Below are 72,089 nucleotides of genomic sequence, written 5' to 3'. Positions count from 1 at the left end.
GTGTCGCTGCCAGCTGCCCTACTTGGCGACCAGCTGGCTGGTGGGTACCATCTACTTGCAAGTGCCTCCGCACGATGGCGCAAATACCGCTGTGCAGTCTTACCTTGTCCGCAAGCGTATTGTTTTCGTAATACCGCATCCACCGACAGGTGTACAGCAGCAACAACGTTGGTAGCGACACTGTTTGTGGCGCGTCGTGTAAAGACGATGAACTACATAGTCCGCGCTCACAATTATTTGAGGACATAAAACTGCAGTGATTTTTCATATTTTACTTACCTGCTGGCGTAAAGCGTTCGTTGGCAACATATTCACTAACGTGCAATCTTTTACCATTTGTTCTCTGCGAGAACCTGAGCCGCCAGGAAACGTCTCAGACGTGTTCTAGCGGCACAAAACGCCGCAGGTTATCACTGCTATTCACACTATTGCCACTTCTAGCTCTGCTTACCTGCGGATTTGTAGCAATAAGAATACTTTAAGGTGACCTAAAAAAAGGGAAAACGAATATATTTAAGTCAAATAGCAAGGTCGTTTCGTATTAAACAATCAAAGTGAATAAGTATACAGAGTGTTTCACGTAAGTAGAACCCACTATTCAAAAAACAAGTGGTTAACCACCGCTGAATGAAACCAAAGGTATTTGGTTTGCCGTCATATGGCACTCGTTATGGTATGTTTTGTACTAAGCTTAACTGGTTAATTAAATAAGATCAATTATGCGGCATTGCGACATTTTTAACATTCACTTTAGGGCCAACTGCGCTTCGACACATCGTAGAGCGAATTTAAAAACGACCGACCCAATTTTCTTGGCAGCGTACATGCTGCATGGTGAATATTTTCGGGCTTTTAGAGAAAGCCCGCGAAATATGAAATAAAACACGTTCGCAGACAGTTAAAAAATAAGAATAAAGCAGAGAACGTATTTTAGTAGCAGGTTACAAAAGACATATTACAATAAACAGACGGGCGAAAAACTATGCAGAGGACTAGGTAATGTATGGGATGCAAACGGAAGACAGCAAAGAAAGCACTTGTGATAACAATAAAATTATCATTAAAAGAAATTCTCGAATAATTTAGCAGGAAGAACAAAGATACAGTACGTCAAAATGTTTCCTGTTACGTAAATGCTTGTTCTATTGCATCTAACGTCAGCACTAATAATGGGACGGTTGTTAGAATCTCTTTTGCATGTAAGTTTATCTGATCGTACTATGTAAGTCAAGCTTGCATCCACAAGATCTTTCAAATCGCTGATGTGTGAAAGTCGCGACACGCAAAGCAGCCCCATTCTTGCATTCTTGAGACATTGCAACGAAGCATCACGCAAGACAAACTTCGATAGTGACAGTATTCGCCACGAGATCGGGCTATAAGTGGCAGCGCCGTCGCCGTGTTAGTGTGGATAGGCGATCGGCGGCGCGTATACGAATGTACGCAGCGGCGCTTCGCCGTAGGCGGTTTGAGTCGATTGTCGGCGAATAAAGTGCGTTGACTACAGCCTAATGGTGCTATATACGCCCTCCATTGCCGCATTAATGCACGAAGCCAGCCTAACGTCCCTATCACGTGTCAGAGAGGCGCAATCTGCCAATAAATGGGGTACTAGCCTTTGGTCACAGTAATGTTTTGCACTGTGGTCGATGTTTTTTCTTGCTCTATTTGGACGTGTTTAACTTGTGCTCAGCCAATACTACAATATAAAGATCGTTGCGCGACTGAGCCCATTAGGTATTTACTTCTTGCTTTGGCGGCTACAAAACAGAGAGCCCGTATTTCTGCGTAATTAGATAAAGTAGAACTTTGCGCACTCTGCTTTTCTGTTTGCATGAATACGCGTGTACCACTATAGAAATGCCTGGTTTTAGGTCTCTTTTACCGGTAACCGGCCTTTGCAGATGCTAGTTCATGCTTTGCGGTATCATAATGATTTCAAAATCGCCAACACTTTAAGAGGCGGTGTCGCTAAAACTCTACATTCACACCTCGACATTTTGTACTTCTTTCGTTTAGGACGACGGCAAATGCACTATGTGATGTGCTTGAACGACAATGTGGCAACCTCATCGAAATTATTTTGTCGAAAGGACAGTACGATGGTTCGACCTAGCGTCATACCGACACGTGTATGCACTCACATACAAGTCTCGGAAGGGGAAATGCTTGTGTATATCGTGTAGGCGTAAGTATAAACATTTGTTGCTGTGCTAGCACAACAGAATAAGCTGTCACCTGAGGACGAGCATGACGTACGCACACATGAGAACACGGTGTGGTGAGCAGACGACGCAAGGAGCCGTCCACACCGTGGGGTTTCGTCCGCTCGCCGCTACGTCACGCGGCCAATAGAGGCATCAGAATTTGTGCAAAAGACGCTGCACGCATTGGAGTACGCAGCAGAGTGCAAACAAGTGTCATGACATCAACACAACTAAAAAGGAAGAAAACATCTAGGAAAAAAAGGTAGGCTGTGCGGAGACGTTCGCACGCTTGTTTTTGTCGCGATGGCTCGAGCGCCATCACATGACTCTGCTCCACCAATAGGGACGCTTAAACATCATCGGCTGTGCTCGCTGGAGTGCTCTGGCGGAAATATACAAGGATGTTACTGTCGACAGTTTTATTCAGGTGGCTTAGTGGCAGCAATATCAGCTTGAGAACCGGAATTCCGGCCGACGTTTATTCTTTCGCACGGTGGTGTTTCTATAGCAGTATCTTGTATCTTAAGATACACGATACATTATTGAATGTATCGGAAATACAGATACAGATACTCGTTTTGCAAGACGTATCGCGATACAGATACAAGATACCCAAAGAGTATCTAAGATAGTATCGAAGATACATGTATCTTCGATACTGCCCAGCACTGATATATATATATATATATATATATATATATATATATATATATATATATATAATGTGTGTGTGTGTCTGTCTGGACTGGATGGGTGGGTGTGTGTGTGTACTGCAAACTCCCACCTTTTTGTGTCTGCAATGGAACCGTATATACACCTCTACAGAATGCATAGAAGAGCATAGTTCACGCACGTGTGGTCTGAATGCTAAGCTCTTGAAACGCATCACGTGTATGAAATATAGCGCGGCTAGAGACCTTATGCAAAATCTACTGCCACCTAGCGGCCGCCGTCCGCATTGCCGCCATCTTGAAGGCTAAGCGCAATCCGCATGTGCACACACGGAGCGTACGTATCGGTGCGTGGCGGCTGACAGGAACGGCAATGCCGACACATTTTCGTGCGTCGTGTTGCCCATATTGAGGAAACTGGGGTGCTGAAAAAAGTTTTACAGCAAACTAACTTCCATGTTATTAGATTTCCTCGCGGCCGACGAGAAGCGGCAGATCGTTGCGCTGCCCCGGCTACTGCTTACGACTAACGCCGTGTTTACGTTCGTCGTCCCAGATGCGGTACGTGACAGCATGTGCACTCATCAGCGAACACTCTTTCGGGTCATGCCGGAACCACACAATTTTCACACTGTCTGTGCTTGCAGGCACAGACAAACCGGCTTCGTACACGAGCTTCAAATTTGCATCGCGGCTACTCGCGCATGCCTGAGCTCCTGTTGACCTCATGGCTGTGTGTATCATATTGTGATAACAGTTATATGTTAGGTAGCTCGTGCGCGTCATCGATTCTCAGTGAACGGGCTGACTGTGGTGTAGTGTGTTGTTCGTAGTTTGTTTTCGATTGTGAAGTTTAACAAGGTAGCATTTCGCGGGATGCTTTTCGCACGTATTGCTGCACTATGCGTATTTCTCAAGCATTTCATGTGCTATCACTGCTAAATTTAGAGGGGATTCCCGGATGGCCTGACCCCCCCTCCTACTTTTATTTCAAATTTATACCCCAATATGAGTACATATCAGGTTCTCCCAGCTGACGCTGATCCCCCTTCGAAACAATCCTGTGTCCACCCCTGTGTGCTATGGTAGGATAACAGATGCTTGTGTGTAGCACTTGTCGTATGAAACAAAAAAACGTGCTGTTTCGGCAAATGTGTTACACTCAACCGTGGTTGCGCTACCGTCGGCTACGCGCTGAGGTGGTTTCGAAAGCGTTCAGTCGGCGACGCAAAACTGCCTTGAGGAAATGGGTTGAAATTGTAAGGCGCCAATAGACCCCGAAAGCGACGATGTGAACGCAAATATTCTTGGTGTATCGTGTTATTTACGAGCACATGTTGGAAGGACATTTAATAAAATAGCAGCTAACTGGCACCTCCTTTGAGCAACTAACACGTTTGCTTTTCATGCTCATTTTTCATGTGCATGAGAAGTGGAGCTCTCTTACATTTTAATTTTGCATACGTCAGTGACCACAGCAGGGACATATTTGTTGCTTCAAAAAAAAAAAAAACCCGACGACGTTTTATTTAAAATTTAATGCACAATATATCTGGCCGACGAAGGCTGTCCCTTACGAAATACGCTTTGAAATGTGTCAACAGCACTTTCTTACTGTCATCGCTGTACCAAGCCGTGTAACACGCTAAAGCGTCCTGCCAACCATCCTAGACTACACGCATCGTATTCAGATAGCTAACAATGATTTATTAGCTACAATGAAAATAGACAAAGTTTGAACCATAGCGCTAAGCTTCATTTTCAACGACGATAGGCTTACATGCGACTCGGTGACAAACTTGTACCTTCTTGTCGTTGCGAGGCCGTTCTTTACACGTAATAATTGCCAACGTAATAGCTAGTAAATCCCGGTAACGTGTATAGGTTCCTGTACACTCGTCTGACGTTTTTATGCCCCGACTGGCCACTCTCAAAGCAGATACAAGCGAGAAGTTATAGCAGCGACAGCAATACGATTCGGACACAAGCCTGCAACATGGCGCCGAATCGGTAGCCTCTTCAAACCTCCGACAGACGGCAGCAATTTTGCATCAGGTCTATTATGCATCTTCTTCGCCTGTTTGACAGACATGTCTATGTCTGTTAACATAGCGAGTCATCTTGTGGTAAAGAAAACAAGACTACCCAGTGTACAACAGGAATACTCTGCGCCCAAACATCGCGAGCGGAAGCGGCCCCGGCACCTCAGTCTCGCGTTTACCTGGAATCGGTTATCCTGTTCTGCCGCTCATGTACTCTCTTGCGTATAGGTAAACAATCCATGCCGTTTCGAAGTGACCAATATGTAACAATGCTGGGATTTTTTTTCGTCGAAAGCGACAACAATTCTGGTTTTGTTATCTCAAGCACTTCCTTTGAGGCCTAGACATAACGAGAAAAAAAAGAAAAAAAAAGCACGTGCACGATACTGAAGGCAGTCTTTTGTTAGCACTCTTCCTTTCATGTTCTGTAAATGGTACGACGAAAAACAATTTAGGATCTTAAACTCAAATGAATGCAAACGAAGTAAAAAAAGAACAGATTATCACCAAAAATATAAATGAATAGGAAATAGAAACAATCAGAAATTACAGAAAAGAACGATGAAGAAGAAGTGACGCGCCGCACGAAGACTCCATCGGCTACATCTTCTTCGTGACCGATCCCCCGTAGTGGGTTGAGCTATTCCCCTAAGGAACCAACCAACCAACCAATCCATCTTCTTCGAATGATTGCTACCAGAACATTTGCTTCAATCCTCAAGAATTTTGCACCATTCGACAGATCTCGTCGAGGGGATTCTACCGAGCTCATTTTGGACCCGGTATATCCAATTTTCGCCATTTCTTGAGATATCATTGGGCCGGGCGCCCGCCCGCGCCTACGGATGGCATCATGCCGGAAGTGGAGATGGTTGAAGGGGAAGCTGTTTCCCAGGAAGAAGCTAACGCGCCTGGGTGGCAGACCGCTTTAAGCAAGAATAAGCGTTCTCTCCGGCAGCAAGAGGGTGCTTGTACTCAAAGTGTGCACGGCCAGCGCGCAAGGCGTCGTACGGCGTCTTGCAGCCGCATCGAGGCTTCCCCGCTTGCCGCGGAGCCATATTCGAGTCATTGTCCGACCGAAGGGAGGCCTGGATCTCAAGAAGGTTTAGCCTGATTCGTCTGGCCCAAGCTCCGGCGACGGCGGCAAACCTATCCCCGGAGGACACAAAGGAGGATATCGTATGCCCAAATTTGATTCAGAATATTAACGCGATAGCGTTAAAGTGCTCGTATCGCAGAAATTCCGCCGTCGGCGTCGGCGCCGTTGGTTGTGAGCGAAAAATCATCATCTTGTCCGTGACCGAAAAATCGAAAAAGCTGGAAATAAAATAAATAATAAAAATGTTGGGTCCGAGTGAGAATCGAACCCAGGCCGTCTGCGTGGCAAGGAGATGTTCTACCACACAGCCACGCCTCTGCTTAGAGCTGCACTAAATGTAACTTTCATGCTTCCCAAAAATACGCGTCCTGTATACAGGTGTCATAGTACGAGATGTAATATCGCAGTAATATCGCGTGGTACAGGCGTACATTGCCATCAGGCGTCACACCACGTCAATATCATAACGACTTGGTGGTTTAAAGACAGCCACCCATTACAAAAGGCGCACACATTACTGTGCGTATTCCCTTAAGACCACGTAGTGGGTGCATCGCAACTTCGAAAAAGTTTCTCGCGCATAATTGCTCCTGGTTTAAAGCATGCTACCCATTACATAAGGCACACACCTTAGTGCGCGCATTCGGTTAAACACTCGTAGTGTTCGAAGTGCGCACTAGGGGCAAGATATCGCTATCACGTTCAAATCTTAAAGGCGAAGCTTAAGCGTCCCCCAATTTTTCTTGTGGTCTCTACTCCAGAGTCAAAGAATGCGGGCGCCTATGCGGCGCTCTGTCTCATCAGGCTTGGCTCGACTATCAAGTTTCTGCCTACACGGCAGCCTCCGACGATACCTGCAAAGGTACCATCCGCGGCGTCGACGTGGACATCGATGCGCAGCAGTTGGCGCCCATGATTGTCAACCAGCGTAACGCTAAAGCCATGGAGGTACATCGCATCAAGGATACGACTACAGTCGTCATCCTCTTCAGTGGCCTAAAGGTACCTAACTATGTTATGTGCGGCACGAGCATGCTAAGTTGTACTTTGTACAAGAGACAGACTGACGTTTGTTATGGGTGTGGAGCTCTCGGCCATCGTGCTGTTGTTTGCCCCACTCCGACGAAGAAAGTGTGCCGTGAGTGTGCTGTCAACGACCCTGCGGAAGATCACCAATGCCAGCCGAAATGTGCCTTGTGCGGAGTGGCACATCTAACGGCCGACAAGTCCTGCAGGCATCGTTTCTAAGTCCCCTTCGTGGTGAGGCAAAGAAGACGGCGTAGAAAGCGCGCCAAGAAACACCTTCTGGCCCAGGAGGGCCTGACGCCACGGGATTCTAGCGTGGCACCACCTTCAAGGATGCGCTCTCCCTCGCCAGCTTTTGCGAAGCGCCGCAGCCACTCCAGGGGGCGCTCTCGCTCCCGCGGGCGCCCTTGCTCCAAGGGGCGCTCCCTCTCCAGGCTGCGCTTCAAAGAGGCTCCAACCACCTGGGCGGAACGAGCCAAGCCAAGCCCGGCACAGCAGCCAGCACAGGTAACGCACGCGGCACTGCCAGAGCAAAAGGAAGATCCTAAGATCGCATTTTTACTTCAGGAGAACGCCAGCTTAAAAGCTCAGCTTCAACAGATGAGGGTTGAGTTCGAAGCTCTCAAAAATTCAACACAGGCCCCGGTGCGGCCTTCGTCAGCAGAGCCGCGGCCGGCTAAGCGAAGGATAGGTACGGAAGGAGAGGTTGCGGCGGCGTCCGACTCGGCCGCCCTTGGAGCAATCAGGGATTTGCAAAAGTCGCTAGCGCGGCAAGCGGAATGCTTTGACCTATTTGCATGTAAAGTCGCAATGATCGAAAGCAGGCCTGGTCTAGGTGAGAACACTTTTGTCCCGGTGACGCCCGTCTCGCTGGTTTCCCCGGCGTGCCCCGGTTGCCAATGGCTCAGGCCCCCGTAACTAAGGATGTGCCGGGAAGTCGGCAAACCAGTGGTAGTAGTCATGGCTCCCAACGCAAATGAGTTTGTCATTTGGCAGTGGAACTGCGCGGGGTTTAGGAAGCGTAAGGCCTCCCTCCAGCAGTACATTGCCCCATTGGCGGTTAAGCCGCATGTAATCGATTTACAGGAAACCATTGACGCGGCGGCTGCCTTGCCCGGCTATCGATCGCTATCGGTTAGAGAAGACGGGCAACGTGGTCTGGCTGTCTTGGTTTCGATGAAATTGCGTTTTTAGAACACATGCTTGCGCTAGGCAACTCTATTCTGGAGGCCCAGCTCGTCGAAATCATCCCGAATAATTGGCTTAGGTGCACCATATTCGTACTGAATGTTCACTGCACCCCTCGGAATCACAAGCAGGTGTTTTCATCGGTGGTCGCAAAGGCGGATACCCTAGCGGGCAAGTCGCCGCTTGTCGCTGTCGGGGACTTTAACGCCCACCACCAGGCCTTGGGATATCCAAAAACCACTGTTAAGGGAGAAACCTTGTTCAAGCAATGACGGACTGTTCCTTGGAGCTGGTCACGGATCCTCAGTTCCCCACTAGAGTGGGTAATTGCGTTACGAGAGACACCACTCCGGATCTGGCATTCACCAAACACGCCATGGGAGTACAGTGGGCTAACTTGCAGGAAAGCCTGGGAAGCGATCACTTTATCCTCTCGGTCACGCAGGAAACCCGGGTGGCTCCACATAAGGAGTACAAGGTGATGGACTGGGACGAGTTTCGAAAGAGCCGCAAGGCTGCTCAGGCCCAATATGACACGTTGGAGGAACTCTTCTCGCGATTAGCGGAGGACGCGCTCCTCGCAACCAAGACGGTCCAGACTGACCTACAGGTGAATGCAATGGACTCGCGTCTTGCGCATTTGTTGGAGGCTAAAAAATCGCTGGTTGAGAGATGGCGCACACAGAAGCTCAATAGGAGGCTGCGTAAGCGCATAGCGCCCCTCAATAAAGATATCGAGGCCTAGTCAGCAGTTATCTAGGCAGCAGTGGAATGAAATTTGCTCAAAAGTAGACGGGCAGATGCGCACAGGAGGCAAATGGAACCTCTTGAAGGTACTCCTCAATGAAACTAACTCGAAAAGTAATCAGAGGGTGGCAATTGACCGATTAGTCCAAGCACAGAGGAACAGTGGAGTCGATGACACGACCGTACTTAAGAAATTGGCAGAACGATACCTTCCGATTGGCCCCTCCGGGGACTGGGATTACCCGGACTACCGGGGAGGGCCGCTGGAAGAAATCGACTCGCCCTTTACGAAACTTGAGATTGAAGAGGTGCTTCGTGCGCTTAATAGTCGCTCAGCCCCGGGTCCTGACGGAATCACGAACAGGCTGCTGCGTAATCTCGATGATAAGTCCATCGATAAGTTAACCGAGGAGGTCAATCTCCTCTGGGCAGAAGGCCGAGTGCCGGAGGCCTGGAAGGCCGCCTCGGTGGTACTCATTCCCAAGCCGGGCAAGGCACTCGCCAAGGAGAACCTACGTCCCATTTCCCTTACATCATGCGTAGGGAAAGTGATGGAGCATGCGGTACACAACAGGGTCCCTCGGTATGTTGCGGATAAAGAGCTCTTTCCACACAACATGGTAGGCTTCCGTCTGGGTCTGTCCACCCAGGATGGGACGCTCCTGATTAAGAGGCAAATTATCGACCGACAAACCCTAGATGTTCGGGGAATGTTGGCCCTAGATCTCGCCAAGGCGTTTGATACTATTTCACATACGTTCATCCTGGGGGCGGTCGAGAGCATGGGATTGGGACCAAGGTTCCACGCCTATGTTCGCGCCTTCCTCAGGGACCGCAAAGCAACCATAAATATTGGGCAGTCAAAATCGGGAACCTTCACCCTGGGTGCGAGGGGCACGCCGCAGGGAGCGGTGATTTCGCCTTTGTTGTTCAACATAGCCATGAAAGGCCTCTCGGAGCGTCTTCCTACTGTAGCCAATACAAACCACGCCCTATATGCCGACGACATTACTGTCTGGTGTATGGGAGGCTCGGATGCTGAGGAGGAGGAAGCGCTCGAGTCGGCACTGTCTATCACAGAGTTTTCTGGAGGGTACGGGGCTTCGGCTTTCACCCTCCAAATCGGAGTTGCTTCTCTACAGACCTGTTCGGCTTGGGAGGAGGCCCCACTCACCTCTTGTTCAGGCGCAGATTACGCGAACCACAAGGGACGGGCTAGCGATTCCCAGAGTGAACTGCATTCTGGTATTAGGCTTCCTTGTTGAATGCAACGGCAGAAACACGCAGGTTTTGGCCCGCATCACCTGCAAGACGGAGAACATGATTCGGCTTATTTTACGGGTTTCAAACCGCAGGGGAGGGCTGAGGGAAAGTAATCTCCTTCGGCTCTACCACGCGTTCCTCATGAGCCATATTAATTACGTCGCATGATCTCTAAATTGGTCTAAACGCGAGGAGGATAAACTCGACACTTTAATGCGGAAAAGTATTAAAAGGGTGCTAGGACTCCCCATGAGTACCGGCACGGACAGGCTCATGAACCTGGGCATGCACAACACCCTCTCGGAGGTGATTGAGGCACAGCAACTAGCTCAGGTCGCGCGGCTCTCCTCCACCAAGGCAGGGCTGCGTCTCCTACAGTCGCTTGGATGTCATCATACGGGCAGTGCGGAACGGAATATATTTTTATCACAAACAATGAAGGGTATATACGAGGTAGAACCCTTCCCGCGTAATGTCCATCAGCAGTACAATGTAGGCCGGCGAAGGGCACGGGCCAAGTCTCTGCTTGACTTCGTGGCTAAATCCCCGGGAAATGTGGCTTTCGTCGATGCGGCGCAGTATGGCCGCTCGGACAGCTTTGCGGCCGTGGTTGTTGATCATCGCGGTGGCGTACTCAACTCAGCTTCCTTTAGGAAGGTGTCTGCCTCCGTAGCAGAGCACGTAGCGATAGCTCTAGCTATGAAGGACTCTTCGCGTCCTGAGATATTCACCGACTCTAGGGCTGCTCTCCGGGCCTTCGCTTCGGGTGTGGTCTCAAGAGAGGCTGCCGCTATTCTCAGTTCGAGGGGTGTAAGAGGCTTTCACACAACTACCTGGTTCCCGGCCCACATGGACTCAGGGGTTCATCCAATAGGCGCTCTGTGGTGTGTAGTCTTTCCTTTGTTCCTTGTTTTTGCGCCGCCCGTTTCGAACATGCATAACCAATTCCAACTTTCCCAGGCATCAATTTTTCTTCATCCAATAGTTCCCAACGTCAACGAACTTGCCCATAACTGTGGGCGAGAAATCACGTGCCGCGGCGGTCCGGGCGGGTCCGGAGGCGGCTTCACGGAGAGATTCAGGGATCCACTTGGCACCTTCAACGAAGTTACTTCGCACTATCAACTCTCAAGGCGGCGATACCCCCTCCCGCATACCAAGCTTACTAGGCCGCAGTCGTCGGTTCTCCGGATGCTACAGGCAGGTTCCTTCCCGTGTCGCAGCACGTTTAGCCACTTTGCTGAAGGCATAAATCCAGGATGCCCTAGCTGTGGGGCGGATAATTGCACACTCGCGCATATGCTCTGGCAGTGCCCAGCGTTACTTAGCGCAAAGTTCAGCACAGAAGAGAACTGGGAGAGGGCTCTTAAAAGCCGCGAGCTCTCAGTTCAGCTGTCGGCAGTCCAGGAGGCCTGCGAACGGGCGGAGGGCCACGGTCTTCCAGTACCGGCGTGGGCGCGGTCAGCAACTGCGGCGGAACCCCCTTCGGGGGTTGTCTGATCGGGGTTCTCCAGGACCAAATAAAGTTCATTTCATCATCATCATCATCATCATCATCATCAGAAATTACAAGTCCATGTAATAAAAACCTCAAAAAATAAGCAAAACGAAAAGTTAGGCACGGCAACGAAAGCTTTAAAAAGACTTGATCTGAAAAAGAGTAGAAAGAAATAGTCCGTAAATAGGCTTGTCTACACATCCTAGCTGCATCGCGGCTAACAGCGCGAAAAACACAGACGAAGACGAGAAGTGGACGCGGCATAGTGCTGTGCCTTGTCCACTTCTCGTCTTCGTCTGTGTTTTTCGCGCTGTTAGCCACGATGAATATGCCCCAACTTGCCTACTATTCCATCCTTATTGTCCACACACAGAGCGCGCTGTTTTTGATGCCAGTATTTTTGAGTCGCCTATTCTATGTTCTTTTATATGCCAGTACGTTATATGCCGTCTAGTTTCTTTGTCTGCAAATGTTATTTCTCGCTTTGAGTTAGAGCACCGGTGGCAATTGTGGTTGAGCTGGGCATCGCTCAAATCTCTCCCTTGCTTACACCGTCGTAGCGTGTGAAAAATGAAGTAACTCGGCTGTTCTTCCGCGGGGTCACACACAGTTAGCTTGGTGCACCAAGGCTTTATCAACGATACCTCCTTGCTGGTGAAGACTCCCAATAGGAAACTTTAGTCTAAAAAAACGCACTAGTTTACAGTTTTACATGTCTCACTAAGGAAAGCATATTAAATAGAATATAGCGGGATCAGCACAGCTGCCTGTTTGGTTGGAACAACTTATACACCATTGAATAAGTCGAATCACACAGTCCTATTGTTTTCGCACTTTACGTTGCAGGCATAACTCCTTTAATTTATAGTGTTCTTCCCTAGATTCCTGAGCCCGCAAAAACTAGTGTTGTCATGTCTGTCTGGGCAGTTGGCGAAACGACACCGTTAACTGCGCCGTCATGGCGAAAGAGCACAATAAAGTATGCGCACTTGGTCACTGGGCAACGAATGGGAATGGACGATGAGAATGCGCCTACAATATTGCGTCTTCTAGTGATGTGTGAAAGGAGGCCAAGCACGCAGGTATTAGAAAGACGAGCAGATCCGTCAGTATGCGATGTCCCCTAGGGCTTGTTTTATCCGTGGATATTTAGATGACATTACCTGAACACCACATCGGGCTGCTTTTAGCGGTTGTACGCACCATTCATAACTCTTGCTTCTGTAAAAATTCCCTTGGGAATCCTGGGAACAGTATTTATGTCGCGTTGCGACCTCGGTAAACGCACGCTCGGAAAACCACGCGCGCATAGGCACATGAATTTCATCACGACGGCGCGGCCTATCCGTTTAAGTGAAATTGACCTATAGCGCGCATCGCGGTCATTGAGCGCGCTATTGCTGCAACGCGGCACACGCTATCATTGGAGCAGCACCCGCAGCCGCTTTGGGGAGGATTGGCGTAATTCAGAGTGCTTTTCTTTCTAAAGTGCTATTTCGAATTGGCGGGCCCCTTTCACTAACACATATGCCCAGCAAATAATTGGCTGAGTTTTCCTCTTACTAAAATTTGTAGCGTAAACATTCCTTTTTAATGTGGGTATTGTTTCATTAGGTTGGCTTCCTTACCAACGCTTATTAAGCATTGTTAGTGAGCATTTCAATTACTCTTCCACGCTTCTGTTCTTTTTTATAGCGAAAGCTGTTACGAGATCACAAGGGCCGTTTTTGGCGCCGTAGTTGTCCGCCGCCGCCGCCGCCGCTGCCGGTGTCCGTAACCATTATCGCTCGAAATAAGAAAAAAAAAAACGAAATAAGAAAAAATTTCCAGGATAGAACGAGCTTCGAACCTGGGCCCTCAGCGTGTGAGCCCAGTATTCAACTTCAGAGACATGCCGGTGCTTGAAACTGCCTTGAAAAATGTCCCTATACAGGCTTCATGTCGCGAAGGAACCACATTAACATATGCAATATAGCGTGGTAGAGGAGTAAAATAAGCACCAAGCGTCGCACAGCGCGAGTTCTGTAAGCAGGCGTCACACAATGCCAATTGCGCAACGAGTTGTTTGTTGAATGCTTCCAACCCATTACAAAGGGCTCTGGCATAATTCTTCATCGTCATCAACCACAGCATCAACAAAGGGGCACATAATGGCTTCCAGGTGTTTAGCAGTTACTACGATTTCCGCGCAGAATGAAGAAAAATTGCATAGTGGCTGCTTCCCGACTTCACAAAAATTATGATGATTTATAACGTAGTGGGTTCCTCGCAAGTGCACTTCTATTGGTTGCCAAGGAAGCCCATAAGGCTTTCATGGTAAATTTGCTCAGGGTCTCAACAAGGTTAATTTCCTCTCTCTATCTCTTTTTCACGTTAGCGTGTTATAAAGCGTGGCGGGAGAATGAAATAACGACCGGGCCTCACATATTGCGAATTACGTAACTAGTGGGCCTTTTAAAGCTTCCAACCCATTACAATGGGATCAGCCGTAATTCTTCATCGTCATCAACTTTACTTACGCATCTTAAGTACCTTCTACAGAAAACGGGCTACTCGTAAGTGAACGTGGAGGAGTCCTAATGGCGAAACTAAAAATGAAATAGACTTCATAATGTGCGGCCACCCGGGCATTGTACAGAATGTGGAAGTGGTTAACAAGATCCGATGCACTGACCATAGAATGGTCAGATCTAGAATTCAACTAGACGTGAGGAAGGAACGGCAGAAACTGATACGCAAGAAGCCGATTAATGAACTAGCTCTGAGAGGGAAAGTACAGGAATTTAGAGTTTCACTTCAGAATAGGTACGCGGCTTTAACCGAAAAAACCGACCTTAGCGTTGACGCAATAAATGATAATCTGACTAGTATCATTAAGGAGTGTGCAGTGGAAGTCGGGGGTACAGTCGGTACACAGGACACTGGTAAGCTATCCCAAGAAATGAAAATCCTCATTAAGAAACGTCAAGCTATGAAAGCCTCAAGTGCAACAGACAAAATAGAGCTGGCGGAGTTTCGAGGTTAATCAATAGGTGTAAAGTAGCCGACATAAAAAAGTATCATATGGAGAGAATTGAGCATGCTCTAAAGAACGGAAGAAGCCTCAAAGCTATGAAGACAAAACTGTGCGTAGGCAAAAATCAGATGTATGCATTAAGGGACAAGGAAGGCAAGGTCACAAACAGTATGGATAGAATAGTTGAGGTAGCGGAAGAGTTCTAGAGAGATCTGTGCAGCAACCGAGACAGTCAGGATGATAACGTAAGAAGCAGTAATAGCGCAGAGGAATCTGACATCCTACCAGGAGAAGCTGTATTATAGCTTTCCTCAATTACGCGAGAGCCTAAGCCTACCGCCGATGAAATCATCACGACGTCTGTTTAATTGTCCCAGTGTTCATCGAATTCGTGGTTCAACCAACGCCTTCGACAAATAATTTCTACCGACTGCCATATCATGTTGAAATGCAATTTCTGATGGTATTGTTAATGAAAGAAATTGTTTGAAATTTAAAGATTTATTGTAGCAGCACCACTGTCAGCAGGCCGACTAGTAGCCCTGTTCTTTGCGCGTTTACCTGTCTTCTCATTTTCATGTTTTCTTTTCTTGCTTTTGTTCTCTCCTCATTTTCTAACTGTTTTTTCCTGTTTTTCAACAATATTTATGTGAGGTAGCCTTGTGACCTGTGGTTACCTATTGTTAGCCCCCCCTCCCCCGGCCCCCGCTTATGTAATGCCCCATGAGGGGCCTTAGGGTAAATGTTATGATGATGATAACGATGATGATGAGAGCTAACTTTAGTACTGTTCTTTCCAGTAAGACGATGAAAAAACAGCACAAGGAATCGCCAACAATGCTGAAAAGTGCCCGACTACGATTACAATTGTATTAACCCTGTAATGCCCAAGAGGCGTTCTGCCTTCAGAAAAATTCTGAAAAAACACTCAGCATAATTACTCTTCTTGTAGAGTTCATTTTAAGAAAAAAAGGGTGAAATTTTATTTCGATCATAACTTAATTACTGTTAATTTAAATTAATTAATTAATTTCATTAAATGAATAACTCAGTGTAACTTCGTTATAACATGTTAAATATGCAATAATGGCTTTTCCATGATGCTTTGGCGGGCTTATTACCTCTTTTGAGGCAATATTTTTAATGTATCATATATAGCGGAAACAGCATAAACTGGATTTGGGCCCTTGTTCGCGAAAACGTCTTACGCTAACAATCACGATGCGTGACATATCATTAGCCTAGCCGACTGGCCAATAGGAAGACGCACTTGGAGACGCAATAGGAGACGTTTTGTGGATTCAGCCTCAGAACATGTAGTACGAATTGTTTAGGATGTACTTTAATTTATTCGCATGCGTTTAAATGATAAACACGGTCAACCACGCGTCAACTGTCATTAAACATGCATTGGCACTAGCACACTCCTTAAAGTACAATGCTCTTATTCACATACGAAACAAACCACGTTTTCTCTTTTATACAAATTAATGCCGTGAAGGTCGGTTGAGCTTAACCGCGCCAAATATGGACGCTGGCCGCACGCTCCGACTGTTTCGGGCTTGCGCAGAATAAAAAAAGACGGAAAAGAGAGTGAATATTCTTTGAAATGCAAAGAAGGGTGTCTGCATACGAATAAATGTGTTACGAAGTCGTTTATGCATAAATATATACCTGGATTTAGAGCACAGCGACGTATCTACATTGTGCCGAAATAGAGTGGCCAGCGACGTGGGAAAACTGCAGGACACTTTAATGCCAAAGAATAACAACATTAAGCCACCATGTAATAAGGAACGAAAAATAAATTCAATGACTCTCGTTTGGAATTTCAATGCACACTCCGATGTAAGGCATTCTGTGTGTGCAAAAAAGGAGCACTTTGACATAAAAAAAAAGTGACCGCCTTTTTTTCCTTTGGTTGAGGTGTTCTAGCCTTTAATTAAAAACAGGATTCACACGTATTTCCACGTTCGTTAAACGTCTAAAAACGTGAACACTTGTGAAAGGAAGGAATGAAGGACGGAATGAAGGAGGGAAAAAATGGGCGGAAAGAAGGGGAAGTTGGCCAGTTCTTAGACCAGCTGGCTACCCTATGCTGGGGGAAGGGGTAAGGGGAATGAAGGAGAATAAAAAAAGAGAATGCAGAAAAAAATACAAGGATCAAAAGGGAGTAGATTCTGACACTGCTTGTAGTCTCTTCTCAGCCGGATTGTCTTAAACGCAACAACGCTTCCAACGCCTTCGGTGCTGAAGATGGACTCGGCCAGTGTCTCAGGGCCCATTCTTCCGACAAAAAGCGATTATCAAATCTGTCTAACTAATTCTAGTTATTTTCTTGGCACACTGAAAGAGGGGCACTCGCAGAGATGGGCAATCGCTTCTTCGCAGCTGCAGTTGTAATCTGCGGGGCTGTTGGTCCTGCCAGTCCGAAAGGAATAAGAATTCTTGAAGGCCACGCTAAGCCACAAGCGGCACGGAAGCGTTTCCTCAGCTCAAGATATTCCTGACGGAAGACAGAGCTGGAGAGTGTCATCCAATCTGTGTAGACGAGCGTTGGTGAATTCCGCCGAGTTCCACTGCAGGGTTGCTGTTGGGCCGAGCTGAGAAGCCAGAACGCAAGCTAAAAAAAGTACGCAAAGTAGCCATTCCAAATAATTTTGTCCCCAAATTTGTAGCCAAATGCAACAGAAGTGGCGGGGGCGTAGTCAGAATTTTTTTTTTTGGGGGGGGGGGGGTGTGAGGGAAGAAGTTCAACCATACTTCATGTATGTTCGTGCGTGCGTTTGTATGTATGCGTCTAGATATACGCAAGCAAAACTGAAAATTTTCAGGGAAGGGGGCGGAGGTATTTGAAATTTGAACCCCTCAAACACCTCCCCCCCTTGTCTACGCCCATGAGAAGCTGTATTATGAGGAGTGTTTTTTTTATTGAACAATAAATGATACATTCTGGATGCAAGCAAGACCGTAGAATAACGTGCACAATTTTTTTCCCTCTTGCTTTGTCTTCATGTCGCAGATAAGTTGCAAATAAATAAGGAAATGACTACATAAGTAAATAAATAAATAAATATATTCCACATGCATTTATATTATAATATAATAGATAGTGTTTTTGCCAGATGCAGAGTTATTTTGGAACATTCCAGCTTAAACGCTGAAGCACTTTTTCCTTGACGCTGCATGCACAATTAGATTAGAAGATTTTAGATAACACCAGTCCAGCTTCAGACAGTGAGATCTCGTTGATGATGAACTGCCCACTCATTTTGTTGCAGATGTTTCTGTCAAGTTCACACGTGAACACGCGCTGCGCATTAGAATTAGAAACTCGCCAGCGTAGATGGCGGGCAGCGTGAGCAGCGTGCTAGCTACAGCTTTGCCAACGTGCACAACTACGCCACTCCACATTGGGAGGCGTGCCGTGCGTTGAGATGGGATGCCTCGATGTGCACCGATCTGCTGGTGGGGGGAGGACGCCCATCCGTCATCTGACACGACAGAAAAGCTTCGAAACATTGTATTTTATCTGCAAATATTAAGAAAAAGGGCTGCCAAATGCGCCAGAACAGAAGTTCAAAAGTAGTGAGAGAGTAGCCACGAAGCCAACCTGAAATTTTCGTCACTTGACGGGGTCGTAAATATCCATTTTGGCGCACTGTAGCCACCAATGGCAACCCTGTTACAATGTGCAAATATCCGTTGACGGGCCAGCGAACGAAGCTTTGTAGCTGCGTCGGTTCTAGAGAACGGTATAGGTGCAAAGTTGGCATCATGTGCAGATCGGGCGGCCTCATATGCACGGTCGTTACCTTATATACCGCAATGGCCCGGCTGTGTTATTTCTCGATTGCATAATGGTGAGGAAGCCTTATATCAGCAACTAATTGCTCGTTAGATGTCCACAATATATGTATACATTTATCCACTTCAGCGGAGGAGTGTGCAAGCGTAGTTATCAACTGTGGAGGGCATTCATGCACCGCGTGTTATTTAAGCGCCTTGAAACGCGATGTACAGGCGCGCTCAGTATGACTTGCGGCAGGGGCCTGCGTGGCCGTAGGAGCTCCGAGATTTTGAACAGCCTCCACTAGCCCTTATTTCCACAACCAAACGTCGTTTCCACACCTGGAGATGATCCCGAATGAGAGAACATGATTTAGTTCTGGAAATAAGTTCTAGTAGAAATCACGCCTAACCGTGGAGTTCGTGCAGGCACCGGCCCCTATGTTTCAAGTGATATTTAGCGCAACTGTACATGTTTGCGAACGCTTCTTGACGGAACAGCAGACGCTCATTGAACTGTACTATGCTGCGTATTGCAGCAGAGGATAACTTTGCTGAAGAAACTACCACTTTCGATGAGCTGTTCGACGGGCCCCGTTTCGAGAGCCATGTCAAAATTGCAATGCTTGTGTTCCCGGAACGAACGTAACGGAAACCGATTGGCCATCTGTTTCGAGCCTGAGAGACTATTCTCTTTATACGAATATAGAGCATGAGAGGCTTATGAACAAACAGCTATTTTATTCCACACCAATTGAGATTGATTACGGAAGAAGGCCCAAATCAACATGACGACCTTCTGTTTCTTGCAATCAAATACCAAGCATCCTGCATTAAAGTTGTGTATATCGAACACACTCTAATAGACCATTAATCCTAACTGGCACTTGAAGTTGTATACGACTATAGATGTCATGAAGTCTAAAAGCTTTACCGTGAAGTAGCACTGAAAAGTTCAGACATTTTTGTTTGCTACTGAATGGACAAGAAAGCGCGCAGGCTTGAAACTTATTTGCTGCAACACAGCGTTGTATGCTAGCTTTCCTTGCAGACTGATAGAAGCTTGTTGCTTTTTCACACCCAGCCGGCTACACATTTAACCCTTCGGTGCTTCACCGTAATCAGCCCTCGTACAGAGCTCCTCTGATATGGGTATACGAACTGCGCATGTGCATCACAGGCCACCTTGACAAGTTGATGACGCGGAACACCGTGGCAAATTGGTTGACAAAATGCTAATTACCCCTGGCATAGCTAATAAAAAAGTTACATACATATATATATATATATATATATATATATATATATATATATATATATATATATATTGTAGGCATTAATTGGACTTCATCTGCCTCATCTGCAAATATTCATCATCAGTCATTGGCTCGGGCGTCTTATTCGTCGGCGCCAACTTGCTTTTGGGTGTAATAAAACGTCGGCGGCTGAATCGCTTTATTTCAAGTGGTGGAGGTGCTGGGTATTATATATATATATATATATATATATATATATATATATATATATATATATATATATTGAAGAGGCTTGTCAGCGACCGCATGGAAATGCATTTCAGATCAGTGTAGCGGCAATAGTTGCTTTAGTTTCTCGTAGTTTATATCGGTGGACGATCCCTCATGAGGGGTCACGATAAATTGAACGCGTCTGACAGATGTCAGAGTGTACATGGATGTGTCGGCTCTCCTTCGCATACTCTTAACAATCAGGTTAAAAAAGTTGTTCTGTAAAAAGAAAGAAACGTACGGAAAGAACAGAATACAAACGAACATGGAAAGAAGACATGTATCGTTAGCTTCAATCGTTCAAGTGAGTAATAGCAGCAAAAAAGTCACAGGTTCCCTTATGCACTCACGCAAGACGACTAGAAGGCGCAAGCCATCCTCCTTTTCTTCTCAGTCAATTGCACTGATGCTGCCCCGCCACTCTCCGATAGCTTTCTGCACCTAACGTGGTTTTGCACTGCCTCCGGGATGGGAGGCACCTCACCTGGTTTTGCACTGCCTCCGTGATCGGCCCACCTCTGACTAGGCTGCGATGTCATGCGGTGACGTCATCGTGTGAAGTAACGCCACGTGACGTCGCAATGACGCATAGATTTCGGTGATATCTGACGCCCTGATGGCATCATACGGTGACGTCATCACGTGACGATGATTTTTTGCAGCTCTCGTGTTGACACCGCCGATGCGGAACGCCGGTCAATTTTCGCGTTTGATGAGGCATCTAACGCTTGCGCCTTCATATTAGCAGTAATAGTGATGAGGATCGTAGACGCTGCTCTTTTGAAGTACCCTCACGTTTCTCGCACTGCTTTCGATAAAAAAAAATCTTCCTCCAAACCGCGTGTGCTTTCACGTAACTTGAATTCCGTCGCCCGGGAGACCACTCTTCCTAAAATCTGCTCACTGGCGTTCATCAGCAAGTGCTCTTGGCTTGTCCGAAGCTGACGAAATACGTTGAGCGTCGAGGAGATGCTTCAGGTTTGTGCATTTGGCGCCCTTTTCCGGTGTCCGTAGGCACTTCATGTCGACATTCGAGATCTGATCAGGGGAAGTGCACGGAATGAAAGGTCTTTGAAGTTGGGCAAAGTATATAAGAAGCCAGAACAAACGATATGGAAAAAAAAGGAATATATAGGAACCGACGGTTTCGCGAGTATCTCAACCTTGCCACCGCCGAGGTAAATACCAGCCCGGGAAACGACGTGACCGCAGTACAAAACTCTCTTGCTGACTAACGAGCACCCGATGTTGTGCAGCTGCGGAACATACTAGGCATGAACGATAACATCCCGCACGACTTCCGCTTGCCGAGTGCGCAGTGAACTTGACGCTGCAAAACATTTGTTGGCGGACTGCATACGCAGGCGTTAGACCGCCGAAGTGATCATACACACTGCGGAGATCAAATGAGCTCTGTTGAACTATCTCCGTGTCGAGATGCGCCTACTTATCAACAATTCTTCAATTGCGATCTATTGTTCATTTTGAAGACACCGAACGAGCGGGCCAAACGTATCCAACACTAGACGGGATGTTTTGTCGCAGTGCTGAGGCACCAACAGCAAGAAGCCGAAAATTCTGAAGGTGACTACAAAAAATGAAAAAAAAAGCATACGCGAAACATACTTGATGCAGTTGGCAGACGTCATTCGTGTTTTCACTACAATATCGGTCAGGTTGGCGACTTGACATTACCGAGCCCACGACTTAAGGTTGCCCTGTAGCATGCGTAGTAGACACTGCAAAAACGTTGGCGCATTCGATATATGACTGTTAGTACATATGCCCCAACGCTAAAATGAAAATTTGTGCGACTGGTGCGTTGAAATTCCGTGGCGGTTGACTGAAAAAAAAAGCTATCATTTGGTTTGTATTATTTTTAAACTTCAAATGAATACGCAAATTGAAATTCTCATCGATACAGCTAAGCTCTTTGGTCGTTCTGGACAGACAGAGAGAATAAACGTTTATTTTGAGCAAGCGCACTCTGCGCCCAAGGTGGTCGGCCGCCTTATTCCTGTTAGCCGCGGGCCTTCGCCTTCTCTCGTGCCCGTTGCACCAGGCTTCGCTGATTCTTCAGGTCTCGGTCCGATAGCTTGGTCTCCCACTGCTCTTCGGTTACCATTAAAAATTAAATGATACGGACAACTAGGGAGAAAGGATGCGATTCTTTATTATTCAGAAGCCAAATTTTGTTATAGACGTTGACTGCGCAACGCTTTTGAAGCAACAAGGTTTCTGCAGTTTCCTCACGTCGCTGGGCAAAACATGAAGACTTGCAGTGAGTGTCGCGAGTGAATTTACCTTGTTTGTCTGAGCTGAAGCGTCCATCATAGCATTCGTTTGCATGAATTGTGAAGACGCAGGTTCATCTCAAATGCCATCGCTGACTCATTGAGTGCTTTACTATTTATCATGGTTGTATTTCTATTGCAAAAGCTGAGCCGCTGTTTCCAGCGCCAACAGTGTTGAAAACAATCTAACTTCTTATCACCTCCTCGTTGGACCGAGACTCCTTTTGTTAGCGTGACTGCTAGTCTCTGACATAGAAACCATCGTAAGTAGCGCAACAAGACAGGGCACACAGCAAGGAACAGACGGGCACAAGCGCACTAGTCTTTGGATTGAGTCTTTGATAGTCTTTGGATTGAGTAACTTATGCTGGAATGTTGGGAAAACGAAAACAAACAAGTTTACTGGCGCGTTTTACAATCTTATTTACATAGTTAAAAGGCAAAGTGCTCAGCGACGAGCGACTAGATGAGCCATTAATCCAGCGCCCAGAGCATCTGTCTCACTCAGCACCGTCGTTATAACACATAAGGCTGGCTCCTCCTTCTTGGTTGTAGCCAATCACACACAAGGCACCACATACAAAGACGCCAGCCAATAACACGACACTGTGGAAGATGGGTCACTGCACTCGTTGATATAGCCAAGTTCCAACCATCAATAGCAGGTCAGGCAGGCAGAACGGGAAATCGGGTGAGTTCCTCCGCCTCCTCCCCAGAAGTGAAGGAAAGAGTTTACGGCGACCTATAATTGATCTGATCAAAACACATGAGCCCGGTCGGCGCCGTAGCATCCCAAACAAGCCACAGCGGCCCATTGTGACGGCGACGCCAGCTTTGACGCCGCCCCGCTGTTCATCGGATCTCGCACCATTCTCTTCCCTATCCGAAATGGAGAGCCCGTTTGTGGGAAGGATCAAGGGATCTGCAGTGGTGTGGGAATGCACCATCAGCTTACTTTCGGAGACTACGTGTCGCCATTGACAGTCATAACAAAATATTGCTGCCGTAACACACATTTTCAACCGCGTTGGTCATAGGTGTATCTGCTGGGGGGGGGGGGGGGGGGCAAGGGGGGCGCTAGCCGCCCCACTGAGAAATGTTAGGAGGGGGCGGAGCCCCCCCCCCCCCTTTCGACAGTGGTTATTGTCGGCCGCAGACTGGGAAACTAACAAGTGAGGCAAAGATTTACTTGAACTCAGCAATAACATAGTTATGTAATAAAATTTGTCCTGCGATTCTGCTTTGACGACTGTGCTCCGTGTGTCATGACCACGCATTGTAGGCTCTCTGCGGTGCGGGCTGCCTATTCCACGCTTGCGCGCCTTGCGCTCGAGCACTGTAGAGGAGGCTATCGCTCAGCAGGGGCTCTAAACATTACAGCAATCTGTCATGATTTTATTTTGTTCTGCCTGGCCTGAAATTTAGGTAATCGGCGACGAAAATATGGGCGGAAACCAGTAAACGTTTTAAAGCGCGATCACACGCTCTCCCTTTTCAGGAAATTCAGTTTCTTTCTTTGAAAACGAATAGCATCGCCACTGCTCTATATTTAGGCTGCTGTGAGTTGATTAGTGTGCAGAAGTGTCCAGTATCTTAGTTGTGCCTTGCCAGGACAGCTAAAATAGCTTCCCCATTTCGTCTCCGATTAACCTGCTTCCCTTGGCTTATCATATGGTAGCCTGCAGCGATCGTGGCGGCTTGTAACAAGGCAGCGGACTCGAGCACATTGAGAAGCCCAGCTTTCAAGTTTGCCCCGTAACTTGATCTACCTCACCAGGGAGATGATCAGCGTTCATCGTTTTCTGGACTAAGAAGGCTGCCCACTTGCAAATGATTGTGTCTGTTCCTGATAATGTTTATTTCTCTCTCTACCTCTTTGTCAACAACGATGAGTTCACAGAGAGGTAGAGAGAGTAACAGCTCAACATCGTTATACTACAACTTAAAGTATCTATTATACACAATTACACATATGAATCCATCTCGCCCGCAACTATAAGCAGCCGCTGCCAATGTGATTGGCGGGCAGCCTTCTTAAATTACGTTCAGAAAGAGACACTGCCTGGCTATTCCGAAAAAAAATTAGTTGTTGTTCAGCACAGTAATATGTTGCGTATTGTGCACACTTCATTTTAACGCCGCGAGTTTTCGCAGACTTGTGTCGTCGCGTAACCAGGAGGCAATTTTATGGCACATTGAAAAATTTGGACGAATAGCGAAGAACCCATGATAAACAATACGCCTTGTTGAAAATAGTTCATTATTATTATTTCTTTACGCAGTCATGTGTAAGTGGTAATTATGCGGTGGATCACTTACGCGTCATTTGTTACGTCGTTTTACTAGCAGTTGCTGTGACCATGACCCAGTAAATTTCGACCAGTCATTAACAGCTAACGACCTATACCGAAGGAAACAATTTTTAATGCTGGGTAGTTTAACGTTATAATTTTTTTTCAAGGAAAACTTGAGCTTACGCACTTTACGTGGCTCATTTACTTGGAAGTACCGGGGGGGCAGGTTCTTCATATTCATAGTAAAGGGCCACTTCACCGCTTTCCCGTACACACCCCCCCCCCCCTCCCAACCCGAGCTGAGAAAAGTAGGAGGGCAAGGAACGACACCTAGCACATAAATTCGTAGTCATTTATAGTCTTATAACTACACACAACCAGCTCGATGTGGTTTCCTTAATTATTAATCGACTGAACTTGGTCTTTTTCTTGAGAAAGACTTTCTATTAGAGGGCTCCAACAGTAAAGAAATTGGCACTCGGCTTATCCTGCACACTTCTACCAAGTACCTTGCGTTGTCAGCCGCATGTTTTGTTTATTAACTGAGAATTTAAGGTACTAGAATCATAGCAGGTTCTTCATATTGATCGTATCTACATCGCCAAACTAAGACTGGGAAGTTTGCTGATGTAATGCTCAGATGATCGGGTTAAATAAGTTTAACAATGATTGTTCGCGGGCCAGTTGGTACATCTTGAACATGAAACAGCGCGCTTAGACAGGTGTCTGTGTGCTTCTTGTAACTTTCTGTCCTGTCTAAGCGCGCTGTTTCATGTTTTAAATAACTTCACGGTAATATTTCCAAAACGTGATTAAACACTGCTGTGTTGTCGCGGTACGGGGCGGCCCAGCCTGCACAATCTGTTTGTGCAGATTCTTCCCTGATTTAAAAGTCTTGAAAAGCAAGTCATCTGATCAGTTGTACGAATATAAAAAATCACCTCAAGTCAAATATATATATATCAGGCACGTACGCATGGCCGGGGGGGGGGTGGGGTCAGGGAGCCCCCCCCTCCAAAAAAAAAAATCGCCCAGCCTTCTATATTCGCGTTCAACATTTTTCTTTTTGCCATGGCAAGAATTTCTTTCGAACAATTCGGCCTTGCCCCCCCCCCCCCCCCCAAAAAAAATCCTGGCTACATGCCTGATATATATACATACGGCGGACAGAGTGAGCGACGCCAGCCCCCCACTCTTCGCAACGTGAAGAAGCCACTCGTGCAGTGCAATTAATCATTCTTGAAAGAGCATTAGCTCGTGGGAGAGCACTTTAAGCTGCTTCGAAGAGACGTTACACTTGGTTTATCCTGCTCGATAGAACGACGTGGGCGGCTCTTAAATATTCACGGATCTGGAGGCTGGCTACGAAAGTTGAGAGCTTTGCAAGAGGGACAGAAACATTAATTTGCAAGCTTCAAATCGAACGACGGGGAGCAATTTCGTATCCAGGTAAAGAGCGGCTGTTTCAAATTAAGGGGAATCTCTTAAATGCACGTGCTAGAGTACGCTATAAGCGTAGGCGCCAGAACGTCTGTCCTTCAAAGTCTTTTACTAGCGCGGTCCGCTTTTCGAGGTGCCCTTTCGGTTTTCCTGTGAATTCCCGTGGGCCTTGTTTGATATATTTAGTAGTAAACAACCCGTCGAACGAGTTTTTAGGCATAGAACGAGGCTGTAAAACTGAGTGGGTAGACATAGAGTTTGCGTTACCCGCTTTATGTGAAAAGGCGCGTACAGAAAGGAGGCTCCCTTTGATGCATTCGGCTGTGAATCCCACCGCCGCTTACTGAAGCCATGACTTTGAATCTCATGTAATGGAGGTATTCTATGACGACATGCAAAGTTCGTGTACGGGATGTCCATTGAGAAAGCAAATTACACCAGTCCTGTGCGATGCACCCACTGGCATTTAGAACCATAGCTACTGGAGATACATATTGACCGTGCAAGTACATGACGGTCTGCCAACAGTCAGAGTTTATTTCTGGCTGTTACAAAGGGTGCCTGAATTGTCGCGTGTGTGCAAGGGCAAGGCGACAGAAGTGCTGGCCGGGGACAGCTTTGATAGAATACAAGGATATAGGCCTTTATTATGGTGAAGCCTGAGATGTTTCATCAAACACGAAAACATACCGCCGGCGTCCACACGAGTGATTTTTAAAAAATCATCACGCCATCGTGACATCATGGCGTGACAAGCGCCAAAATTTGTGACGCCAGTATACCGTCACTGTGGCGTCCCAACGTATACCGTCATATAATTACTTCATCACACGACATCGTTGCTTGGTCAAAGGTGGACCGATGACGGCAGCAGTGCAAAACCAGGGGACAAGCAGAAAGCTTGCAATGCTTTCGATCCTGGGGGCAGTGCAAAGTCACGTTACGTGCACAGAGTTTTTGTAGGGGTGCGGGGGTGAATTAATACATTGACTGAGAAGAGAAGATGGCTTTTGACTCCGAGTCGTCTTATGGGCATACTTAAGGGACCCTGTAAGTTTCTTTTTAACGTTATCAGCGGTTCGTCATCACGATTTTCGTTCAGTCGTTCCTTTACACGCCCTCGTATAATTGTTGCTTGTTCAGTAACTATTATGAAGGTATGAATGGGAGCAGAAACAGCTCCAAGAAGGTAACCCTCACCTCGGCTGGCAGTTTTTCTAGTTTAAGTGCCGCGCCAGAATGTAATGTGCCGTGTTTATTATTTATAAAACAAACAAACGGATACCAACAGCAATGCTAGCGACCTTGAACATGCGTGCATTTCTCGGGCGGCGAAACATCTCCTTCGGTCACAGAAGTGGCACCAAGGACGCCAGTGTCTCACTGATCAAGGTCGACCGCTGTCGCCTTATATGCGTGGCCGCTTTCATACGGAAATGTCCACGGACGGACGCAGCGAGCAGCGCATTGCCATTAGAGTCCCAGCGATGTTTTCGGAAGTCGCTCCCTTGCGAGAGTGCTTGGATGGAAACGAATAAATACGCGCAGAAATAAGCGCGATGACTGCACGTAAGACCACGCCGGCTTAGGAGGCTAAGTGAGCAGCACCAGCTCCGTATAAGATGACATGGATCGAGCGTATTGGTTGCGCTCGGAATATGGCACGTGACAGCAGCTTTCGTGCAACTGCAACCGGGCCTCCTTTTGTCCGTGCGCCCTTCCTGTTTACCGCTACTGGGGTAGCTTTAGATACGCTTTCTACGCGTACGACTGACTTATATGTCATGTCGTCGGAAGATGAAGAAGGCTGTAATACTAAGCACCGGGACGTATATGAATACGGTAGACATCGTATACAGTCTCGTTTTTCTTTTATTATATTTTTGTATGGCGTAGCGAAGGATTCAGTCGGTCACTAATGCGACTAAAAATAGAAGCAAAGGACTGCACCATCTCTACACTTATCGGATAAATAACTATAACATTCGTAGTGACCAATTGCTTCCACTCACAAGAAAAGCGCTCCTAAAAAGGACTGCCTTTTGAGAGATGTAACAAGAAATTTATAAATCGTATCGTAAAAGGGCGAGAATTGATGCACTGCTTTTGTTAAATGCTAATAGTATGGTTCGATTGCACTTCTGGTGTATGGCGAGAGAGTGAGAGGGCGATTGCAGGAACGTTGAGTGAGCTGTTATTTAGGAATACTTGAATGAGCTGAATCATGATCGCCATTTCATCCCTTGATTTTGTTCTTTTAACGAATGCTTACGACAACGGCAAACAATATATTTTGATCAGTTGGGCGCAGTATGCCACTAAATTCGATGTAAATCGGAGATATCAGTGTCATCTGCAAACATACATTATTACGTGACAGTTGTTGCCTCTGTAAACAATATTATTCAGACGACTAAAGAGTGGCATGGAATGGTAGAAGAAAAAAATTCCCACACATTTCAACATAATTATTACAACAAACAATTCAACCACCGTCAAACTAAAAATAAACACACCAAAGGTAACACAAAATTTTCAGTCATGAACCAATTGTCTGTGTAGGGACAGTGAAATAAACGGACACTTTAGATGTCACACGTAAGGCTTATGTGGTTAATCAATCGATTAATCAAGAAATAATTTATATGTTCTCTTACACCACGCAGAGCGAGAAGCTGCATAGAGGCCGACATCTAATTTACCAGCTGTATTACGCCTCAGTACCACATTAGCACAGACGTAAATTTCAATATTACATAATCCATATAAACACGCAATAAAAGTTAACACCCGTAAAGTGACAGATGACAGGAATAGTGACGCAATGCTAATATTTCCGTGGTATAAAATTAGACGCACGTGGTTGCATATTTCAAGCAAAACCTGCTTGGATGAGAATAAAACAAATCAAAACGAATAAATTCACAATGAATATCCTAAACGTGGCAGACATTTACAGCGGCTTGCATTCTCCAGCTCGACCTCGTGTTCCCTGCCTTACGAGCGTAGCCTGCTCTTTTTTCTCTCACAAGCCATTTCCCGCATTATCTTGGGGACTCGTTGTGAATGAAGCACTTTCCATTCTTAAACCGGGAGGATTTTTCGACGACGCAAGCAAATGGGCTTTTCTCGGCAGCTCGGCGTCGCGGACGAAAAAAACACACTTACTGACTGCTCGAATCACAGAGAATAGTTTTGTTCACAAGCAAGAAAAGGTTAGCCGCGCGGCGACGGGGGCGTTTCGTCTTGGTATCGTTGTGTCGTTACCAAGAAAGGACAAGACCTAAAAAGCCCAAGGCGAGGCGAACCGACTTTCCGAGATGCGGGAAAAACTTCCCCGTAAATCACTCCAAGAGCGCCTACATTGGTCGATGACTGCATGACCCTTCGGGGAACCAATGTGCGAAGTAATGGCTATGAGTACAAAACTGCTGCTCGGACGAATGACGATGTCGTGCAGTCACTGGAAGAGCCTAACGGTAAGGGGCGCTTAATATTCGCACTCAATACAACGGCAAGGGCGAGTCTCTCGACAGAAAAATGGAGTCGACGAGGCTCTATTTAGTCGACTTGTTCGTGGTGCCGAGTTGTTAATTCAATATTGCATTTTCGTATCACTCCACACCTTTCGCATCATCATTGTGTCTGGAGGTTTAGATTGCATCATTTGCAGCCAGCACACAAGATTTGACGAGGGCTGAAAGTTTCATTCTTTGGTGACTTTGCGCCGATCATCTTTCTCAACTTTCCTTCACCACCACCCCAAGAGCCAAGGTCATGTTAGCAACGCCGTAAGCATGCGGCCGCTAGCAACATGACGCACAACCACCGGCATCATCACCACCCTTTCGCCTATGGAGCGGCAGCACAGCCGGCCAAAGGACATGTGGTCGTTTGCACCTGGATGGTTAAGGAGCACCGCAATCATGGCCCACGAGCGGTTATGTCGCGTGGAATTTTTCGTGTTTTGCGGGCATCTCAAGTAAGCAGATAAAGACTAATACTTCGCAGATAGATAGTTACAAGCTGTCTAATCGGATGTTTTGCACACCAAAAAGAGTGCTTTGGGATCGGAGGATTTTGCCCAGCTTAGTCGGCCTAGAGGTTGGTTAATTGAACTTTTCTAATTAAGTAATTAGGCAGAACACCAAAAATAGTGTGCCTTACTCCATGCAGTAGACAGAAACATGCATGTGGTCACACACACACACACACACACACACACACGCACACACACACACACACACACACACACGCACACACGCACGCACGCACGCACGCACGCACGCGCACACACACACACACACACACACACACACACACACACACACACACACACACACACACACACACACACACACACACACACACACACACACACACACACACACACACACACACGTCCAACGCTTTTGTCGTAAAAGCGTTGAACTGATTCTTTGGTTATCTGTCTCACTTGTTACTGTGCAAATAAATCTACGTCCCTACTTTTATAGGAACGCGTCCTCCTCTATGGAAAGCGTCGGCTATGGGCCCGGACGTCGGGAGCCAGATACCTTACGAGACGCGTCGAACCCCTTTCCTTAAACAACCCTTACGGCATACGAGTGGCGCTCGTGTTCGCACAAGCTGAAACTAGTAAGAAAAGTAATACACAAATAGAAAATAACGGATGCGAAGCTTTACCCACGCTGGTATGATTACAAAAGAGGCTCACGGAGAATAGCGCAACGTCCTGCGTAACTCCTGGAAATAACCGAGCGTTGTGCTGGCATATGGAGGGAGTATAGGCGAGGTCCTTGAGTTATTATGGTCTGGACAACGTGTGTTTCACGGCCTTCATGGAAACGGAAAGAACGCAGTCTCGCCAGTCAGCCGTAACGTCACGCTGATTATTGGCTGGCGTGACTTGTACGCGCGCACATAAAGACAGAAAGATACTGCGAACAGATAATGAGCATGTTGCGAGTCGTGTAGCCGGGGCCCGTCTGCCGTACGCCTGGGATTCGGTTTCGTCAGCACGCCAGTATAGAGACCCGACAACGTCGAAATTTGTAGCCGGCGCAAAATGACGCCCGTTTCGGCCATGTCAGTTTAGCGCGTAAATTGCGTCACGTGACGGCGTTCCGTCTGATACCACAGTATACAAGCTTAAGAAAGGTCCACATATTGCACGTTACTGACTCACAGGGTGGACAGTGAACCAAACTTGACTGAACGTGCTGGTGGGTGACGTGCACTCGCAATATACCCACCAGATGTGACCTGAACGACACCCTGACTGCCGTGTCTGGCAACGTTATTAGAACAAGCTCAGTTTCAAAGCTCCGTATCTCCGCCAGCGGAGGAGGGTGGTCCGAACGGCGGCCGCGAGAACTAGCGGCGCTGCAGTTCCGTCTTGCGCCACTATCGGCGCGTCGTCTGCTGCCACGGCATAACGCTGCGGTCCGCCGCGCAGTTGCTCGCGGCAACTGCGGCAACTTTCTTATTGTACTAGTTAGGTGGATACTTAGGTGGATATGCATAAGGTCGTCTGTATACATTGGCCCGCGTGCGTTGTTCATTGATTGGCTAAGAATCGATGTTCGGTCTATGTTGCCACGCCCACTTCTTGTTTTATTTTGATGTATTCGGGTTTGACCAGCAAGGACGGTTATAAACGCTCGACGCTGTCCACGAAGCAGTGTTCGAGAAGTTTCGCGATTGTAATAGATTGTTTTGGTAAGATTGCGCGCTGCACGCGAATGTTCCAGCTTTGTCGAGAGATAACGCCGCCACCAGCGATATCGCTGGAAAGTTCGATAGCGTCTGTATAAAAGCCGACGCGCTTGACCGCTTGTCAGTTGATCGACGGTCGACGCTCTGTTCGCCGCTATCAGTGTATTGCTGTAGTTTGACTTTCAGTTCCCCGCCACAAGTTCGGCCAAATAAAGAGTTTCATCTCGGACCTGCTGACTGCTGCCTCCGTCGACGTCACGACCCTGTGACAATATTTGAGCTGCCTACATTGCGCTTAACTTCCAGGCATAGGAGTTTCAAAGCGAATGAGGTTTTTCAGAGTAATTTTTATAACTGCCACCACAATTTTAGCCGCTGCCGTCTTATCTAGACCAAGAACAGCCCAACACGTTTGTAAAAGCCTTTATAGTGCACAAAGAAGCGTACTTACTCGAGATACAAAAAAGTTTTAGAAAAACAGTACTCATGTTTCTACAATTTATTGAAAAAAAACTTTCTCGAAAAATATCACCAATGCTTTGCAATGTTTACAAGACACGTTTTCGCGACGGTTAAAGGGATACTGTCCCAAAATCGGAAAATTTTACGATAACTCGGTAAATGAAATCTCAGTGTGCAATTACATCGAATAGATGTCGTCTATGAGCATTTTTTTCAGCGGATAGTTGTATTTTCGGTGTCTCATCTTTCTACGCCGCATCCTTTTACGGTGCCTTAAACAATTCAAACAGATCGGCCGTGATGTTAGCACCGATCAGTTATTCGCGCATACTCTGTCGCTAGAAGATTCGTCAGTATTCAACTTCAGGGGCCGAATTCACAAAACTCACTTACGAGCAAATTGTCGCGTAAGAGAAATTTTGTCGCGTAAGTCGATTCACGAAGCGAAAAAAACGTCGTAAGAGGCCATCGTTATCACATCGGCCGCTGCGGTAAAGCGCGCTGTGACTGTCCAGGAACATGTCAGCGATGGTGATGCAGTTGCTATATTTGGTGACGTCACTGAAAAAGGCTCGTAAGTGGATTCACGAAGCAAAAAAATTGCGCGGAAACAGCGTGGCTACGAGAAAATTCCAAGAGTGGTCCGGACCACTCTTACGAACAATATGGCTGTTTAGAACATGCAACTGCGGCGGGTATCTGGGTGCCGTGGCTGATTTTGACCTAATTCACGGCCATTTAAGGCTTCTTGATGATTGCTGGTACGTTTTATTTATTTCGGCGCTTTGAGTTTCGTGTGTTGTTTCGCTTGTACGCTATGGACTGTATTGGCACTCGTAGTCGTCCAATAAACTGGGAGTCGTAGTAATTAAAGAAGCCTATTGGGTGTCAATGGCGAAACATTATGCATGCAAAGACTTGTGGTTGGATTAAAACCAAAGGTCTACATGAATGGTCGATGAAGTCCAAAGCGGCGCGGTATTTGGTCAACATTTTTTTGTTATGTTGTTGTGTTGCGTCCGACTTCCTCCAATGAGACGTCCAACTTATCATGATGTACGCAGCATTGGTCTAAACCACCACCAAAGAGGTTCAGAGGAGCACATCAGCTGCACGCTATTGGAAATAAAATTGAGCGGAGCATTTAAATTAGCCGTTATTAAAGCCTATTATGTGATTCCACAACTTGTCTAGTTGGATAGGCTTTAACTGCCCAATAGGCACGATCGCTGAAACGCAGCTGTCACTAAGCGCTTTGGGTCAATCCAGAGCGAGCTCGTACATTGCAAATCACAGCATATTATAGATGTGCGTGATTATGCATGAAATCTCAAACAAATCAAGCTTTTCAATCTTCACTGTTCGGAAACCGAAACGGAACGCGTTTATACGGCGAGCAGTCAGAAGTAAATGGATCCAGTAATTTGAAACGACATCAAAAATATGTGCGAATGCTCACGATTCTCGAGTATAAACAAGCCTTTGCCGGATTCACGACCCTTTGATTACTAACTGCCATTTAACATGGCGTGAGAATATCAATTCAAGGTGGCTTCACCCACTCATAAATGTATTTTGTGCTCATAAGCGTCAGCTTGACCGCGTAGATAAGGCGAAACCCCCGCAGGAGGCTACTATCGTAGCAGACGACAAACGATAGCAGACGACGGCTTGGGCGAGAGGTGCAACTCGTGATTGGTTGGGAAGCAGTACTCTCTACAACAGCCCATCTTATGACGTTGACAAAACACTTCTTTCATCGCGCGCTCCTGTCGTGTTCGTCATATCTTCCCCCTCGCACATAAGAGAACTTTTCATCTTCTCGCGATCAACGCGAAAGAGCTTTTTCTAAGTTGTCTTAGCGCCTACCCCCTGCTGCGCAGTTTGTAAGAACAACATGGCGCCGTAAACTGTAGGTGTCGGCGCCGATTTTCGCAAACGCATGAGTTCCTTCAGCGTTCGACTGGATGTGCTGTGAATACCGCTGCTTTTCCGGTGCGCGCAAGCAGTGTGAAGACCGACGGCAGTGTCTCTTGGTGTGCCGTGAAGCGTAGCGAAGCCTGTGCCACGGAGTGTTTATGAAGCGGGGATCGGCGCCTGTGTACCGATGGTAACTGGCACTGGAGGAGCCTGCAATGTGTGTTTGAGTGTCGGTAACAGTTCGTTTGCTTCGCGTTCCTGTGTCTCATTAAGGTGCAGTGCGGCATTTCGAATTGACAGCATTTTGGCACGTTAGTTGAGTGATTCCGTGCTTCCGTGATTCCGTACGGTAACGCATGAACTACGCTCTGTATTTGGTTCTTGCTTCGCCAGTGGTTAGCCCGTGCGCTTCTATTTTCTTGTGAGCAGTCCAGGCAAATGCAGTGTTCGGGAGTTAAACGATGTGCGTTGTGAACAGTGGTGCTGTGTTGACATTTCCAAGACTTGTGAAGAGGCTGTGCCCGTGTGACAGAAGATTAAAGCGTTGATAACCGTGTTTCGTCCTACGAAGTTGCGATGGTGCTTTTTGAGGGCTTTAAGGATTTGGCGCTGGGCTTGGCGCTTTCTTTTTTGACTCGTTGCTTCTCCTTTCTGTGATAACCGTAATTCGAACGTCATAACGTGTCGAACCGAAGTCGCTCGCCGAGACATTGTGCTGTAAATGTGGCTGCTTTGGCAGTATGCCTTGACTGTTCTCCGGTGAAAACTTGGACTTGTACCTGGCAGCGAAAGCACGTGGACGTCACGCTTCGCTCCGGACAGAACACAATTCTCACTGGTGCTTTGCCTTGGATGAAGTCGTAGACCAGCACCTGCTAACTACAGGTTTTCGAGCCCATCTGTCGTGTCGTTTTGCACGACACTGGAGCCTTGACTACAGCGGCCCACGGCGATTTCTCACGCTTCACCAGTGGACGTACACGTCTTGCTAGCGTTGCATTTCTACGTCAACGGCAGCTTCCAGTCCACGGACGTCTTTTGCCTGTGGCTGCAGAGCACATTCCATTCCCGATGACGCTGACGGCTGCTAATATCGTTGTGCCAACGGTGAGTTGAACTTGCGCAACTAATTTCGTTGCTATTCGTGTAGTGCTATAACGTACGTTTGTAAGTTTTTCATCCCAGCAGATGTACTGTCACCCCATGTTAAGTTCCAGTACGAAAAGTACTACTACCGCTTTGTGTATACGTATATATGGCCAATATACATATATTGCAATATGAGCAAGTACACCAGCAGTTTTTATGATTTTGCTTAAGCAGGCTTTTATCTGATTATTAAGAGGAGCCTGTCTGTTTACCACGCTTGACAGTTGAGAGAAAAATATTTGATGCGAATTTATCTTCCAGGAGCCATTTAGCACTTTTTCAGGAATTCCCTTTATATTGCAAAATTACTTGTATAGAAGATTACCGCTGTGGCGGCACTATACTTTACCAGGACATATACATTACAGTATGTAAAGCTTACATGGGGCTTCAGTTTGTTTCAAATTGAATAAAGCATATTTGATAGCTATGACTACGCGATAATTTTTGTGTTTCTGCCAAATATGTATTAAGAGCGCTTTCAATGATGTTTTTTAATATATCCTTTTTGGCCTCTTCACAGATTGCAGATTTTCGTAAGGTCGTGGGTTACATCGATTGCAAGCACTGGCAAATCAAGCCACCTTATGACTTGGAGCACCTGTACAGAAATAGGAAGGACTTGTGCTCCCTAAATCTACAAGTCTTTTGCAACGGTGGGGGTGTCATCATCCAGCCGACCTCAAAGGGGCCTGGAAGCACGCATGACAGCCTCATCTGGGTGGACTGTGCTCTGCCTGGGAGCTTCAAGGGTAGAAAACTGCATAATGGCTGGTTGCTAGGTTAGTTTTTTTTAGGTGTTTTAGGTGTTTAACCACAGCAAACACCGGTTAATGTACACACCTTCATAACCAAAACATTGTTACTAACAGTGGATGCTTGTATTATTTTCACACAGCGATGCTAATTGGACGCGTAAAGAGAAGCAAATTATAATAGAATTGACAATGTCGAAAGTGTAAAGTCTACAGCTTATGAATTTTACTCCATAGATGTGAGACTGGAAAGTTGTGCTTTTGAAATAGCACAAGTACTTTTATTGCTTATTGAGCTCTTGTGCCTGTCACTCACACAGTGTATCAAGTGCTCTGCATGGAAATAGCAAGCGGGAGAAAATCGCCTGGCTGTTCGCAACATGCAGGGAGAAAGAACTCTAGTTCAAGCCTCAGGCCACACAGGAGCAGTAAATGCGCATTTTACCTGCCGTAGCTTATCTTTTTTCAATGTTGTGGCACGTTGTATTTCCGCCGTACATGTTCTCAGCACAATTGCATAGTGGCACGGTTATTTCTACAAATCGTATGTGTCCTGAGTACACGCTTGTTGATCTCTGAAGGTGACTCTCGCTATGCCTGAGAGCCATGGGTGCTCACCCTCCTGTCCGTGGCTGGCCCAGCTGAGCAGCAGTGCAGTGCAGCCCCCACCCATGCAAGAGAGGTCATACAGTGCACCTTTGGTGTTCTGAGCAGGACACAGCGTATCCGTCCGGCATGGCAGTGACATCAATAATAATGATGGTGATTGTTTGTGGAAGCCATAAGAGCCAATTAACATGCATTTATGGATTATGAGTGTGTTTGTTGCTCGGAATCATTTCTCCTAATCAAGTGCATTTTTTGCAAAGTGTAATTTTGTTAGGAAAAACCGTTTCGAGCAACAAAAACACACATAATCCAATAATGCTTTGTGTTTTCAAGTCTTCTAAATTGCTCCTTCACACTGTATGATGAGGTGGCTATGTTAGATAACTTTAAAGTGATGAACAATAACTGTTGTCTTGTAACATAGAAATACATGAGTACACTCTAGGAACAAATCGTCTATTTGGGAGTATTTCTGCTACACAGCAATAATCAAAATTTTGCTTGCTCGCATTTCCTTTTATCAAAACTTCGCTCTTGGCACTTCTCTGTCAAGAATGCTATGTCACTTTGATAACACACGCGTCATTCGTGACCCGGAAGTCCCGGGACCGTGGTGATAACGCGTGGAAAGTACGTGAGGTGGATGACGTTATAGTTGTGGGGTAGCAATACTCCACAAATACTTGATTTTTTCTTAGAGTGTAGCATAGTAAACTCATTTTGGTCGGCTTCTTGCACCTAGTGTAAAGTCGAAATAGAAGATACTTTATTGGCTGATGTCTCACTATTAGGCAGAAGTTTGTTGGCTTCAAAATGAACATCGTAGGTATACATTTATATCATAAAATAATTTTTCAAGGTCTTCATTGTTGGTGGCTCTATGTTCAGATCTTTTTTCCTTGTTTTTTATTATATTTCATACTTCTCATTGGATTCTGAAAATACGACAGCTAGACTTTTTCGCACATATCAGCTGTCGATTTTTACACATAGCATGGTTGTAACAATCATCTGTATTTTTCTATGTTCCAGCAGTGCCATGGGATCAGGTGCCCCACTGTCATGTAATTGTACAGTGCATCTCGGACAAAACACACAAGGCCAACAAGTAGAGAGCGACTACCAGTGACTGTGTCCTTCTGTTCAAAGTGCACGTCAACAGAAAGAATGCATTGTGATAGTTGGAACAGCTTGAATTGTATGGTGAGAATCTGCACAGCTGCAGTTTAATCGTTGAGCAGTGCATCATTCAGCAATTCATTGCACCTGAGGATTCAAAATTAATTAAATTCTGCATTTAATATACCAAACATTGACGTTGATGTAAATCACACTGTAGTGGTAATGTGCAAATTAATTTCGGCTACCTTGAATTTTTAACATGCACGTAACTCAAAGTGCATGTGTGTCTCTGCATTTCACTGCCATTAGAAACAGCAGCCATGGTCGGCAACCAAAACCGTGCTTTCATGTTTGGTAGTGCACGAATGAAACCATTGAAGCGCGTAGTTCTGCTTTTGGTCTATATAGGCGTTCAGGATACATGCATTATTATAGCACAAATGATTTTATGTATATATAAGCTCTGGAAGGTCATTTTCTGCGGAATATTTAGATGCAAAAGGAGCGTCACTATTCCTAGTATGTCCAACAGGCTTTAGCACCTGTGTAATGTTATCATATCGCATGCTTGTCCTCTTCAACGGTCAACCTTTCTGCATGTACTGTGTAAGTTTTAATTTTTTTTCATATAGTGTTTGCTGCCATATGTTTCTCTATAATGTACTTGTATACTCTGCAAATAGTTTCTCCATCTATGCAGCTTTGCTCATATTACTGCCGAAAGTATTTATTGCTTTTTGTATGGTGACTATGCATGCATTTACTTATGCCTTTTGATGCGCCTGTGCAATGGTTTAGCCTGAAGAGGGCTGCTGGTGTGCTCTAAACTTGAAAGTGGCGACTTCGAACAAATTTGAAGGCTGATAACCATTACTACTATATTCAGACAAGCTGTGATAGCTCCATGAAAATATATTTAAGATTCTGTAAACTGTGCCAGGTAAATGTTCTTAAATTCCTTTATTGTTGTCCATGTTTCATGCACCTGAAACATAATTACTTTGTCGTGGCACATTATAAAATGTTATTCTGCCCATTTGTGCTGATCAACATTGCAGCTGAGGCCAGCAGCAAGATATACATGCAAGGTACTGAATCTTTGCATCACATTCCTTGCCCAGCAGTGCACTGAAATTTTTTTCAAGCGAAATGAGAGACTGATATACAGCAGTCTCTCATTTGAAGGAAGTCGGCACATGTGCACACTTTGAAAACATTTTGAGGAGTGTTTTCACAAAAAGCAATAGGGTATTTACATGTTAACAACAGCATTATTTGTACCGAGGAGCTTAGTAACAGTGAATTGTTTTATTTATGTATTGTCCATAATTTGTCCGAGCTGTGCCAATCTTCCAGCCCACGTCACCTGACATGGCTTGGTATAGTGTTGTCAATATGCCGGACTATGTAAATAAACTATGTGTCATCTTGCAGACCTGTACCAGAATGTGATGCATTGCGTTTTTCCTTGACATCACATTGTCGGGGGCTCTTTCTTATATATCGTCGTAGGCTGCCGCCCACGAAATGTATAAAAACTGCTTGTGAGTGGGCAGAAGCAGAAACTATACATGAAATTGTTCCAAGAGGGTTCGAGAAATGCCGAATTGGCACATAAGAGTGGTGAGAGATTTCTCTCGTAAGTTACTGCCTTGAAACCTCATGTGCTCAAGACTGCGTGTATCAGCATTGTTGTTTTATAGCAGTTCATCCTATTAACTACTACTCAATGTATGTATGTATGTATGTATGTATGTATGTATGTATGTATGTATGTATGTATGTATGTATGCATGTATCTTTTAAACAAAAACTTACGTTTTTTTTGTTTAGTGTAACTTTCATAAAAATTTTGCTATTTGATTTCTAGTTCTTTTTCTATCTCATTTTCATTTCTCAAATATGTTTTCTACTGCGCAAAAATTAATGTAACCTTACAAAAATATGTGCATTCAAACAAGATGTTTCACTTAACAACGTACAGTTTTCAGCAAGAAGTTGGGAACTATGCAACCAACCAGCAAAAATAAGTTTATAGGACAGCTCCTCTGTGTAACATTGCTTCTACACATTGCGTTTGTCTAATATGTACAACAGACTAGGCGACTTCAACCAGGAGAACCAAGCTTTCGCCCGTGGCTGTACATACTTTTACATATGTGCGTGGTATTTCTACGTATTGTCATACGTGTTGCCAATTACTATTAAGGGCACAAAACTAGTCAAGCTGAATATGCGGATTTTTGTCTGTTAACATGCCATCTATACTGTAACTGCTGTTGATAAAGAATAAACTCGCGTTTAAAGTTTTCATGTTCTTGCCAAGGGAAGAGTAGCCCTTTATGAGGCAAATGAATTTGCCGTAATGTTTTCCCAGGCGTACTGTTTTGCCCTCTCCTCAGAACTCGATAGCCTGCTGGAGTCCTTTATAGCCATTGACAGAGGCATTACACGGAGCTGCGCAACACGACAGAGACCGAGAGAGAAGACACAAACACATCACTGTGTTTGTGTGTTTTCTCTCTGTCCCTGTCGTTTTGCGCAGCTGCTTGTAATAAATCCCACCCAACTAGCACGGAAACGTGTCCCGACAATGGTAGTCATCTTGGCCGCAAGCATTTTGACCGCCGCGTGTCTCCTGATGTTATTGAAAACACCGCGATGTCTGACCGGCAGTCGAATAGCCAGAGTCGTGAAAAGTAATGCCCAGGTATGATAATTGGGTTTCGGGACTGGGCACCCTTGCGATAGTAGTGGTTAGAGCAAAAAAAAGATACTCTTATTTCTATGATCCGTGAGGGAGCATGGCGAAGCGCATTTGGGTATAAAGGGGCGTGAAAGAAGAGAGCGGAAAGGCCACCTTCTCAAGAAAAGAGTGCTCGCAACACATAACCTCAGGCCGTGCTATCCATTTTTCCATTTAAAAAAAAAACGTGGGTGCTTGGCGACACTGCGAATCGAACCCAGTACCTCCCGCATTGTAGTCTGACGCTGTAACGACTCGACCACCGCTGCAGTGTTTCAGAAGAGAGCTGGCCGCTGTAACACTTACTTCATTGTATATATATTACCTTTCCCTCGAAAGACACGTAATTCAAGACGTCCGGTGAAAGTCGATCAAAAAAAGAAGAAAAAACTCGGGATCCTAATGCATTCGCCTAAGGTGACTCGAAGGTTAAAGCCATCAAATGGGGCTATATTACCGTGCACTTTGTATCGAGTGCGACATCACTGATCAACTATCGCTAATTGACTGTCACTAATGTCACTTTCACTAATTGAATATTCAATGTGTTTCGATTATTGTCGTTTAAATAAACTTTCACTAAACAAATCGCTACTCACTTAATTTGCTTCGATTCTCATATATAAGCACAATCACACGTTCCCTCGCTTTTGTATGGCTTTCGCTCCCATAGACGTTAGTAAGTAACGCGAACGCCGTCTTTTTTTTTCTTATTATTAATCGTGCGAACGCGCAGCACGCGCGCCCTGTGAATCCAGGCGCATATGTAGTCATGTCACTTCAGGCCGAGACCGCTTCTTTTATGTTTGCTCACACAAACTCCGCAAGGACGAAGGGACTGCGCCGTGTTTTCTGAAAAGCATTAGCACGTAGAAACCTCCCGACGAATCTTCCTTGTTTTACGCGTGCACATATCTAAGTGTATACGACTGCTCTCTCATTCCAGCCCTGTCAAAATGCTGCGGTGAATCGGACCTGCGGCATTACGCTATGATACCTTTCTTACTGCTGCTTTGTATTTCTGCACAGTTCTCCGTAGGCTCAAAAGCCGCTCCTATGTCTTGTACTGAGATCTTCGTAAGAAATGCAGCATTTTACGTCTAGCTACAAAACGCCCTAATGGCAACCACCATACCGTGCTCGAACATGCCTAGTTAGTTTAGTGGCAGCGCAGCTTCATGAAAATGTAACTAAACTGGTTGTGGTAAACAGGGGGAGACGTTTCGGTCACATCTTCAAACCTTCAATGTTTCAATTTACTCGCGGTTTAAAGATGCAGTGCGTCTGGAGCGTTGTTCGCCTGCACTTGACGAGATAGCACACGGATTATTAACGCAATCGAGCAACTAGATTTTGTTAGCTATGGTCATCGATGAAACACGAGCACTGGGCTTCGCGCAAGACCCCAGGACGTCTGCGGCAACGCGTAAGAGCTGTAGCAGACGCCCGGAACTGGAAGCTGAGATGCAGCGAAAATACATTGGGTATCATCGTATACCCTCGATGCTAGACGCTTCGCGTGCAGCCTTGCTATCACCTGCGCGCACTTCTTTCTTTCCTTGTCGTTTGATCGGCTTTCGCGTTGCCTCCTTGCCCTCAAAAGTGGCTGGTAAGTTAAATTCGTGCCATTGCTATCGTAATCCCTCGAGATACGAGAATTCTTGGCTAAGAAATTGCGTAGGCAAGAGAAAGCTTTGTGAATTCGGGCCCAGTTTTTCGACTTCGCCCTCAAGAGCTCGGAATATCAGCATCAACTTTGGGCTGTCCAGAGAGCCTGCGATGCGGCGGTTAAGCTAGGTCTAACTGTCCCCACGTGGGAGAGGCCCGCGGTGTCACCCTAAGTTCTCCGTACCGTACCTTACCGAGAAGATGCTTCGTGCCCGCAGCACTTTACACTGTACGACAGCCGTTTGCGTTTCGTGCTGTAGCCGATCACTACGCAGTTAAACTGCTCGTCAACTACAATTATCTTTTGCACAATAAGTCTCCGTTCCCGAAGCAAAGTGTGGAATTGGGCTAGTTGGTATTCCATTATTAAACTGCTCAGCGCAAAAAATTTGACACGGTACACATAGAAAAGACGAAGACCACCGCTGGTCCTCGTCTTTTCTATGTGTACAGTGTCAAATTTTTGCGCTGAGCAGCCCGTTCCCGAGCCGGCGAGTGTAAAATATTCCGCACATCTTGTTCGATACCTCGTCCTAAAATCTCTCGAAAATCCACTGGTTTGAAGGCATAGCGACAGCTGACAACTGATCGAATGTTAGTGTAATGCAACTCTCAGTCTCGGTAGCGTATAGGTAATCGCCTGCCTTTCGTTTTGCTGTTCTATTTCTGGAGGCTACTCCAAATTGGGCACTGGGCTTTCGCGGGACGCCGTGCGTTTTTTTTTTTTTTTTTGAGGGGGGGGGGGATTTGCGCCTAAATCCCGAACATTTTGGCTTTGAAATGTATGGTAGAAGTGCCGGGAACAAGCGCGGCACGGCACCTGGCGCGAGTTCCCACTTTCCACGTGGGATCAAAACTTCTTGTCCCGCAACGACACGACGATAGTGCTTTACAATGTCGTCACTCTCACAATGAACGTCACAGACCTTGCATTTCGCAGTAAGCTTTCTATCTTTGCTATGCAAAGCTTGAATGGCGTAGGGTCTTTTGCAGGTCCGAAGAAGTGTCGTGAAGCGGAGTCGTCGTTGCGGTAGCCGCTCTTGCAGCCCGGCGCAAAGCAAGTCGGCATACCGCACTGTGAATCTGTTCGCCCTCGTTACGCTTCGTACATCATGCACGTGTCTTCGTACAAGACGCTAAGCCTGGTCAAGAACAGTCGCAAAAATGACGAGCTAACAAAGCGCAGACGACGCTGTAACCCACGTGCGCTCGTACATCGGCGGCGCCGATCACAAGCGCCAGCCGCGGGAGCTAGACGTGACTGCAGCGCCACTAGTTCTCACGACCGCCACGCGGACCGCCTCTCCGGCGGAGCTTTTAAACTGAGTTTGTTCTAGTAACGTTGGTGTCTGGCGCATTGCGAAACTCAATGTTTCATAGTTGCATCGTGCCTCGAATCTTTGGTTTAGAGTGGATTACTCAAGGTTTCGCTAGGATTTTCCAGAATTCTAGACCTTGACTAGAAGATGATAATTTTGGGCATACGGAGACCGGTTTACATGCCCTACGGGTTACACAATCCTTGCGCAACTATGTGTGGCTTGCTTAGGTGAATATCTTTGATACAAGTCACCTTTGAATGGGAAAGTATGTTCAGATGACTCTTTTGTTTATTGAAATGATGAAATAGGAGAGGCTGGTGCCATTATAGTGGCACGCACCGGCTACTCCTTCTGGCTTAGAAGACAAAATATGTAATAACAAAAATAATAAGGCACAAAATGCAATACAGTAGAACACATAGGAAAATACGCACAGCCGAACATCACATGGCAGTTTATATATGCCTAATAGGTTCATATGTACACAAGTGCTGTATAACAAGTTCAAATGGGAAGAGTCAGTTCACATGTATACATTCAAACTCAAATATTCTGTATTGCTTGACATACACAGGAAAACACACTGACACAAATGATTACACATAAAATCAAGCGCAATATCACAAACATAACACAATTCCTTGGGTATGAAGGGGAAGTCGCCATCGTGTGCAGTAGGTCAATATTTCCATAAAATATGAGATGACTTTAGGTCAACTCCACGTTTCCATTCCGTACGCTTTGGATTTCGATTACCATTAATCTTTCTCTTCTCTCGCACGTCCTCCTTTGCCCCAACGCAGTGAGAAGAAAAAGGCTAGGGCTTTTCTCTTGCTCATTCCGAGGTGCCTGGTTAAAGCTTGGTGCGCGCCGGTCGTATTCCTGTGGCGTAGTAGCACTCAGAAATGTGTCTTGTATTCATTACCAGCACTGAACGTTCAAGCAACCTGTGACGAGAAAGCTTTTGAACGCAACAAATGTGTTGTCTGTTTATTCTTTTGCTGCTGCTTTCGGTCGTGAAATTCATTTATTAGATCACTAAACGAAGAACAGTGATTACTTGTAAGAAACTGCCTACACAATTTTGAAGCACAACACAGGACACAACGAAGTCAGAAAAGGAACTGCAGCAACAAATGTTCTTTGTTTTCGTGAAGGGTATCATGTGATTTAAGGATATGGCACTGAAGAAAAGCGGAGTATAGGCCTGGCATATTCTGCGGTCATGCATACATTGCAATAGCAGGTACATTTACATTGCCTATAGGATGAGCTCAAATTAATGCGCTGTCAGATTGTGACATGCAATGGTCTGCATTATATTTCTATTTGTAGAAGCATATAGCATTACCTGAACAATGTGCACTCAGCACTTATTATAAGGGTGATGTTTGACGGTACACAGAGCAAGCCATAGTTTGAATTTTTCGTGAAAACAAAACTACATCTACGAAATACCGAGGGAGCGAAAGTGCACAGTGAACCAGTTTACATACTTAAATGGGCTTCAACTTTTCTATAACGAACATCCTTACACCCAAGAAAAGAAGGAATTTCAAGACTCAATACGCACGTATCTCAGGCGGGGGGGGTGTCGTCAATAATTGTAATACCCTTATTACTGAAAAAACAAAAAAACAAATGCTAAAAATAAGGGGCAATGCAATTGCGAGCATCGAAGGACAGAATATAGCGCATGCGCACCCAACCGCACACACAATGATGACATAGTAAAACACCAAATGGACAGAATGCTTGCGCTGTACAACCATACACCGACCATCCGGTATACAGGGAGCCACAACTATCACGCAGCACGATTTAAAAAAAAAAGAGGAACGTCGTTACACGAAGCACACCTACTGCATATTGTTGCCAGTGTACTCTATAGTATACACTTGTAATTTTTTAATTGATGAGGTTTAGTTAATTAGTCCTAACTATGTTTCGCAATCGACAAATACTCACCTAATCATTAAAATGTCAGAGGAATGTGTAGGCGTGTTCAAGTGACATCTAACTGCTGTATTTCCGCAACGTACTAATTACGGGCTCCTTTTTTTTTTCGGCTGATAAAGAAAGCACGTGAAATTTGAAAAAATAACACGTGACTACATGGTGAGAGGCTGCTACCTCACAGTGATCCTCTCTGAGGGCCCTACTTCCTGATGCTCGCTGCAGTCTAGTCACGTGGTATTTTTCAGATTTCGTGGGCTTTCTTTATTAGCCAAAAAAGCGAGCACACAATTAGTACGTTATTTAAAATTGCGCAGTTAGATGTCACTTGAACATGCCTACATATACCTCATTGATGTTTTAATGATTAGGCAAGTATCTGTCTAGTCAGAAACATAATTAGGACTAATTAACAAAACCTCATTAAACAAAAGGCTAGTACTGGCTACAACAGTATACATGGAACAATATGCACTAGATGTGCTTCCTGTAACGACGTTCGTCTTATTTCAAATCGTACTTTGTGATATTTGGGACGCCCTGTATATAGCCATAGTACTTTGAGCTGCCGTTCAGTGCCGGCGGAGATATTTGTGTTCTGCGCAAATAAAGAATAAACATTCACACAATATACTTAAATTGATGGTGGGCTAGTACATAGCCCCAAAACAGACATATGTTATACTAAACCCGCCTAACGTTGAAAGTTTTTTTTTAATGAGCAAGCTCCAATTATGAGATGGCATTCTTGTTGTGTGGGCCACATCTGTTTTGATAAATAATAAGACCCTTGGCTTCTAAAAGGTGTTTGATGTAAAACATTCACCGTTACGCAACATTAAAGGCTATTTAGGGAAGCAAAACGATGTTACACCTCCATTTTTGCAAATTCTGGTTAGGCAAAGGGTGTTTTCGTTGCTTAAATTCGCCTTACGCGTGCCAAGTGGTTTATAGATTGCAACGGCAGTAAAAGAAAAAAGACTTCATGCCATTTATGCAGAGAACTGAGAATGAAAGTGATCGAAACAGGTCGAACAAATCTTAAAGGGCCCCTAAACCTCCAAAAAGCGCTCGCCTGCTTCTCTCCGTGCGTTTCCTCTATCCACAACAGTCGTCATGACGTCACCTGTATGATTAGGTGACGTCGCGAGCAAGAGACGCTGTCAGTGGGCGAACAAGATCCTGTTTTCTGCTAGCAGGTGCGCGCGCTTCTTGCGTTTCCACCTCTGACGCTAAAAAGGGCACTGGGAGAGGTGGATAGACGAGCCGACGAACGCATCCTAGCGAAGGAAAGAGAGAAACGAGAAAATGCGTGCAACTCCGCCAGCATTAGCTGCAGACTCGTGCACAAGTGCAACGCCGCAACTAAATTTCGACTTCTGGGTGGTTTTGGGGCCCTTTAATGCGGCGACGGTGCGGCGCAAATAAAATAAATTGTGTGTGTTAATAAATTTGCAAAATATGAACATGGAATTATTTTATTCCATGTTCAATTGATGAACATAGACATGGATATTATCGACAAGAATGTTATCAACAAGAACATCTGATCTCCGGATGTCGAAAAAAATTCCTCCGTTACTTTTTCAAGCTTTGTTTGCTCTTCCTCAGCTTTTCTGTGGGCCTCGTCAGCCATCCTCTTCAGCTCCTCAGTCTTCTCCTGCAGTTGCCTGAGCTGCTCGCGCTTCTGAGACAGCTGCGCCTCAACAGCTTCCCGCTCCTTGCTCAATGGAGGAACAATGCTGCTGTTGTTGCGCTCATCATGGTTGCCGGACTCCTTTTCCAGCAGCTTGCGCATGCTCAAGTTCATAATCTTTTCACTTTCATCTTCATGAGCCTCAAACCCATTTCTGGAGATGCTCTCCGTGGACTTCAACATGTCACCTGCCGATCTGCTCAGAAAAGACCAATGGGAAAGGTTCATAAGCGGCCTTCTTTCCTTCGCCTTTCTAAGCTTGTGCACCTCAGCAGGGTCATTGTATCGAAACACATTTGTCGTTCCTAGCAGAACGAGACAGCCTTAGGTGAGCCTGGTTGGCTTGTCCACAGGCATTGTGTTAATGCAGCACTCGGAGTTCTGGTTCGGGTGGAGCATGGCACCACCATTAACCAGCTCTATGGAGCAATGCTTGTCTTGGATTCCAGCACCAGACAGGACAATAGCTTGCTTAGTGTTCACATTCTCAGTGCTAATGAAGGTCTTTCTTCCTTCATGTGTTATAGCACAACCCCCGTGATCAGAATGCCATCCCCCAGGCCAATCAGGTGGGGCCGTTCGGAGTCGAGGACGACACCTTGGCCGGACATCTGCAGGCCCAGGGTCTTTTGCTCCTTTAAAATTTTGTGAGTCTCCTTCCATTTCTCTGTCCATTCCTCCGTGAGGAACTTCACCCTTTCTTCATTCTCCTGGAGCTTCTCCATGACTTGTGTGCTACTGTCATCACCTCCAACCCTTGATGGTAGTCTGGCAATCTCCTCGCCAAGTTCCTTGACGAGTTAGACATTCGGGTCCTCGTTGATAGTTGGCTTGTTGATAATATTCTTGTTCTTGTTCCTGGATATTATCAACAAGAAGAACATGGATGATAATATTCTTGGCACGGTTTGCATAGCGCAAGGTGGTCAGCGTCTCTCCATAGTTGCATTCCGCAGAAGAGATGATGGCAATCATGATTGTCTTGGAGTTCCCGCCTAGGCTGTCTCTCAAGAGCCATGTCAAGACAGAATGCCGGTAGGGAATGAAACCACTCTTCCGGCTGTTACTGCTTGACATGGAATATTCCTTTAGTCTCGACGTGTATGTCACAACAGTGAAAAAGTGCAACTCAAGATCAGGTCGGCGTGAGTGCGTATATTTTGTGCTGCACGGAATTTCGGGAATGCATGCCGTGCTTTGCAGGTACATCTCGTTAATGATGTCCTGCAGCACTCCGAAGCTTCTCCGCTCATGATGAGAAGTAACCTGATAGTGCGGAGAGTCTGTGGAAATGGAACATTACCCTGCACTGTCATTTATGCACCTACTCAAAATTTTCGACTAGAGTCACAAATTACAATTAAATGTCTCCAAATGCACTTTACCATTTAATAGCTCTTTTTTAAAGTTTGCTGAAAACTTCAAGTAAGTATGTATGGTAAGATGATATTTGTTGTATTTTCTGGCGAGCATTCACAACTACAAAAAAAAATCTTCTGTGTGGTCAATCATGTCGCATTTTTACAGATAATTTCTAGAATCGTGGGCGCAATCTGCGGATAAAAATAACTACAGGGTGAAACAATTCAAAAGAAGATACCTTTAATAACCATGTAGGGCGTTCACTGAAGGAATCATATGTAGCAGTACTCAGCCATATGAAAAAGAAAAACATGAATCAATAAATTTTAATAGACATTAATTGCGGCCGTTCAGGCGTATGACGCAGGATTATGGGATCGTATTTTATGTGTTTTTAATACTGATACTTACAGTGGCAAATACTGCCAAAATAATTCAAGAACATTTGGGTAAGCTTCCAAGAAACTGTTCCAGCGGCTAATGATCCAAGGATTTTTTTTCGTGGCTGCTTCTCAAAACAGAACTGATAAGTCGTGCATGAAAATGCGTACGCCTCGGATTTGAATAAATGTCGGCTCATTAAGATCCCAGCACTGCGTCTCTACTACAGCGCTTTAATTAATAGATCGGGATTTACCTGATCAGCAGAGGCATGTTTATTGGACTGCGTTCATTTCTCGTGGCTCGGTAGCTGTGGTTAGGAAAGCATGCATATTATTGATTTGCGGCAACTAATGTAATGCTGTCGTGATAGACGGCATTCTCATTTGCAGAGCTACAAATAGAGGCACCGAGTATAGCTCTGTAAAAAGTGTCGAATTAATATAAAACTTTTATAAGCGGCAAGCTCAGAATGAGGCATCAGCCGCCTGTCCGGATAGTGTACTTAGTGAGAAGAGCAAGCAGACTTAGAGTTCACTATAGCTAAGCTGAACAAAATTTTGGTGGACGCGTGTGTAGGAATAAGTAGTAAGTATTGACACCATTCAATATAGCGATTGGTGAAATAGCGTCTTGTGATAAACGCCTACTTACAGGCGATCTCAAAACATTTCTGCGTCTCCTCGACATCACGAGCGAGCTTTCACAGGCGTCATTCTGAGTATAGTAATATATAATATTGAACATTGCAGTAAGGCTGGATAGATCGTGGGCTGTGTATAATTTATGTAGAGGGATACTCTGGTTACCAACGTCCGTGGAAATAAGTAAATTAGCGCTAAAGGTGTTTGCTGAGAAATTTCTCGGCCAATTCCGGTGCCGGAAAAAACCATGAACGAAGCCCGCCAGCCAAAGCCAATAAAGCGTTTAAGAAAAAGGATTCGTAAATTTTCCTCCATATCTGCGCGATAGTCTTGGAAGAGAATAGCGGTTTGCGTTAGGTACCGAGGTAGTGCAAGTGGTAAAAGAAGACATCTGCTTCGGGCAGGTAGTGGCCGCATACCCGAAGCATGAGAGTGACATGCGTAACAAGAAGGATAAGAATTGTTTGGAGCGCGTTTGGCAGGTATTCTCAGATCACGTGTGGCAGTTTACCAGTATTCCTCAATATAGAGGCATATAACAGCTGCATCTTACCGTTACTTGCCAAAGGGGCCGAAACCGGGAGGCATACAAAAATAGTTCAACTATATTTGGGACGACGCAGTGAGGTATGGAAGTAAAAATGATGCATGCAACCGACAGGGACAAAAACAGAGCAGAGTGGGTCAGGCAAACAAATGTTTCTTCTATACATCTTAGTCAAAATTAAGAAGGAAAGGACATAGGGAGGGCATGTAGCGAGATAACCACAGGTCAGTAAAAGACTGTATTCCATAACGCAAGCTCGCAAGGCGGACGCAGAAATTTAGGTGGGCGGACGAGATTACGAAGTTTGGGAGATAATGCGGTCGCAGCGCTCACATGACCGGGTTAATTGGAGAAACATGAGAGAGGCTTTTGCCCGGCAGTGGGTGTGGTCAGGCTGATGATGACGATGATGTATGCGATAGTATGAAGCAAGCGTCAAATTATCAATCTAGCTGCATTGGTGTAGCAAGTGATATCATATGGTGGTTCAAACGAACGCCTGGGTGAATTGCCAGGGGTATTCTATCCCCAGAGCTATGATGCGCATCACCGTTGAGCATTAAAACATCTTCCAGAATCGTACGCCTCATACCAGGCCGCACTTTCGCCGCAGAAAAATCCATTCAAAAGGACGCACTAATACATGCTTTATCATTCGTTGTGTGGTAGTCTTTTTTTCATTCAATATCGGCACAACTATAATCCCAATTCAAAAGCGCCGTTGCATATACTCAGTACTCATAAATACGAACGGCGTGATGCATATGTGGTTGCAATAACGCACATAGATGCACATGCGCAACGGCAAGCGCGAGTGTGTTGAATTTCGATTTCACACAGCCCCTGCTAGGGAGATCAGTTGAGTAGAACGCAACCATTGGTAAGAAATGCCCAAGAGATTTTGAAAGCCCCACTAAGTTTTCAGGCAACCTCATCCTGGTGGCTTTACCGGTATTGCTGAATATTTGATGGCTAGACCCACGTCGCATAAATAAACGTGAAAGTTTGGACGTGAGGCCAAAAGGATGTGTGTTTAAGAGACAGGCTGACTATATTCAAAAGCACATCGGACACCGCATGCCTAAATAGGAATCTGCGTATGTTCAATGGAAATACAGATGTCGCTCTTTCACGACTTTGGACGGTTCCCTTACCGTCCTGTGGAGCAAAGAAAGAAGGTCGACAACGCCGAAATGGTGTCGTCGAGCTATGTTCGCGGCGCTTCGTACTTTTCGTACTTACGTGTTGTTCATATATAAATACATATTCTTAGGCCACAGGGAAATACAGTCTGGACTGAATGTTTCATGGCATCTACAAGAGGAATATACATTTTGCAATTCCAGAGATAGAAGCCCTTAATGTTTGCGTGAGCTGTTCCGGGAAGGAAAGAAATGTTTTATTTGAAGCTGCACAGACAGTTCTATTACACTTTCTTTATTATTATTTCTGTTTTTTTTTTTTCGCGCTAACGGCAATATGTGGTGGCACGGTCGTTATCGGTGAATGTCAAGAAGAGAACATTGGGCAACGCAGAGAGCATTACTGCAGCAAACCGACCATGTAATCGAACAGCAGAGCCTCTAGGTACACGTTGTCACGAAAACAGTTTCAGGCGTTTGAAAGTGCTGATGACCGTCGCCCAGCGCCCAGCTGTGATTGTTTCGTGTTTTCCGGGGCCCACCATCCATCTGTGGCAGCTGCAGGAAAGTTTTTGAGCACTTTTGGAACCGTACTGGTTAAAAGATCGGTGCTCTTGTGTATTTCGCCATCAAAGAACAGGTGCTCCCTAAATGTCCTCAAAAACTGAGACAAGCGCCCAGAACTTTTGAACATTCTCCATTTCGCCGTCGGCTGAACTTTACAGCAATACACGAGTGTAAGTCAGGGGCAGAATTAAAGTAAATATTTCCGCTAAAGATTGGCTGAGCTCGAAGTTTAGTTGGCCCCGTCTCGGTGTTACTCAGCCTTCCAATGACATTCTGCAATAATGAGGTCCTTTTAATGTCACGCACTTGGTTATAGTAGTCTGTTGTTCAGTACCAGAACACTGTTTTCTCTTCCGCAGTGGACGTTGTAGAAGCTTAACGGAGCTGCTTAAATGTGAAAAAATAATTCGCAAGAACCAATGTGTTCTATGCGAAAAAACTTATGTTTACCTCGACCTCTGACACGGATGTTTTGTGCCAGTGAGACAGCAGTTATGTAGAGCGTTGAGCAATACGCAGTTAGAACTAGCAGCGGATGAGGCTTACCCGTCATGCAGAATGTACTACACTTAAGGTAGTTGAAAACAAATGAAATGAAGAATTTCTCGGTATACACAAAATATTATTGTGAACTTTGGGCATATAGCCTCCCTTACCTGTGATGTGGGTTATCAGGTGCGTCTTATTCTTAGGCTACTTGTAAATTAGAGCATCTTCCATTGTTTTCTTTCTGTTGAAATCTCAGCAAACAAGAGTTTTTGCATATAGAATCCATCGAAATTCGGCTGCTGTTGCGGGGATTAGTACCAGTGTGACTCCCTCCCGAGCGGTAGAAGATCCCGTCTACTCAGCCATTCTAATGCCTGCTTGTCAGTTTTGACGCAGCTAATATAGAAGAAAATACAATACACATAGACAAACTGGAAACGGACCAAAGGCTTTGCAATATGCGGGTTGTTCAATATATTTAAAAAAAAGTGATTGATCCCCCCGTCATAGGAATCGGAATAACACGAAAGTAAAGCGTGCCCTTACAGAAGTAACTGAATGTTTACTGTACATTGATATAAGAGAGTTTGCACAATGTACATTGATGTCTGGCAGCTATAGCACCGTTTAACGTGGATGCACCCAATTTGATGATTGGTGGTACATCTCCACCCCGACGACTAACGTCGATGTTAAATGATTAAACAAACGCTTGTGGTAGCTGTAGTAGTTAACGGTGAAAGCGTAATCAGAGAACGAGGTGTGATAGCCAGAAGAACGTCGCATAATGGACGCAGAACTTGGCCGCCATCCCGCGGCATGTTAAAATGTGATTGAACACCACGGTCGGACTAGACGGAAGCGCAAAGCGCGTCTTGCCGCCCCGGTAGCCCGGCCGCGATTTTTTTCGGGGCTGAGCGCGTCAGCAGGGAACGCGGTGTTAATGCCAGGTGAGGCAGGCGCGCGTCGCAGAGCTATTTTTGGTTTGGATTAGCGTGATGCTATGAGCGAGGCCCACGCTCTTTACGACGCTTTAAAGTCCCTTGGCTAAGATCGCCACCTCGCGGCGTGTTAAGGCATTGACAAAATTGAACTTCTATTGAAAACGCGCCGAATGGGATGGACGTGTAACGCGTTGCAGGTGGTAATCGCGGAGGCCACAGTAATGACGAATTTCTTTACTTTAACGCTCCCAGAGGGCAACACTACCCCGCCGACTGGGAGAGTGGTAGATATAAAAGGCGCGTTTGTAAAGCCTCTAGAGTACCTTAAAGATAAAAAACCTCTTAATCCACACGGAATTCGCTTTTTGCCCTTTGAATGTTCTGTACTGCATTTGGATGTTATCTTTCTACTGGGTCTGCATTCGGTTTGGCGCAGCATGTTAGCGTATAGACACTGTGATGTTAAAGTTCCATCTCTTTATGAGTGTTTCGCGGAAATTGTTGACAAAGTTCGTGATGTGTGTAAGACGACTGACTGTGCTGAAGATGTGATATCGTTGTTTGATGCATTAACTCACATAAAACGGCTATGATGTGTGATTGTTAGACTATCTTGACCTGTTGTCAAGAAGGCAATAAAAAAAACCGTGGCGCAGTGGATAGCGTGCCCGGCTTCTGTTGTTGCGGACCGTGCGGTCGCTGGTTCGATGCCCGTTGACGGAAACTTTTCTTTATTTGCCATCTTATCGTGTAAATTTTTTCGACGTCATTTCCGTGGACCCTGACGTTTTCGTGGACCCTGACATAAAACACTTTCGTGTTAAAAAAAACTAGTCTCAAGGGCCTGCACCTTGTCGAAGCTACGCATTACTAAGGTACCAAGTATATCATTTTATTTTACTTACGTGACGTGCACTTTTAAGGCACGGCCATTGTAGCACCCACCGAGACAGAGCTATAGCGATTCGTAAAAATCTAAGCTCCTGAATCTATTCAGTGGTAATTAGGTATACATTACCGTGCAGCCACGTGAAACGCACCATCTATTTTATGTGAACGAGCTGTACATTATTTTTCTCATATGGATGCTACGCTGACAAACATAACCATTGCACTTTTATTATAATCATGGTTGCTCATTGATTATTAGAAGTGAAAGTCACTGCTCGAAAGCATATGTAGTGACTGTAACTAACAGCTGTTGCGTAGGATTTTGTTTACGATAAAACGCTACGGAACATCAGCAAAAGACGCGAACATTGCCCAAACGAAAACTTGCAGTAGGCATTTTGGTTGCGACAACCTATCGTCAAAGGCAGACAGGCACTGCAAGCTGCACTCTCACATAAAAGCTAGATGTTGCGCAAAACGATGAAGATGCAGGACTGCCAGAGAGAAGAGATTCGCAATCTTATTCTAGTCTGGTCCCTTTGTTGTTTTTAGCACTACCTTTTTGTATGCTAAACCAACTGTAGCCCACCGAAGAACTTTCCTGAACTGTACTTGCCTCGTCCGAAAGAATCCGCGAAAAATATGCTTCTTTATTTTTCGAATTTCGCGTTCCAATCAAGTACGAGCGTCACGTTAGCTTTTTGTGAAAATGTTTGCGGAGCTCGTGTTTTTTTTTTCTCGTATGTTTGTCATCCATACAGGCACTTTTGCATGAACAATACATGAAAAAATATATGCGTCAAGACAAAGCTTTAAGTGGATGGGAAGAAATCTGCACTTTCAAAAATTTGTGGCAGCATCATTTCCATATTGGATTTCTATTCTCAGCAACATGTTTTCCTTGAGCCCGAATGATTGTGCAGTACCTAAGCTTTCTTCACGCACACCATCTGCTGGTCGGCTCTCCCCTCTTGTGGTACAGTACTTTTGCTCGACTTGGTGATGCATCGCTTCTGTTGCTGTTAGTAGATTTAATGCTGCATTTTTTGCAAAGTGGCTTTTTCTCAGGAAAGGCTTGATAAATGCAGACTAAGAGTGAGATTTTTATTGCAGTTTGAAGTGATAATCGAAATAAAATGAAAGTGTGAAGAAATTTATTCAGCACTTTGTTGCGTTATGACCACTGGTTAAAACAGCAGTCTGTATTGCATTTTGTGCCCTTATTATTTTTGTTACTACATATTTTGTCTTCTAAGCGAGAAGGAGTAGCCGGTGCCCCTATAATGGCACCAACCTCTCCTATTTCATCATTTCAATAAAAAAAAAGCAGCAGTAGTATATTTAGGGAGAAATGCAGCACTTATTAAAAAGAAAGAGGGAAAGAAAGAGAGAGAAAGAAATAAAGGAAGAAAAAAACAAACAAAGAAAATAGAAAGAAAGAAGGAAAGAAAGAAAGAAAGAAAGAAAGAAAGAAAGAAAGAAAGAAAGAAAGAAAGAAAGAAAGAAAGAAAGAAAGAAAGAAAGAAAGAAAGATTTCTTCTGTACCGGTTACTGGATTCGACTGGAATCGATTCGTAGCATTTTTGGTACGAAAAGCACTGAATGAGAATTTCGTTCATTAGAAAAAAATCAAAAGGAAATAAAAGCGAAAGGTGCAGTGCTGTGTCATGCTTATTGACAGCCATGAAAGTGGTGCTACACTTGCGACACCCGCGAAAAACTTTGTTGAAGCGAGTATTAAAAGAAACGTCGAGGTTTCTTTTCGTTAAAGGGAGCTGTCGTTAGATGCAGAGGCCGTAAAGCAACAAGGACTGTACCAAGACGGCACTGCGGCTCCATCTGGAAACCCCATAGAGAGCGTAAGCTTCAAAACTAGACTAGAAGAAAAGAAGTAAATGAGCATTCTGTACAGATGGTTAACAGGAGAAGCTGGAACGCGCCCATACGCTCAGCTGTGATCCTGCACTGCGCGACTTAGGGCAAGTTGCGCTACTTTCTTTATTCTTTTTTCTTGAGTGAGGTTTGCATGCATGTAGTATGTTTTGATATGAAAAGTAGGTCGCGAGTGAGTGCCTGCGTTCGTTTCGCGCTGTTTTTTTAAAGGGGTACTGACACGAATAGTTTCAGTTGTTTTTTTTTGCGTCAAATGAAAGGCCAAGCCCACAAGAGCCTAGAAAAGGTAGTGCTAAGCGCGAGTGCGCCCTGAAAAATTAATTACAGTATGTTTTTAAAAGCTAGTTTTGGTTCATACTGTACCCTAACGTCACAACACGGTATGAGCTTCTCGCCACGTGCTCGCACAATATATGCAGTGTCGTTTCCACAGCTGCTACGCACCGTGGCTCCGTTGGTGACGCACAAGCGGCCATTTTGGAAGTTTTGATGACGCACAAGCGGCCATCTTGGAAGTTTCGGTACCTAACGTCATGACAACTAGCCAGACTGCTGCGTGAAATCACCAGAATTTGTACTGTAGCCTGACGTCAAACTAGTGTCAGTAGGGGACGTCAGTAGCTCCGCCATGGAAAAATTGACTTTATTATCAAAATAAAATATCTTATCAGCATTTACTTAGCTTCACACTTGCTCAGAGCCGTCTCTGCACACAGGAGATTTGTATGGCAGAGTAAACGCGCCTTCGAAAAAAGGTGTCAGTACCCCTTTAAGATCGATACGTGCGAACCCAACTCAGTCCTCAGCAGGTGTGTCGTACAGATAGCGGCTGTGTTCTTTATGAACATTTTACCGGATACAGGACCTGCCAATCGCGAAGGCGGAGAACCAATCATAGAGAACACTTACGAGTAAAAACGTTTGAGAATTTGGTTCCTGGTGACTATCTGTGCAGATGCTACTCCTCGATATATTCTAAAGCACAGACAGCTTTTTTCTTTTTAGATTGGCAGAGCTCGCGTTGCCCAAGCGGAGCACCGGTTAAAGATGGTTCAACATCTACAATCATATAATATTTTCTCGTTGCACCGAATACAAACACCAAAACTGTGGCGGCGGTTTTCTTGCTGGCAACAGAATATTATAGCATATACTTCTAACTACTACTTTTGCTATGCAAGGCCTATTCATGCCACTGTCGGAAACTTGCGCAGTCGTTGCGCTTTGCGTAAGGTTCCCATGATCTTCATATTGTTTTGAACGTTCCGCCATGATTCGTCCAAAATCCTCAATGGCTTTAAGCTCGGCTATGGGTGCTCGTACTGCCCGAATAACAAAAGAAGGTTTCGGCGCGAAACGCGTAAGAAAGCTAAGGTTGTGGTTATAAGCCGTGAAGTATAAATAAACCAGGGACCGTTTAAGGAAACCGTAGGGATAAACAAACGAAAAATATATAAAATGCTTCACTCGTCAAGACGTTAATGTACGCGCTATGACGAAACCTTCCCGTCTGTTTTCTGTGTGTACGCAGTGTGTAGCTTTCATTCTTAAGATTTTTCTTAGGTTTGCTGAGCGAGATACGTGGAAAAAGAGAAGAAAAGCTATACATTCCCTCTAAAAGCTTAAAAATACTTTGCCCGTTCCCATTTAGGTGCTTATCTTCATTCTACAGCGCTCTTTTCCTGCAAGTATTAGCCTTGCTTCCCTATGCCCAAGCGCACGATATGGGTCGCATGCTCCATCTCCCTAAACCTGCAGACACCCGCTCTCGTTTTAATGCCGGCACGTCCATCTCATCAGGGCATTTGCATATCTCGGATGAAGATTAAAAGCGTTCAAATCTCTTCTTTTTTAATTTTTTTTTCTGCAGAGAGGCTATTTTCGCCAAACGGACGCCGTATTCGGTGCCCTATCGCAAAGCCCTCAATCCGGGGTCCATGGTAAAGCGAATTTGCAAGCCGCTACGCTTGCCGTGTGGGTAGGTTCCTCGGAAACTGCTTGTCCGGCTTTAGATGTCATCAAAGCACAGCTGCCAGAAATAAAGATCGGCAGTCGTTGTTGCCAGACGTCCCGAATATTCGCAGGACGAGAGATCCGCGTACCGCGTACTTTTGGTGTAACTTTTCCTAAGTGGCATTGCTGCAAAGAGTGGGCTGAGCTCCGGTTTTAGACAATGCACATGGCCAACACAATAAAATACTTTTAAAGGGTCTGGGAGTGAGCCTGTTGCTGTGGTTTCATCAGTATCTTCAACCTAGGCTCCGTTTGCGGCACTGTAATCGTGCGCGTCACGGGCCGTCTTGTGCAGCTTCGGGGCCGTCAATGACGCAGTTCCCGTCACTATCGTCGTCGGCACACTCCACCTGTTCCGATCCTTCGGCAACGCCCCAGGGTGTGCTCTCGACCTCCTCAAATCGCCCCTTCGCGCTCCTTTGACAGTGCGCTCCTTGGACCATAGTCTTGACCTTGTCTTCCGTCGGTGCTCGGGTTGGCATCCCATGCAGTGTAGGCGTCAACAGCAGCAGCAGGCGTCGACGTCTTCGCACTCGCACTCTCCCCGATGGCGGTGGCTCAATCCTCATCTTGCACTTCGGCAGAGGATGACTTCTCTTGAAGGGGCGGGATGTTTTGGGATTGGGCTGACTTGAGATTCGAGAATGTAGTTTCATCGTTCATACTTGTCAGATAAGTTCGCATGAAAGAAAAAGTAGCTAGAGTAATACTAATGCTACTTATATAAGTACTATCATACCATAAAAATGCATTGCCATGGCCCTCACACAAATGACAGCAGCTCGTTGCAATTGAATGCTTTGCATTTGGTTACTCGCCGAATAAGAGAATGACAAAAGCACAAGAACGGCGTTACATAAACAGCTGTAGCCTGGATCCAAAGTTTTGTGTAGCTTTGCCCGTGAGAGTAATCGCATCGCCTATGTGACTATACGGAATACCTGTGCTATGTAACCCATTTTCTTAATATCTTACAAGGAAGAAATCTTTCAAGCGTTTTGCCTGGGTTTATTATGACGTCCGAGGTGGACATCGCTTTCTTGAACCACTATGTGCACTCAGTAACACACCAGTGTCAACTGGAAATCCGCAACGTGCAAATGAATAAAGTTTCTTCTGCGCAGCTCACTGCATTCGAAACTTGTTAACGATTTCTGGGGTTTCACGCGTCCGAAATACGATATGATTCTGAGGCACGCCGTAGCGGAGGAATCCAGAAATTTCAATGCCCATAGGTATCTCTAACCTGCATTCATACCTAGGTCCATGGGCCTCTAGCAGTTCGGCTCTATGAAAATTCGATCGTCGAACCCAAGACGTGGGATCGAACCCACGTCTTTTGGGTCAGTGGCCGAGCACCGTAACGACTGTGTCACTACGGCGGCTGCATTTGTAATTCGTCTCCGCTGTCTGTCGTACATCTTCACTCTACATTACAGCACTGCTATCGATGCGTTGTCTCTTCAGTTTCTAGAAGTTATCTTAGATCAGAAGTAGTTCTTGGTTCTGTTGTTTCTCTACGCAATATACCTAGTGACTGTGAAAGAAACCTAATTACATTTTTTACTGTGTATATGTCCTTCAGAACAGTGGTTTGTTGGACCTGTCTTTACTAAGATGTGATGCTGTAAACAACTTAGGAAACAACCTAATATCACACAAGGAAATTCCACATCTGTACGATTACCCAAACCAAGCATAGGTGCATCTGGAAGGCCAAGTCTCACTCATCAAGGCTTGTCATGTTTCATTTTTTTCTCCATTGCCATGTCTGTCTATAACTTACGCATTCTGGCAATAAGCCTTCTGAAATGTCAGCGCCCTTTTTGTGCGTTCTTTTATTCTTTTTGCCGAACTGGAGCATGATGATATAGTTTCGGATATGTATTATGAACGTAACAATTACCTGCACAGCGAATGCGATTAGTCCTACGCTCACGGCGAGAGCTCACTGCAACTGTACTCAGGAGACCGTCCTCTGGTACGCATCTCTCAGCAAATTCCCGCGGTCATTGATCGCGCCTGAATGCCAGTACTGAGCTCCTAATTTGCTTTTGCTCTTCGGGTGCTCTGGAGATCGGTGCAGTGGCGCTCTAATAAGTGGGTTCGCAAAATGTCGTCTCTTCGGAGACACTCGACACCCGACAGGAATACTCGGGGCTTAGAAATCGATAACTCATTCAATGACCTTACTGGAATCACAAGAATGCTGCACAATAAAAAAAATCGGTAAAATGTTCTCAGCGATGTTCCAGCGAAAGACGGGCCTCTTCAAGAGGGATCGATGGTCGCTTGCCTTAAGTGCGTGAAGATGCAAAGAAAACGATATAAACGCGTCTCTTGAACGATTTTGAACACTCTTCAAAAATTGATGTTGCGAAATGAAAGTGGAAGTCGCAGTGCGTTTATGGCGTGCATATGAGAGAAGAAAAAAAGATACCAAGCGAAACTGCGCTCGTGGAGAACAAAAAGAAGTAATACATCCAACGTAAAATATTGAGTGAGCTTCATGTCCGCTCCATGCGATGAAATTTATCATCTTGTTTTAAGCGAAAAAATATTCTTTTAAGCGCATAGAGAGATAATATTGTTAAGTGTCTTTTATTGCGTTGTAGAAGACTGCAGGACCGGATGGGCGGTTCTGAGCTCAGAGTCATCGCGCCGCTTCGCTCTTCTTGTTCGCTAGCTTGTCCAAATGGCGATAGATAGATAGATAGATAGATAGATAGATAGATAGATAGATAGATAGATAGATAGATAGATAGATAGATAGATAGATAGATAGATAGATAGATAGATAGATAGATAGATAGATAGATAGATAGATAGATAGATAGATAGATAGATAGATAGATAGATAGATAGATAGATAGATAGATAGATAGATAGATAGATAGATAGATAGATGAGCGAGGCAAATAGCGATGCAGTACCATGCGTCTACAGGGTGTTCCAGCTAAAAAGCACCAAGTAATAAAAAAATAAACAAAGGTGCTACGCGTCTCCAATTAGCACAGTATTGTTGTGAGCCACATAGAGCACGTCAGAATATTTTTTTCCAATCCGCCAAGCTCGGTAATTAACAAAGATTGCTTCATGAACTTTTTAAGTAGTAACTCTAGGTAAAAATTTCCAATACAAAAGTTGCAGAGCTTGTTAAGAAACATCGAATTTTTTTGTCTATGCTAACTCCCCTGCTTGATTTTTTCCGGCTTTTATTTAAAGAGCGAGAATTTAAAAAACAATACCACGTGACTGCCGCCTAACGCGCGGCGCTTTTAGTGCCGTCAATTGTAAGTTGAACAAATTATCAAAGGATGCTCCGCGCACTAAGATCGATTGAGCAGATTACCGGTGACTGCGATGGACGCTAAATGATAATAGGGGCGTACCGTCTAAAGGAAAAGGCCACGGAAGAGCGGATGCCACGTGTGAGTGAATCCTTTATCTCGATCCTTCATCACGCTGTCATCCTCGCTCCTTACAATGGGTTACTTCATTGGTGCGTAAAGAAAAGAAAAAAATGCCTACGCTGCATCAAATACTGCCTACGGTCTCATGTGGCATTTGCACCGTGGCTGCCACTTTTTCGTTGAAGAATTTTTGTTGTTGTGGTTGTTGTTTTTGTTGAACCGGTATGCTCATTTTGTCGCTTAACGCCCATCGCAGTCACAGATAACCTGCTCCATCGATCTGCGTGCGCGAAGCAGCCCTTGATCATTCGTTTAACTTACATTTGAGGGCAATAAAAGCGCCGCGCGTTTAGCGGCAGTCACGCGGTATTTTTTTTTTTAATTCGCGCGCTTTAAAGAAAGGCCGGAAAAAAAAATGAGGCAGGGGAGTTATTTTAACATAGATTGAAAAATTCGATGTTCCTGAACAAGCGCTACAACTTTTGTACTGAAAACTTTTGTATAGATTTACTATTTCAAAAGTTCATTAAGCAATTTCTGTTAATTGCCGAGCTTGGTGGATTGGAAAAAATATGCTGACGTGCTCTATATGGCTCAGAACAATACTGTGCTAATTGGAGACACGTAGTGCCTATGCTTAATTTTTAATTACTTGGTGTTTTTAAGTAAAACACATTGCATTGGCATATTAACAATGGACACTCCGAGGAACCGAGAGAATTACAATGGAGAGTACAGGATTCTGTAAATTGCTCCTTTTGGAGATTTTATTTTTAGGAGAGATGAGATGGCTAAATAAACTAATTGCGCGGAAAAACATAACAAGAACGTTGCACAAGGCAGCGCGGGGTTTCTTTGAATCGGGTGTGTGAGGGATTGTTGAAGGTGGAACGATGTGTTCCTGCCGATGCATGTATCATACCAATTCAAAAGTGATTGAAGTATTTCGTGTGACAGGAATATCTACGAACACTGAGGCCACGCGCGAACCTCAGGCTGATGTATGCGAAGCAAGAAAGAATGTGCTTCGCACGAATGGAGTATAATGCTGTATAAGGAACAAGTGGTGCGAACTGGAATGTCGGGAATATTGCGAAGCTCTTCTCATATGTAGTCGTGAAACTTGCTAGGCACTAATAATGAGCAATAAAAGACATAGGGAGACTTAAATTCCGCAATTGTACAATACTACAAAAAAAAACCAGCGTTAACAACTGTTCCATTTAAAACAACAATATGCTTCGATTGATTCAGCTGCAGAAATAAGTATTACCTTTGCTGTTGCAATACTATTCCATAGAAGGCTCACAAAAAAATCCTGCAGAATGAATGTGTCATGGTGTACACTAGAAGCAGCGCTTCCCACAAAACTATTGGGTGATGTTGCATCTATATGTACTGACAAAGAAAGTGTGAAAATAGGACTGCAGATCACGCAAAATTTTTGCGACCAAACTGGTAGTTTATTGAACACAGACAAACGTTTTGAATTATGGCATGGTTCGTGGCAGCAGACACCCACTGTCCATGAGAAAATGCAGTGGAGCACTGTACCTAACAAATACCTAGGGGTACCACTAGATAGATATAGAGAAAATACGCAGTTTTGGAGAGACAAGGCGGATGAAATGAGCGCAAAGACTTTAAGCTGGTGTGGGCGGGATTTGTCAATATTTGCAAGATCCATGGTATTTAATGTTTTTTTTTGGCATCTAAAATATGGTACGTTCTCCAGGTTCTCTACTGCACAAGAAGTAATACATATTCAGTTTTTCATGGGATATTTCCAACATTTGTCTGGGGAACACCTCGGACCAACCTTTTCCAGAAGGTCAGAGACGGTGGGTTGAGGTTAAGTCACCTGTTCTTGAAACAGGTGATTAGTAGATTTTTATTCTTAGGAGATCAGCAAAACCCTTTCATCCGTACAATAATTCACGTCATGTTACCGGGAGCTATACCAGAATTTGTTGTCTCCACCATGGACAACGGTCCGTATAAAGTAACCCGCTACTTATGCGAGGTGGTCTCTTCCTATTGCTTTCTTATAAGTAGATTTTCTATTCAATACTTAAGCAACGTTCCGAGGAAGCGTCTACTGAAAGACCTGCAGACATAGTTTTTTCAGCCCCATTTTACAGAACCATTTATGGGGAGGGATCGGGGAGGGACGTCCTGGAACGCGTCAAAAAGATGTTAGTTCCACCTGGGGTTAAAACGTTTTTCTTTAAACTTCACACGGGCACACTACCTGTGAAAACATGGCTCGAACAACGAGGCATGTTTGTGCCGTGGGGAGTGAATTGTCTTTTGTGTAACAAAACAGAAACTGTAGAACATGTTTTTATTGACTGTTGGGACGCTGTGTTTTATTTGGATGTTCTGCACAGAACATTGAAGAAGGAACTACCGGTTGATGCTTACGGAATTCGTTTTCTGCCTGTTCGAAGAAATAGTGCCCCGTATGACCTCTTCACGCTTCTAGGTCTTTATTGCATATGGCGGTCACGTATGGATATACAAAATGCTTAGTTACAAGCGCGATCGGTTAACGCCTATTTTGTGGAACAAATCACGAAGTTCAGAGAAGTGCTGGAGCACCTATGGGCAAGTGATGAATGATTTGTAAATTAGATGCATTGAAACAGTTAAAAGTGCAGAAGTAGATCCCGCCAGCCTTACACATGCTCGTGGGTGATGTCTGGCACATGTGTACATGTATATAACGTATTAACATTGCAATAAACTACAAAAATTACAGGTGTGGTGTAGCGGTAACATGTCAGACTCAAAACGCAAGGTGCGTCGAGGTGGTGGGTTCGACGCTCGCTCGTTTTGTTTTTCTTTTTTTTTTTTGAAGCGCTTCTTCTTTGTAGCAGAGCTCGTGTTTGAGCCTTAATTACGATCAGGCATGACCACAGTATTTAAAAACAATTTAAAAGCCCGATTTCGGCCCGCAATGGGTATCCCACTGTGCAGAGCGCCAGCGTTCAGCGTGCCTCGTGCAGCGTGCCAGCGTCCCAGTACCCAGCGCTACACAGGTCGAATAGTCATATATCGCACTGGGACAGTGCCACTGGGTTTTCCAATACGGGGGGAGTGGAGAGGAGGTGTGTGCAGAGGGTTTTTGCGTGCGCAGTAAGGGTGGTCACGCCGCGCACCGGATAGAACTCCGCCATAATCTGCTTCGCAACTAAAATACCAGAAAATGGAATGCGCTAGACGATAAGCAGTTTACTCCCTTTTCTGGTTATTTTTGTTGAGTGTGCAGTGACTGTGCTGGGTGTTCCGCGCTGGCCTAGCGATATTTGATGCCTTTTGCTGGAAGCCTAATAGAATTACAATCAAACGGCCTTCTAGAAGGAACAAAGAAGCTCGAGATGCTTCTTGCATCAGCGAACCTCACATGTTCTCGTATTTCTCGGAGCTAGATTTTCGCGTCCCACGTGCAAATGTAATTACGGTCGGACTGCTAAACGGCTAATTAAATATCCTGCCGCCCTGACTGCAATCACGGCAGTCGGACGCACAAACGTTCTCATGCAGGGAATGCAGGTACGCGCGCAGCACAACAGGATGACAGGCGACTCGCACGAAACGCAAACTAAATTCTCGCAAAAGCTTCCGCGCCTTCCAACGAGACGATCCAAGTGCAAAGGAGCTACAAATGGCAGCCCTGAGAAAAGGAACGATGTCGGACACAGGGCGTCTGCGTTCGGCTTCTCCGCAGCTGCTTGCCTGTGCCGCACTGTGCCAAATGTTAATAAAGCATTATTATTATTATTATTATTAGAGATCCACGTGGCTGGGATCGGCCCGTGACAGCGGAGCAGCGCATGGTCAACAGAGGCGTAACTCTCGCTTCCTTCGGCAAACATGTACGGTGAATCTTATTCAATATATTACAGACACTTCAAAGGCGCGAAGGCACTACAGAAAGGAGTGGGGAAAACAATGATTACAAGTGCAGTTAAAGGGGAAAAAAAGAAGAAAGTTACATGGCATCTTTACGGCCAGCTTGTAACCCTGTTCGTCCGTTATGCAGGGGATGGAGGTGAAAAGGTGGTTCCTGGTGGCGCATGTCTTAGGAACAAACGAGTCATTGCACAGTCTCGTGTGACAGGATCGTAGCTCTTCTTATATAGCGGTGATCGGTCCTTCGTGACACGAGACAAGGTGGATGAAACAGGGCGTCCTTCAACTAGCTTCAGGCTATATAAGGCCAGGCAAGTTTAGGGTGTTCTTCATGGATGTGACACTAGAATGACGCGAATATTTCGATAAGATGAAACGTGCAGCGCGATTGTGAATGGCTTCTAGAATTTAAATGAGAATGGCATGAGTTGGATCCCATATTGCGCAGGCGTACTCCAATTATGATCTTACCAATGTGTTGTAGAGTGCTAACTTGAGTGACGGTGGGACAGAGGCAAAAGTTCGACGCAGACAACCAACCATGCGGTCAGCGTTGTTAGTCGCATAGTCTACGTGCATATTCCAGGAAAGATTAGAACATATGTGAGCACCAAGATATATTTAATGGTGAAGAGAAGGTGGTGGGATGTTATTGAGGGAATAAGTAAGCGGACAATGGGCAGTAGTGTGACGTGAAACTCGCATTCTCCTAGATTTAGTTATATTGTCATGAGCCATTTCTTTTACCATTCGAATACTCTATCTAGATCGCGTTGGAGGTGAACATGATCAGTATGGCTAGGAAGTTTCTGGTAACGTACGCAGTCATCTACGAATAGTCGGACAGTTGAGGACGCTTTCCGGCCTGTTTGGTTAGATGTAGACATGTGCGCCGGTCCCAAAATCACCGGTGGTGGCGCGCCGGTGTTTCCACCTCCGACGGCGGCGCGCGAACGACGCGGGGTTCATCTGATCGGCGGCGGCGTGGCGCGGGGGGGGGGGGGGGGGGGAGGGGGGAGGGTAGATTGGAAAGTCGGTGGGGCGAGACATTTGTTCCTTGAATTTTGAAAAAAAAAATCTTTCACGGAAAGGGCGAGACAGAATGCGATAGCAACATGTCGTAATGTTATACGACCAAAGGCTAGCAGCTAACTTTTTTTCATCCCATCTCGCGTAACTCTACAAAAAGCTGGTGTATGGGAATACGGCCGCTCCCGGGAGAGAAGCGGTTTTCGTGCAGCTTGTCGTATGAGTTGTCACAACACGAAGCGTTGAGATCACAGCGCGCAGAAGGGCATACGAGCCGTTGCTGATGTCTGCCGAGAGAGCGCTCACGACCGCGCCCTTGAAGTCAAAGTCCACAGCTGCTGTTCGTGCCACGTAGCACCCATTACACCGGTGTCCCTTCATGCTTCTGAGACGAGCGTAAGACGGGTGGGCCGTTTCTTTTCTGGTTTAGGGAGCAATCGACGGCAGGCCTCACACGTAGGATGATGTTATCGCATGCGACCTCTGTGCGACGGAGGTGGCCAGCTTGTTTCATCTCTACTTCAGCCGCGTTCCCCACCAGCGCTCGCGAGCTCTTACTCGCGACTACAGCATACGACGCGCTGTGCAATGTTATCGATTTAGACTTTATATCGAACATGACGGTGACGATGCAAGTATATTCAGAGTGTCCATATAATATTTATCGCAATCAATATAAAAAACCGTGGAAACGGGCTCGCCTTTCTTCTGCAGAGCTGCATTTGTCTTCGCTGTGAAAAGTTCATCCATTGGAAGAATAATATAATCCGGCGCCTTTTCCAATGGTTTCGTTCTGGTCTTCACTGCCCTTCTTACGGGCGATATGTCCTCGCCACATTCATATTTCTTCATAAAGGACGCGTACAATATCAGTAGTTAGCGTTGAGCCTATCAAGGTTTCGCGCTGTCGGCCACACCCTGTTATCTCCGCTTGCGCTATCGGAAATGCCCAACATAGAGCGACATCAGTTGGTCGCGCTCAATAGTCATGCGAGATAAGGAAAAAAAAGTGGGTGACTGCATGGAAAAGCAGGGTGGAAGACAATTCACAACTGATATTTCTCGCATACGAAGCAATCGAGATGTTGTGGCCTATGATGTCATGTGAATCACCGTTCTGGCGTCAGGAAGTGTGCCAAAAAGACGACAAACGCCAAGAAAGAATAACGAGCTCGTTTTTGTATTTCCAGAGGCTGTTTTGGGGCACTCTAAAACGACAGGGTGTACAAACACGGACGCAAGACAGTAGTCAAGACACCACCACTGCCGCTAACAAATGAAAAAAAAATCGCACAACGGCGGAATAGAAGGTAGGCACAAACAAATACTTATCTGCGCATTCCCAGGCAAGAGGCGATACCTATCAATCGGGTGCGCGTGGAGGTCTACGTGAGAGATAACTGTTCACTGTCTTGACTTCTGTCTAGTGTCCGTGTTTGCACGTCGTGTCTCTTTAACATGAATGCCCACCAACTAGCTCAGCTATCTGTTGTTGCAAGTTTTTCATTGCCTTCCATTATTATTTATCGATTCGCTCGAGTAAAAATCAAATGCAAAAAGTCTACTAACGCATCGATACATATTTTCTTTATCTATGCACAGTGTACTAGGTGCTCCACGAATATGCTACCCAGCGAGTTGCTCCGTCGCCCTTTAAGGCTCGAGGACGTCGCAGCGTTTAGATCAGGCAATACTCGTGACACATCTGGAGGAGAGAAAGATACAACTTCCGGGGAGCTATTCTCGATGTGTCCATCTAAAGATGTCCATCCATTTCCGCAGAGCGCATTCAGTTACTCGAAAAAAAAATCACAGCATATCCACGGAGTGAATGATGATGAGTGGGCGAAGCTGCGGAGCTTCATCGGTAAACCGTGAATCTTCCGTGAATTCTGCCCAGTACATCATCACCGACGTGAGATCGGGCGCGTTTATATTAAAGGTTCGATGAGTTCTGACGACTTGCAGCTCACTTTAATTTTACATGTACGCTGTGAATTTTCATTGTTTAGAAAACCATTGCTTTAGAAAACATCTGGCGTCTTTCGTTAAGCAGCTGGCGTCTTTTCGTTTTGCTTTAGAAACATCTGGCGTTCTTTCGTTTTGCTTTTATAAAACATCTGGCGTCTTTCGTTGGTTTATTTCATCAATCAACGGCGTTTTGAACAAAATTTTTATTGTTTAATCACGCACAGGAGAAATCTCACCAGGCACTACCTTGGAGGTAAACAATCGCTGCTAATGGGAATGAGAGACAGAAGAAGTCGGCTTTTAGCTAACACTTACACTTCTAGTTCTACTAACGTTTCCTACTGGAACATGCCAATGGATGCTAATGGGGAATGAGAGACAGAAGAATTCGGCTTTTAGTTAACGCGCACGCTGCGAATTTTTTATTGTTCAACAACGCACAGGAAAAATCTCCCACCGGCACCACCTTGGAGGTCAAAGCGTAAGACTGGTTACGCACTACGACTACTACGACTACGACTACGACTACGAGGGACGAACGGGTGCCGCCTTAAGGAGCTTCGCCCCTAAAAGCGGTGAACCGTGATATCACCGCATAGCACGCTTGACCAAGTCGACGCACAGAACACGCCAGCTCCATCCGAGTGTAAGAAAAAAAAGTGGACGAAATGTACAGAAACAAGAACTTGTCAAGTCTAAACTTGCATATGAATGTGTCCCAGATGTTTGAGAACGATGCAGAAAATGCGTACCGACCTTCACAGGTGCATTAGACGGGCGGACGCATTAAACCTAATTCGAGTGCTATCGCGATCAGAGTTTACGCACGGCCTCCGAGATGTGCGCCCAAAAGCGCATCTGTGGGGGCTGCGTTCGTTGCGTTGAAGCACGTTCTGTCAACCTCATTCGTGTCGAGAGTTGTGAAAGCTTCGTGACGTCAAAATTACGCAGCAAAAGAAGTGGAAAAAGAGGGCGTGCTGCCCGCCGAGCTCCGGCCAATCAGCAGCGGCTGAAATGAACAGTCCATTACGTGGAAACAGCTAGAACCCCCTGTGAAAAGACGTATTTTATATCCATATTCCTCGTTCGTGCTAAAAGAAAGGACAAACGACGGCGCGCCGAAATTATTGGGCGGCGGCGGCGGCGTGAGCAAAAACAGGCGGCGGCGTGGCGCGGCGGCGCACATCTCTAGTTAGATGTAGGCCGGTGAGAAAGTCAAAAGTCCTTTTGCTGTAAAGCAACGCGATGTCACTCTAAGGCAAATTGGTATGAAATATTGCAAAGAAGGATGGAAAAAGAGCATTTCCATTTACGCGCCGTTCTTTGGCAAATGCACTTCTTATATGTAGTATGTTCTTCCAACCTCACAGCTGTGAATAACGCGTTGGTCTACCGGTGTTTTAAAAGCCGTACAACATTGGTTAGCGCATGATGAACAAAACACCACAAGGCGAAATTTGCTCCTCGCCTTTGGTGTAGCACCCAAAAAAGCAACATGGAAAAAAGAAACAGGCTCAGGCTTTCTGCCTTATTCGCGACGTCGCAAAAAAAAAAAAAGGATTGGAGAGAGGCATAGCATGTAGGGAAGGGTATCTCAGCTCCAATAACGTGAAAGTTGTGGTGGGGCGAAGCGTACAGTGTGCGCCAGTGTTTCCCAGAGCAAAATTATTGCTAATGGGCAATGAGGGACAGAAGAGAGATTAGGCACAGAGACCCGCATTCCGCTTTTAGTTAACGTGTACGCTACGAATTCCTATTGTTCAACTATGCACAACTATGCACAAGAGAAATCTCTTACCGTAACTACATTGCAGGTCAAGATCCAGTGCCTATATACCGGCGGTGGCTGGTGAACGGTTGGGCAGCGCCAGTAGTCGATTTTTAAAACAAGGAACTCGCTAGCACACGGTTCCTGCGTCGGCGTTGTCTCTCGCTGGCGAGGGCGCGTTCTCTTTCCTTGCGAGCTGGTAGTTCAGCGTTCGTCGTTGAAAGAGCGTTTTTCTATAGTCAATGCGCGCCGTTCGCTCTCTCTCGCCGCACGGCGAGCACTGAGGCGATGGCACCCTCTCTTGCGCTCAAGCAAACGGACAGCAGACGACGGTGCACGCCGCGACAGCAGATCACAACGACGATGCACGCCGACGCGCCGAGACCCTAGGGTGCTTCGCGCCTAAAAACCGACCCGCAAAACCATAGGTTAAAAAGAGGTACGAGCGCACGATACGAAGCCCACTAGTTTCAATAGTCAACGTTACACCAACTCCAAGTAGGTTTTTCGGGATTCCTGTAATCAGGCATCCCAAAGGTAAGGTCGAGGCATGGAGTTTCAGTCACCTAGGTTTTTCTTTATTACGTTGTCCGGTGTCTATGCGTCCCCCGTACTCAAGGTCTCTCATGTAAGAGTTAATATAATCAGAAGAGCTTGTGTGGCGTCTAGTTGGAGCGCATTTAGTGGAATAAGCACCGCTGTATAGGGAGCAGCGCTGCCGTGGGATAAAAAGATTCAACACTTAATGATTATCTTTTGCACGCATGCGCTGCGTTGATGACACCCGTTGGTTTAAAAGAGGCATGCCGTCGAAGCCACCAATTGTATCTTGTGCATAAATGGGTGGTGCTGAGGTCACTGCAGCCTAGATCATGTGCCTGTCATACCTGGGTCATTTAATACTTCCCTCTTGAATGATCCTGGTCATACCTAACTGGCTCAGTGTAGCTGAAGGAACGCGAATTCGTAGTTGATATAAGAATGCCCCGTTACCACGTGCTGCAGTGGCCCAAGTCCAAAGACCGCAGTCACCTGTGCAGAAAACTTTCCGAACCAACCACGCACATATTCCTTTGGCTTTTTTTTGGATGTTGTTTATTGGTCGGCTACGCAAAAATGGAGGAAATAACAAATTTATACATGTGGCATCGGCAAAGCTGCAAGCAAACTCTAGAATTTTGCTACGTCGAGCTCCATCTATTTGAGCTAAGATACATATGTATATATATATATATATATATATATATATATATATATATATATATATATATATATATATATATATATTTAGAGAGAGAGAAGAGCATTTTCTCTCAATATATGTATATATGTGTATGTGTGTGTGTGTTACGGATAGTTTAGTTGAAGGACAAGATCAGTGGCATGCCTTGATGTATCACCATTCTGCTAGCCCGAGACCTCCTATATGCCTGTCTCACTTCGTTATCAACAACGTTCTTTGTTCAATTTGTTTTGTATTTATCTTCTTGTCGAAGATATGCGTATAGTAGCGGTTGTCACAGCAGACTGTTATACCCTGTATTTGCAGAAGCTATGCGCCAGCTGGGACTGACATTCTGTCACAATCGCGTCAGGGCAGTGTATTTCGTACGTAGTTTGTTTACTATATTAGTTCGTCGAGGCTGGAAAGAGTATTACTGCATTGTTACACTTCATATTCATTTTGCCATCCCTCTGCCTTTTCCTATGTTTCCCTTGATAATATCTGAATAAATGAGTGCGCCGATGACTCTGCCGCAGTGGTCTAGCGGCTACGGTGGTTGGCTGCTGACCCGAAGGTCATGGTTCGGATCCCGGCCGCGGCGGTCGCGTTTCGATGGAGGCGAAATGCTAGAGTCTGTCCTCTAGCCTCTAGCAAACACAGAATAACAGAAAC

General features: G+C 45.5%; 2 long non-coding RNA genes across 2 annotated transcripts; one reads left to right on the top strand and one right to left on the bottom strand.

Moving 5' to 3' along the window:
• The first annotated feature begins 35,921 nt into the window (after positions 1–35,921).
• On the top strand, positions 35,922–38,170 carry LOC125759203 (uncharacterized). Its single transcript, XR_007416736.1, has 3 exons — positions 35,922–36,131; positions 36,686–36,866; positions 37,746–38,170. It is a non-coding gene; the product is annotated as an uncharacterized LOC125759203 (long non-coding RNA).
• Positions 38,171–47,473: 9,303 nt separating this feature from the next.
• On the bottom strand, positions 47,474–48,276 carry LOC125759202 (uncharacterized). The gene is made up of 2 exons (XR_007416735.1): positions 48,106–48,276; positions 47,474–48,053 (listed from the first exon to the last, which is right to left on the bottom strand). It is a non-coding gene; the product is annotated as an uncharacterized LOC125759202 (long non-coding RNA).
• Positions 48,277–72,089: the final 23,813 nt, after the last annotated feature.

This window comes from Rhipicephalus sanguineus, chromosome 7 (genome assembly GCF_013339695.2).
Source record: "Rhipicephalus sanguineus isolate Rsan-2018 chromosome 7, BIME_Rsan_1.4, whole genome shotgun sequence".
Classification (NCBI taxonomy): Eukaryota; Metazoa; Arthropoda; class Arachnida; order Ixodida; family Ixodidae; genus Rhipicephalus; species Rhipicephalus sanguineus.
Note: the sequence above shows the minus strand (reverse complement) of the source record. Positions and strands in the feature narration are given on the sequence as shown.